This window comes from Anomalospiza imberbis, chromosome 19, assembly GCF_031753505.1.
Source record: "Anomalospiza imberbis isolate Cuckoo-Finch-1a 21T00152 chromosome 19, ASM3175350v1, whole genome shotgun sequence".
Lineage (NCBI taxonomy): Eukaryota > Metazoa > Chordata > Aves > Passeriformes > Viduidae > Anomalospiza > Anomalospiza imberbis.
Window position 1 is genome coordinate 7,456,969 of NC_089699.1, and position 60,491 is coordinate 7,517,459.

The window sequence follows — 60,491 nt, forward strand, 5'->3', positions numbered from 1 at the left end:
CACGTCCACGGCCAGCGCCGCCGGACCCTCCTGGAAACGGTACCGCCGCGCCCGCGGCCGCCGCGGCTCCGCCATGGGCCAATCGCGGCCAGACGCGTATTGGCGCCAGGCCGCGCCGGCCAATCGGCGCCTCCTCCCGGCGTGACGTCACGCTGAGCGCCGCCGCGGGCGCTGATGGCGGTGAGCCGCTCGCCCAGCCGCGGCCTCCCCCCGGGGCCGCGGTTAAGCCGGGCCGCTCCCGCCCGCGCCGCTGCTCCGGCGGGGCGGGGCGGGCGCCTCCGCGGGCTGCTTCCCGGAGAACGGAGGAAACCGGGTACCACGCGGTCGGCCCGCCACTGTCAGGGGAGCAGCAAGCGCGGAGCGCGGGCCCGCCGCGGGAACGGCAGCAGCGGGCTCCGGGGGCGGCCGCGGAACTACGCGGCCAAGGGCGCCCGGCGCCCGCGCTGCCGCCGCGCCGCCCGCGCTGCCCTTCCTCAACATGGCGGTGCGGGGGCGCCGCTTCCCCGGCCTCGGCCAATCAGCGCCGAGGCGTGGCGGAAGCCGCGGCGCAGCCGGCCAATGGGAGTGCGGCGGGGGCGGGGCCGCGGCGACAGCGGCGGCACGGGGTGAAATTTCTGGAAGGTGCGGCCGGAGCGGGGCCGGGATCGGGATCCGGGCCGGGATCGGGCCGGGGGCCACGGGCGGTGTCGGCCCCCAGCGCCGCCGCCATGAATCACAAGAGCAAGAAGCGGATCCGTGAGGCGAAGCGCAGCGCCCGGCCCGAGCTGAAGGACTCGCTGGACTGGACCCGTCACAACTACTGCGAGACCTTCCCCCTCAGCCCCACCGCCTGCAAGGTGCGTGGGGCGGACGGGAAAGAGGGGGATGAGGAATGACAGGGTGGGAATGGGGAATGGAGGAGGGGAAATTAGGACTGGAGGGGGGCGCGACTGAGCGAATCCTGCGGGGAACGGGGAGGAGACCTGAGGGGGTCGGAGGGGGCTGGGGGAAATGGGGTGGGGGCACGACCGGGGGTTGGGGAGCCCTGCGGAGGTGGGGATGGAGGGGGTGACTGAGGCGGCTGGGAATGCCTGAGGCGAAGGGGGAGCTGCGGGACGTCTGATGGGAAGCGCGAAGGGGCCTTTTCCCGGGGCTGGGGCTGCCTCAGAGCTGGAGGGAGAGGTTTGCTGAGGGAGAGGACTCTTCCCTCCACGTGGCGCGGCGTGTGGGAAGGTCAGGGCCCGCCGCGATGGAACGGGCACCCGCATAACTCCCGGGAGCGCTTCCCGGTGTCCCGAGGGAGTGAAATGCAGCAAGGGATGTGTCAGCCGAAAGGACAGGCTGGCCTCTCCGCCCGAGGAGCTGCCTCGGTGCGGAGCTGTGCCAAAGGCTTCAGGCGGCACTGATGTGTCACTGATGTGTGCAGGGAGCGGGCCAGGAGAAACGGGGCTGCAGCCTCGGGGAGCTTAAAATAACACAGAGGCAGCTCCATACCCGCGTGGTGTGTGGAGCAAAGGATATGTGTGAAGCACCCCCACAAGCAAGCGCAGCCCTAGGACGTCAGTCTGTCCTAATGTCTGTCCTGCTTTCCTCCCTTGGTTTCACAGGATAACGTGGAGAGGGCAGATGCACTCCAGTTAACAGTGGAGGAGTTTGTTGAGCGTTATGAAAAGCCTTACAAGCCCGTGGTGTTGCTGAACGCTCAGGTGGGCTGGTCTGCCCAGGAGAAGTGGACGCTGGAGCGGCTGAAACGCAAGTACAGGAACCAGAAGTTCAAATGTGGGGAGGACAATGATGGTTACTCTGTGAAGATGAAGATGAAATATTACATCGAGTACATGGAAACGACGCGTGATGACAGCCCCCTGTACATCTTTGACAGCAGCTATGGAGAGCATCCCAAGCGAAGGAAACTCCTGGAGGACTACAAGGTCCCCAAATTCTTCACTGATGATCTCTTTCAGTATGCAGGGGAGAAACGAAGGCCACCCTACAGGTAGAGTGACAGCAAGACAAAACTGGGTATTTTCCAGCTCATTGGTTGTTCTTAAATACCTGGGATTGTCTCATATAAAAAAAGGGATATTTTTACATCATCTCTGAAATGAGTGTACATCTGTAATCCTGTGGGAGAGAAGGGCAGATTTGTATCATAATTTCTCCTTCTGCCACCATTGTTGCTACAGGTTTATGGTTTCGGGGTTTTTTTCCATTCTGTTAAGTCAGTTTACATCACTTCTTAGATTTTTTCAAAAATTACATAGTTCCTGAGAGCTATAAAGATCCATTTCATGCTGTGTGTGCCTTCTAGTGTTCAAATTTTAAATACCTCAGGAACAGCATAATTGAAAATCTGACAAGAAGTGATGCTAATCGTATGAGGAGGATACGACCTCTACAGGTTGATCTCTGGATTGAGAGGTGTGTGATAGTGTGTAGACCTTAAAAGAAGAATTGGTGCTGTTTAGGACATTTTTATTGGCATTGTTCCTCTTTAAAAGAAAGACAGTAATTTTTGGAAGCCATTTACTGAAGCAGCTATTTTAATTTGGGGAAGGGGTCTGGAATTTGCTGTCAGATTGAGTTTAGGAGTTGTGAAGTTTTTAATGGTAAATTTGATGTCTTGGAGCAAATTGTGTTTTGTTCACTGTAAGTTAAATATTTGGAGGAAGGTGCTGGTAGATGTCAGTGTTGCTAAATAAGGGGTTTAAAACCTGTGTATCTAGATTCAGGTCAGAAAAAGGGTATTGAGCAGTGTATCTGTGTGTGCCAGACCTTCATGTGTATAATTTCTTCTGATTTCTTAACAAAAGCCTTGACTGTTCTACCTGTAGTTTAATCAGCTTTCTAAGCATAATATGAATCTAAAGACTGAATTGGCAATAGAAATTACAAACACCTGCTTATTTACAGCTTCTTTGCAAAGCAGGAAGAAATCAGCTTGATAATCAAACTTTACTGTCCTACAATCGATGCTGGCAAATAATCCTTCAAAACCAGTTTGATTTACACCTGCACTGGAAAGGGGAGATGGAGAACCTGCTGTATTTTCTGAACCTTTGTATTCCTCTTGCTGGGCATCACCTTCCTGTCACTACACCATGGAGGGATTGTGTTGGTGCTTTAGTTTCTGCACTCTCTGCTGCCAGTTAAACAGTTACTGTCATTTTTTCCTCTTGGTGCCTGGTATGAAGTCACCTCACACTGCTTTTTCTGGTGTGGTTGGTCTTACTGCTCTGTTCCAGGGAAAATGAGCAGTTGAAGGTGCTGCTGCAGTTAAACACGTACAGTAGATAAAGTTCTCCGCTGGGAGAAATAAACCTTGTAAATGGGCAGTGGGAATACAAACCTCAAATCCTGAATGGTCACTGGAGAATAAGCTCCATGTAGTTAAGTGTTGGAATGAAAAGCCTCTTGTGAATGAACAGAAGGCGAAGAGAGAGGCCAGGGTTGTGTAACTTGCTCTGTTCCTTGTTGTTGCCTTTTGTTCCTCATTGTTCTGCAGTTCTGATCTGTTTGAGCAGCAAATTTTAGAAAACCATAGGAGAATCCCCCTGCCTAGGAAGAATCCCAACATAGGCAGTTGGGACTTAATCAACTTAAAAATCACGTTTTTATTGAAGAACTGTTTAAAACAAAACACAGCTATGACATGAAAAGTCATCTTCATTTACTTGTCCCACAGTCATTCCTGTCCCAATTCATACTGGTTTTTAGGTTAAACTCCTCTTATATCCTTTTGCTGCAGTGTGAACTTAACAAAATCAAGAATGTAAATGAAGGAACTGTAGTTACTTTAATTTCTAACTGAATGTGCAATGAGCTGCTGTAATTATCTGTCTGACATGAAGAAAGGGAGCTACCTGCCTGCTTTGTGACTAAAGCACTTTCCCCCCCATGCAGATGGTTTGTGATGGGCCCACCTCGTTCTGGAACAGGAATTCACATCGATCCCTTGGGAACCAGTGCATGGAATGCCTTAGTGCAGGGACATAAGCGTTGGTGCCTGTTCCCAACCAGCACTCCCAGAGAGCTGATCAAAGTGACACGGGAAGAGGGGGGGAACCAGCAGGATGAGGCCATCACCTGGTTCAATGTCATCTATCCTCGGACACAGCTTCCCACCTGGCCCCCTGAGTTCAAACCCCTGGAAGTCTTACAGAAACCAGGAGAGACAGTCTTTGTGCCAGGTATGTGCAAATCTCTCCAGGAAGGAAATATGGGAGAAAAAAAGCATATTTGTAACATTCCTGTGTCATAGAGATGAAGGGAACATTTCAGCTTTCTTATATGGCCCATTTCTTACAAAACAAACTGAGCTCATTTTGAGACTCTTCAGTTACTTCCTGAATGTCACAAAACGTGTGTGACCTGTGGCATAGGATTGCATGTGATACAGATGGCAAAACAAGTGGGATTTGAATTGCAGCATCACGGGAATGTAGTCTGAACTAAACTGCAGTAATAGAAAGCTGTCAGGGCATAAAATAATGGCATAAAATAATAGAGGTGTTTGAGCCCCAGTAACTCTTGGACAAAAAATGTTTGAGGTTATACACTCTGGAGCAAATTCATGGCTGAATTTTGCATATGAATTTTTCTCAGCTGTGGGAAACAAGCTACTTAAAGGCACTGACACCTTCCGCCCACCTCTCTGTGGTGATGCTTCATCTTGCATTTGAAACCAAAAGCTAAATAAAGCTTTGCTAAAGATGCCCTTCCCTCTGAGTGACTGCACACTGTGTGCCCATTGTAAGTGGGGGGTGAGGTGAGTTCAGTACCTGATTCTAACCTCTGAATCTTGCATCATTTATGTGCAGCACAGCCTACAGTTTCTGTCCACATTGCTTGTCTCTAACATCCAGCTGACTTGGTGTGTGAAGGATGCCTTGTGATTATCTTGGCACTTATTAGTGACTCCTGAGTGTACCTTCTGTTAAGAGTTTGTAGCTGTCGGGTTCCATTAAACTGTTCCCTCGGTCTTTTCCGAGCCTCTAAGTGGGTTGTAAGAATTCCACTATTTTTATCCCGCGTGGAAAAACAATTTTGCATCTATGTTTAAATGAAAGGTTAGTCTGTAGTCATAAGAACCTTGCAAAATCAGCATGGAAAGTGCTCTCCAGCTGAACAGAAAGGGCTCTGTGCAGTCTGGGTTACAATGGCTGCTGCTGTTAAATAAACTGTCAGCAGCCAGCGTGGTGCTGTCAGGTCACATCTTCAGTCCTGGGTGTGAGCTGGGTAATTTGGTCAGATAGTGGAGCTGCCTTCTGTAACAAGAACCTGTCAGGCACTGGGGTGAAAGCTGAAATAAGACAGGAAAGACGATGGGTTGGAAAACTCACCTGGGTTTGGGAGATAAGGTCCAGTTCCACCTGCACTATGGGGAAGGTGTTCTTGGCTGTCCTTGAACTTGTTCTCTGCCATGCAGCCACCAATGGTCACTGGTGCTGTGTTTTAGGTGGCTGGTGGCACGTAGTCCTCAATCTTGATACAACTATTGCCATCACACAAAACTTTGCCAGCTGTACCAACTTCCCAGTGGTGTGGCACAAGACAGTAAGAGGGAGACCTAAACTGTCACGGAAATGGTACAGGTAAGAGATTTAGTAGCTTTCTTTGTATATTCTCCATTGAAAACAAAACCTAAAAGTATTCATTAATGTGCAGTGTTAAAATTCAAAGGTTAACCCTGAAATTTCAACTGTATTTAGGATCCTAAAGCAGGAACATCCTGAATTGGCAGCCTTGGCTGATTCAGTTGACCTGCAGGAATCTACTGGTATTGCTTCTGACAGTTCTAGTGATTCTTCCAGTTCATCAAGTTCCAGCTCCTCAGACTCTGATTCAGAGGTAATGCTTTTTATTGCAATAGGTGATCCATATTCTGCATTTACATTGTTTTTCCATACCTGATCGTGTGCCTTCATCCTTTTATTCATGTCGTGTGGAATAAATTAATGGAAAGCACCTAAACCAATCTACGTATTGGAGGAGCCTGTGATCTTAGCAAGTTCTGCTTGCTGAAGCCTCTCTTTGCATTGCTAAATGGATTCAATCTGTTTGATCCATGTCTGTATTATATATGAATCTGTCATTCATCTAGCTTGCGGAAAATGGCTGCAGAATGAATGTTCTAAAAACTGGGAGAGGGAAAATAATCCAAAACAGGTCAGTTATGACACAGAACTCTTGTCAACACCTAAATCCTTCAGAAGCCAGAATCTTCTCCTGGAAGATGATGTCCTTCTAGGGACCAAAAGGAACACATTCATTGTCTTCCCTCAAGTCAGCTTTAGCCAGTGATGAAATCCAAAAATGGTTCTGTTCCTGACTTTTAAATGCCTAATTTAAAATTTCCTTGATATGTCTAGCCTAAAACAGCACGTTCTTTGAGCTCAGGATTGCTGAGCTCAAAGAACTCAAAGAACTTGTGGTGAATTGCACAGCACAGACAGTTGTTGAGGTTCCTCTGAATTGTGGTTTCATCTTTCCATCCTTCAGTGTGACTCTGGCTCTGAGACAGAGGGGATGATGCACCGCAGGAAGAAGCGGAGGACGTGCGGAATGATGGGGAACGGGGACACAACTTCCCAGGACGACTGCGTGAGCAAAGAGCGCAGCTCCTCCAGGTGACCCAGGGCAGCTGTTGGTTTTAAGCAAGCACAGGACAATACAAGGGAAAGCTGGCACACTTCAGATAGGGATTCCTCAGGAGAGAGGGATGGAGAGCAAGGGATTCCTTACAGGACATAAAGCAGTTGACCAGTGGTGTCTTCCCTTATGTATTATTTTAATTGCTCCAAACAGAAAACTAAGATTATTGATTTTTTTTTTAAAAAAATCAGGGGTTTTATTTAATAAACAGTCTTATTACTTTTCCTGGTTGTCTCTTTTAATAGATGAAAGGATTTGATTTTATCTTTGTTTAATGGGAGAGGTGGGATGTTTAAACTGCTCTTCAGAGAGCACAAATGAATAGTGAACCGTTCAAGATGAAGTATGATCAGGCAGCACTCAGATTTCATTGTCTTGTTCAAACAGAAAACGTTCAAGTAGTTGTATGGTTTCTCTTACTGCTGCCTGGACTGTTTCAATTTGTTCCACTGCTTTATCTGTTAAAGGCAAAAATTCATCCTATATTCCAAATGTCTGTGTTTACTTTTAAAATAAATAAATAAATACATAAATATATATTTATTTGAGCAAGTTTCAGTCAGTGTGGAAGGAGTCAACATTAATATTGCAAAATCAGGGATAGATATGCTCTAGGGTAAAGTTGCTGAGGAGAGCAGTTCTCTGGACAGGCCAGGTTAAAAACAGTGGAACACTGGGAATCTGGGAGTATACTGCAGGGAAGAACTTAAACATTCTTTGCTAAATGAAGCATTTTTCTCATATAGCAGAGGCTTGCCAAAATTCTTAAGCAAATTCCTTGCAGCTTGGTTAACCAGTGCTGCTGGATTGGCTGCCTGCCTGCATTAGAGTGCTGGCCAGCTCTTGAGCTCTTGGATGCTCCAGGTTTGGCATGGGTGCAAGTGCTGTGGTGGCTTAGTGTGTGGCTTGCTAAAGAAGGTGTGCAGCAGTAATTTACCTGAGGAAGTCAATATTCCAGCATGATTCCAGCCTGACTTCCTAGTGTGGGGACTGCCTGAAGACCTGTGTGCTCCTGTAGATTGCTCTATTGTTTGCAGCAGTTGCTCATAACTGAATACAATCGAATTACAAGTACAGAGCATCATTAAAGGTTGGGGAGAACTGTACTGGCTGCTTATTTTGCCCTGGAGGTTTCTACAGTTTGCTTGTTATGACATCGTCAAATCCCATTTTGGCAGCCAGTGTGACTTCAGGCAGGGAATGAGCAGCAGGAAAGAACAAACCTTTAATGCAGACCTTGGTTTAAAAAGAAAACTGTAAAAATGCAGATCATTATGCAGGTCTGTTCTTCTGAAAAACCTGTGCACTTTTAAATTATTTGCCATTCAAATTTTGAAATGAATACCCTAAATATTGAAAATTAGCACCTTGCCTAGAACATTTGCTTTCTGGGTTTCACTGTTCTTCCTCCCATATGCTGATTGTTTCACTCTGTGAGGGTGGGTGGGCGTTCTGTTCCAGCTGTGTGATGGCTTAGTTGCTAAAACGCTTCCAAACATGAAATCTTAACCCTGCTTGTACAATGCTGAAGGAAGAACAAGCCTGAGATTAATCTGCATGCTGGGATCTTGTGCCCTGATACAAGGGAAATGCTTAAAGGCAGTTGTACCTTTTTTTGACAGGATTAGGGAATCTTGTGGAGGCCGCAGCTACCCCTGAGGGATAACACCACCTACCCAGAGGCAGCTGCTGATGGAAGCTCTGTTGGCAGCCAGCCAGCTCTGTTCTACTCCCTTCTGCTTCTATTTCTCACACTCCTTAAGTTTTTGTTACTCTTCCTCGATCCAGACATCTTTGTTACGTGCTGTCCACGGTTGGCTCCTGAATAACCTGTAGGGGAATGCCCCAGCTGCATCCTTCGTGCAATGCTTTGTGCCCTCTGCACCCCGGGTGAGTGCACTATAACCCAGCTGTGGGTAAGGACATGCCAAGTATTTCATGGGTCACGGAACTGGCAAGGAAGGCAACGGTCAGTTTTTAAAGAACTCTTTTTAGAACCAGCAGGTAAATGTAAAAACCTGCCTTGTTTTGACACTGTCGTATGTTTACATGTTGTCCTGTACACTTGAGGAAAGGAACACCAGCCCTTTTGGCCTATTGGAATAACTGGTGGATCTCACACCAGAATTTTGGGAAGAACAAGAAAGAAATGAGCTTCTGCAAGAACTGAGCTGTGGAAGACTAGTCCTTGGATCTTACCCTCCTGCAGGAGAAGGTTGCTGTCAGGGCTGGTGCTTCCAGGTGTGTGTCTCATGAAATCCTGGAATATGGGCACTTGGAAAGAACCTATCAGGATCATTGAGTTCAACTCCTGGCCCTGCACAGAAACCAAGAGCCCCACCCTGTGCCCAAGAGCATTGTCCAAACACTTCATGAACTCAGACAGGCTCAGTGCTGTGACCATTGCCCCGGGGAGCCTGTTGCAGTGTCCAACCACCCTTGGGGTGAAAAACGTTTTTGTGATATCTGACCTAAACCTGCCCTCACTCAGCTGCAGGCGTTTTCCTGAGTCCCGTCACTGGTCACAAGAGTGAAGAGATCTGTACCTGCCCCTTTGCTGTCCCTCATGAGGATGCTGAAGACCCAAATGAGGACTGACCTTAGTCTCCTCCTGACTGAACAGACCAAGTGACCTCAGCCACTCCTCATACAGCTTCCCCTCCAGACCCTTCACCATCCTCATGGCCTCCTTTGGACGCTCTTCAATGGCTTAATGTCTGTTAGATGTTGTGGTTCCCAAAACTGCCCCCAGCACTGAAGGTGAGGCCACCCCAGGACAATCCCCTCCCTTTCCTGGCTGGCGATGCTGGGCCTGATGCCCCCAGGACATGATTTGCCCTCTGGGCTCCAGGGCACTGCTGACTCAGATCCAGCTTGCCACCAACCAGGACCCCTAGGTCCCTTTCCCACAGCTCTGCTCTCCAGCCTCTTGTTCCCCAGTCTGTCCACACAAGCAGGAGTGCCTGGACCCCAGTGCAGAACGCAGCCCTTGCCCTTGTTAAACTCCACATGGTTGGTGATTGCCCATCTCTCTAATCTGTTGAGGCCTCTCTACCCTTGAGGGAGTTGACAGCTCCTCCCAATTTAGTGTTTTTGGCAAATTTAGTATTCCTTCCAATCCCATGTCCAAGTCATTAATGAGGATGTTGAAGAGCACAGGGATGAGGATGGAGCCCTGCAAAACACCACTAGTGACCAGTGCCAGCCTGGTGTCACCCCAGTCACTGTCACCCTTTGTGTCCAGCCTGTGAGCCAGTTGCTCACCCATCATGTAACACGGTTAACCAGCTGTGGGCTGGACAGTTTGTCCAGAAGGTCACTGGGAGAGACAATATCCAGAGTTTTGTTGAAGTCCAAACGGTGACATGTACTGGCTTTCCTAGATCAGTGAGGTGGGTCACCCTGTCACAGGAGGAGATCAGATTGAACAAGCAGGACTTTCCCTTCATGAAGCTGTGCTGGCTGTGACTGATGCCTGCATTGTCCTCCAGGTGTTTTTCAGTACTTCCCAGAATCATCTCTTCCATGATTTGGCCGGGCACTGAAGTGAGACTGACAGGCCTGTGGTTTCCAGGGTCCTCCTCCTTGGAGACATTTGACAGCTTCCAGTCAGCTGGAACCCTTCCAGATTCCCAAAACTGCTCAAAAATCATTGAGAGGTTTTGTCATGACATCAGCAGCATCTTGAGGATTCTCAGATGAATGCCATGAGGCCCCATGGATTTGTAGGCATCCATGTGGAGCAGCAGATCCAGCTGCTTTGGGGTCGACTGGGAGTTGAACGTTCTCACAGTCACAGTCCTCCAGCTCAGGGCACTGAGACTCCCTTGGTCTATCATCTGTGCTGAAGACAGGCAAACAATTAAACACCTCTGCCATGTCCATGTCCCTGTTCTTGAGGAGACCATCCTCATCCTGGAATGGGCCAGTGTTATTTCTAATTTCCTTTTTGCCATTAATAGATTTGAAAAACTGTTTTTTATTTCCCTCACGGTTCTGGCCAGTTTTGTCTCCAGCTGAGCTTTGGCCATATGAATTTTCTCCCTACAGTGGCAGCAGCATTTCTGTATTCTTCCCATGTTACCTGACCTTGCTTCCACTGGGCAAACACCTTCCTTTTTCATCTTATTTCCAAGAGAAGATCCCTGTTCAGCCAAGGAAGGGAAGGTGCTGTGAATGCCCCAAGCGGTGAAGCAAATTCAGCAGAGGTGACCACCAACCTGAGGCACCTTTTGTGGTCTGCCTATCCATGCACACACCTGAGGTGCAACACCTGAACCAGCAGCAGCCCATCTGCTTGCACTCTGTGTCTGTCAGGGTGACAGGTAACAAAGCTGCACTAGCACCTTGTAATGGGAAGCTCAGTGGAGCAGGAGAGTCCTGGAGTTTCCTGCACAGCAAAAACTGTGGCAGGAAAAAGCATTTGCCAGTACTTCCAGTCCTTCGGGTGCAGGTGTGATGTTTAGCACACTAACTGCTGACAAAGTCTGACTGGCAGGATTACATGTGCTGGGCTTGGAACACCAAACAGTTCTGGGGCCGTGGGCTCGCTCAGGCCACTGCAGTTCACATCCCTAAATGACTTTTCTTTGAGGTTATGTGTTCAGACCTTTCTGAAAGTTGCAGTGCCGATTTTAAAGGACTGAGGAGGGGGACATGTTGTTGTTTTATGCTTTTTAAAAATGCAGTGTGTTGTTTAAGTCTGTGTAGATGCATTTGTATTATGCCAGGTAAAGCTCTGGTCCCCAGGGGATCTTTTGGAGCTGCTGGTTTGTTATATTAGCAGGGGCTTGTGCTGGTGATGTCTCTGTGTGGCTGAATGTGCTGCCAGGAAATCTGAATTTCCCATGGCGTGCTTCAGTGGGTGCTCTTCTGAGCCCTAGGAGGTGGGTACAGAACTCACTTCAGCCATTCTTTGGGAGAGGAAACTTGACAGCAGAAGTGCTGTGCATGTAATAAACACACAGCAATGCCCAGGCACTGATGAAAGAGCAAATTAAAGAGAGATTAAAGCCTCAACTGTGACTTTCTTAAATGTTTTGGGTTTGCTGGAACCTGGAGGGTTACTTTTCTTTACTTCTCTGACCCATTTTTAACCTTGTCTGTTCCTTATTTAAGCACTCCTGGGCCATATCCTTTTGTACAAAGGAATCCTAAATATGTTTGTTGGGATCTCTGTTTTTGACTCTTCTGTGCCAGTCAGTTTGTGTAAGAGCAGTGTGGTGGTGGGGAAATGGAGAGAGGGAAGGTTTATTGATACATTCTTTAGCTGTCCAGACTCTCAAGTGTCCTGTGATAGCCAGGCATAAGCAAGCACACTTGCTCTGTAGCCACTGCAGATTCTTGCACAATATCACTTAAAAAATTCTCCAACTGCTCCAACTCCTGGCATTTCTGGCCAAGGCTGAGCAGCTTAGGAGCCTGCACAGTCTTAAGTGTGTCCTCTCAGAGCTGTCTGCAGCTGCTGCCTTTTGGAATAATGTGGGACCTGGAGAGGTGAAGGCTTACAAGACTCAGCTCTGTCATGGTGAGGGGAGTCCTTGGAGAGCTGTCCCTTCCTCTCTGGTGGCTGGGCAGCACCTCAGTGAGATGCAGCTGCATTTGGCACATGTGGTTCAGTTTGCACAGTCTAAAATCTAATGTGAAAGCCTGATTGCTGTGCTGGGAAAGCCACACCTCTGCCTCTAGAAGCACAGTGGGAAGATGCAGTGTGCAGAGCATTCTTCCATGCCTGTGAACTCTTCCATAGTGTGAAATAAAGCAATTCCTGGTGAAGCCTGTGTTGGTGTGACACCCCTCACAGAAAAGCAGCGTGTTTACAACGGACAGCAGACATCATGATACCAGCAACCCTCTCCTGACTGCTCCACAGGGCACTTCCTGCTGTGGAACAGTGGCTGTGCAGTCTTACCTGGGAATCAGAACTCTGGGATCTCCAGTTCTTCCACTTTTGGCTTTTGCCTCAGCCACTTTGATGAGTCTTTGAGCAGTGAGGAGAATCCCTACCTCGCAGGGCTGTTGTGAGGCTGAATGAGCTGTAATGGCTGTGTAAGATGCTTTGAAGCCATCCACCCACAAAACTGTTCCATTCATCCTGAGCAACCTGAGACTTCTGAGCCTGGTGGGAGCTTTTTGTAGCAGAAAATACTGGGGATGTTTTTCAACGCTCTTGGCCATGTGGTGTTCTGTGGTGGCCCTTCCAGAATTGCTGTGTGGTACATAAATTGTAGCAGAACAAGAATTCTTTTTTCTCCAGGGTTGAACTGTTGCTGTTCCATAGCCCGCTCTAAACAGGAGGTCCTGCTAGAGCAGGATCTGTTTTTAAACAGGACTAGATGCAATTTTCTCATCAGGGAGTCAGCTTCTCTGGCCTTACAGGAATGGGGGGAGCTGGTGCTTCCCAGGCCCTTGCTCCAGGCTGGGTGAGGGAGGAGCAGTTAAAAACTGTGCTCCCTTTGTGCCTCGCTCCGTGCTTGTGGGAAGCTGGCTGGGGAGAGTGGGCTCTGTGCTCTCGTTTCTCCAGGCTTGTGCTTCTTGGGACATCCTTGTCTCTTGTTTCGACCCTGCTGCTTTTGTACTCTAGAGGCCCTGGATGCAGCTGGTCCAGCACCCTGTGGAGCCCTCATTTCCTTGAGCAGCAGCACAGCTCTGCCTCACTTCTCTGGGGCTTTGGGGGCTGCTCTGTTCCCCAGGGATGGGCAGAGATCCTTGGGCTGGGTGTCATTGTCACCAGCCTGCCTGCTCCGGGAAAGGTGATGGGATTTGGGAGCTCTGCCTGTGCTTTAGAGCCTGGTGATGGACACAGGCTGTGAGAGTTCAGGAGGAAAAGATCCAACACTCCCATCAGAACCACAAATGTGGACAAGAGGCACCAGTGCCAGCACCTGTTCCCTGCACAAGTGCTGTGGGAGCAGGTGACACCAAGGAGCCTCTGGCAGAGCTTCCTCCCCTTTCAAGCTCGTGTGTGCTGGCTCCAGTTTGTCTTCTCAGTTACATCAAACCTCTCCAAACGCTTCAATGAAAGACAGCAGCCTCTTTCATAGTTAACTTCTACTCTCCTGCCTGAGTCCCCAGCCATTGTGAGCTGGGAAGTGAGACTGGTGGCTGAATCCAGTCTGAAAGGCCTCTGTGGGCACATTGTAACTGGGAGGTTTTTGGCATCCCCCTTGCAAAGGGGAGAAGGAAAGTGTTACCCATTTGTGTGACAGTCCCACTGTCAGCTCCAAGCCCTGCCACTGCCCTTAGCTGCTTTTATCACCCATCCAGCAGAGCTGGGATACTTGTCTTGTTCGGATGATTGTGGTTTTGCTTTTTATTTTAAATAAAATCAATTATTTTGCATTATCCTGTCACTTTCTTTCATACTGTGATCTGAAAAAAACTTACAGGTGTGCACCTCTGTTTCCCAAAGTGCTAAATGTGCTGGGAACAGCTCTGGGGATGCTTGAGGATTTGCCCATCTTGCTGGGGCATGGTTTGGAAGCTGCTGGGGTTGCACTGGCTCTGGGAGGTGAGTTGTTGGTAGGTTTGTTACCAGACTGTGCCACCTGCTCTTTGGTCCTGCCCTGGCCTCCCCAGTCTGTGTCACAAGAGGTTTCTGGTGCCACCTCACACTGCTGAGAAGGGGTTTCATTTTCCACGTGTCGTGTGCTGCTTTGGGAGGGCCAAATGGTAATCACAGGGATGGAGCACTTCTCCCATGAGGAAAGGCTGAGAGAAATGGGATTGTCCCGCCTGGAGAAGAGAAGCCTCCAGGGTGATCTTATTGTAGCCTTCTGCTCCCTGGAGAGAACCTACAGGAAAGACAGAGAGAGACATTTTACAAGGGCCTGGAGCGACAGGACAAGGGGCAATGGCTTCAAACTAACAGGGATTAAGTTTAGCTTGGATATTAGGATAAAATTCTTCTCAGAAAGGGTGGTGGGGCCCTGGCACAGGTTACCCAGGGAAGCTGTGGCTGCCTCATTCCTGGAAATGTCCCAGGTCAGGGTGGATGGAGCTTGGAGCAGCCTGGGATCATGGAAGGTGTCTCTGCCCATGGCAGGGGTGGAATAAGATGAGCTTTAAGGTCCCTTCCAACCCAACCCATTCTGTGATTCCATGATTCTAAATAAGCCCTTCAGTGCAGAAAGATTCTGTGGAAGGGCTGTACTCCAAGCGGAGGGGTTTGGGGCAGAGCTGCCTCAAGGAGCCTGGCTGTAAGGTGGAACAAGGACTGGGAAGGTGGAAAAACTTGTATATTTTGTCAGTGAGCATTGTTGAAGCCATTAACTGTAGGTAAATAACTTGCAACAGAGTGTGGAACAGCAGCCCTGGGGCTTTTGAAATACTTACAGCAATATATTGTAAAATGAAACACCTCGAAGAGTAAATGGCTTTGTGGCAGCAGACAGGCAATTCACTCATTTCCACATAAACCTCTGTCCTTCCCTTCCCAGACACTGCTGGAAACATTCTTCTTCTTTAGTGTCACCTATAAAGCCTTTTTTTCCTCCTTTCCAGTTGCCCTTCAGCAGCAGTCCCCATGCCCAGCTCACCTCCCCTGCTCGATGCACAATTAGCAAATGAGCCCCTCCTCTCCTTGTGGACGATCCATGGGTGTGTCCATGCCTGGCATTTAACAAGCCCCAATTCCAGAAAATGCTGTGAGTTAATGGTGGCTAAAAACAGTGTACAGCCACTGTAGAAATGCTTTTATAATTGATCTCTCTTGTTTTTCAGTCTGGAGAGGCAATTTAGAGACAACCTCACCATTCTTCCTCATTTGCAGGTATTGCTGGTACCTCCTGCAGTCCCTCTGTGGCCTTGCAATCAGGACTTGGTTTATTTTTATTCCTCTTGATTTATCTACACATCTTTCTTTTTGTGACAGTTGCAATTTCATTTCAACAAGGAGGATGACACACTGATACTTTAATTCCCACTGGGGAGCCTGTGCTGCACTTTTGCCAACATTCCCGCTCCTTTCCTCCAGTCTGATGCAGAAGCAAGTAACTCCTGCTTTTTCTTTTGGAAAGCAAATCGTGGAGCAGGGCTGTGTCCCTCCTGCAGTGCCAGGCATGGCACTGAGCAGCTGCATGTTTTAAGACTGGTTTGGAGTTGAATGAACAGGCTTGCAGCACATTTTTTCTTTCAAGGCACGTAAAGACTCCTCTGTGGGGCTTCACCTCCTCTGGTTCTGGAGAAGTTTGGATCAAGGCAAGTAGAACTGGTCAGGAATGTGTTCAGAGGGAAATAATCATTGCGTGTCCCTTCTGGTGTGACACCTGGTGGCTCCCACCTGTGTGTGATGCCTGTGACTGTGTATGTCCTGTCCTTCAGCAGAGGGGCCTGGGACTGGGGCTGCTGCTGGAACAAATCCTGCAGCCCGCCCGGAGCAGGAGGAGGGGCAGGGCAGCTGGAGCAGCAGCCTTGTCCTGCCTGTCCCAGCTGTGCTGACAGGGAGAGGTGGAATGGGGCTTTTCTGCTGCAGCATTGCCTTGTTTAGACCCAAGGCTGTGTCACCTCTCAGCTGCTCCACTGCAGCTGGGGCTGGAATGGCTGCCAGTATCCAGGAGCTTTTGGAATATCAGCCTCTATCAGTGTGCTGTCAAGGGCAAGGCCAGTTTTACTGGACGACTTTGAAGATCCTCAACAGCAACTCAGAGCCTGCTCTGGGTCAGGGATTAGATTGTAAAATGAATTAAGTTGTTGGAAAAGCTGTAGGGGTGAGAGCAGAGGCCTCACAAGCAGAGGGGGTAGTGACAGGAGCTTAGGGAGAAGGTCTAGAAACAAATACTTCCAGGAGAGCTCTTGGGTTGGATCATTTCTTTTGGTGGAAGCAAGGTAGAGCCATCCCCACCCCCGGGCTGAGCTCTGCTATTTGTGGATTGAATGCAAATATCCCTGAGCCAGCACACAGCCAGATGTACAAAAGGCAAATGAGAAGCCAGCCAGGTAGGGGAATGACCTGCAAGCCTGAAGAACAGTGAGTACAGGAGTGTTTCTTGGGATAGCTTCTCATTTCTGGCATCAAAATGGAGAGGGCTCTGTTCTTTGCAAGGAAAAAGTGGTGTCCGTGACTGGGAGCGTGACTGGGGCTTGCAGAAATAATCCAAGTTTGGAGCAGCTATAAGACTGGTCTGCGCTCAAACTTTATGTGAGGGAAAATGAGTTCTGGGAGGATCTGGGAACATAAAATCCTGACTTTTCCCCTTAGAAACCAGCATGTATCTGCACACCTTGCTGCACAGGGGCTTGTGGAGCCACGTTTAGGTTATAGCTGGGATGCAGAGGCGGGTATTGGAGCTCAGAGACCTCCTTGCTTCGGGTGGGTGGGACGCAGAGGACCTGAGAACAGCACCTGCCTGTACAGCTCACAGGCTGCCGGACACCGAGAATGTGTGGTGTGTTAGATCAGTTCTTTTTTGTGCCTGTAGAAGGCTCTCCCGACGGTCCCACACCCCATTCCTGCATCCTGGGGGCGGATGTGGTCCCGCAGTGGCCCGGCCAGCCGGAGCCAGCCCGGCTCAGTCCCTCCCGCAGGCAGATTTGCAGCGCAGCATTTTCCCTGCCGGGGCTGTTTCCCGGAGCAGTTGTCACCGCGGCTCTCCTGAATCCCCCTTTGTTGGCAAAGCTCCGCTGCTGCCGCCCTTGGCTCCCCCGCTCGGCCCGGAGCTGGCAGCCGTGTGAAAGCGGCTCTGTGCGGGGCCGGGGCTCTGGGGACCGTACCCAGCCAGCCCCTGCCTGCCCGGGGCTCTCGGGGACTGTCCCCTGCCTGCCCAGGGCTCTCGGGGACTGTCCCCTGCCCGCCCGGGGCTCTCGGGGACTGTCCCCTGCCCGGGGCTCTCGGGGACTGTCCCCTGCCCGCCCGGGGACTGTCCCCTGCCTGCCCGGGGCTCTCGGGGACTGTCCCCTGCCCGCCCGGGGCTCTCGGGGACTGTCCCCTGCCCGCCCGGGGCTCTCGGGGAGCGGTTTTCAGCCATCCCCTGCCCAGACTGGGCTCTGAGGAAGCCCTTCCCAGCCGTCCCTCCCCTGCCCGCCTGGGACTCCTGGGGACCATTCCCTGCCCGCCCGAAGCTCTCGGGGACCCTTTCCGGCCATCCCCTGCCCATCCCGGGCTCCTGGGGTCTAAACCCTGCTCTGCCGGGGCTGTCGGGGACTGTCCCCAGCCATCCCCGGCTCTCCCGGGCGCTGCAGGGCGGTTCTGCTCCCGAGAGAGGGCAGCGCGCTCCAGCTGCTGCCGCTGCCCCGCTCCGGGCTCAGCCCAAGCCTGGGCTGGGGCTGGGCCGGGGCTGCCGTTCCCAGGGGACCCCTTCCCCGAGCCCCCTCTGCCAGCAGACTCTGAGCTCGTCTCTCCTGGGCTGGCGGGCAGGCCCAGGGCGGAGGTCCCTGGCTGGGAGCCTGCCTGGCTGAGCCGGTGTGTGAATCCGTCCCCTCCCGCCCTGCAGCGTGCATGATGAAGCTGGAGGCATCAATTGTGCCTTGTAAGTTGGTAGGGGAACCCCAAAGATACCTCTGTGCCTCCCAGCCAGGGACCAGGCCGAGTGTACTCCATCAGTTCCCTCTGGAGAGCCATGGAGGGGACAAGTCGGCATCACACGGGACCTGCTGGGCCCGAGTTCTGCCTGGGGGATCATCCCCATCAGACAGCATTCTGCAGGAGCTCTCACCCCCAGTGTGGACATGGGGAGCTGAGCTCTGTTGCTGCTCCTGTCACCTCATTACTACATGAGTTTGGCTCAGTTAGAGCAGCTCTTCTGGCAGACACATCCTTGCTGCTCCTGCCTGTTGCTCTCAAGACCAGGAGTGTTGTTTTTCACAGACATCCAAACCCAGCAGCTCTCACAACTCCTGTGAGTGCTGCAGGTTCCAGAAACCTGAGAGGGAATTGCTGCATGTCCAGAGCCAGGAGCTGCTGCTACTGAGCACCTCGGAAGCTCCGGTTGATTCCCTTCTCAGGGATTCCAACCTCTGGAGAAGCTGTCAGGACCAGCTTCTCTTATTTTAAGTGATAGATCCTACTCCAGAGGGTGCTGGCTGAAGTGCTCTGTCTCTGTGCTGGGTTAATGCAAGCCACATGCTGCTGCATTCCTGAGCGGGCAAACACCCTCCAACACACTTCCAGCCAAGAGCTGTGGAAAATTTATACTGCCAGGGAGAAAGAGCAGGAGGTGTCCTGGGTGTTGGCAGCAATCAAGGGCACTGTGACAGCTGGAAATGTAACACCTAAACACCCCATGTCACCCTATTAGCAGCTCCCAGTGCCCAGTTTCTCGGTCTCACCCAGAATTCCTTTTTGTGCCCAAAACTGACAGTTCACAGGAGCACAGGAGCAAGGACCCAGACCCTGGAACTTCCCCACCCTGGTTCTGTCTCTGGCCATGAGCAATTTCCAGGGCTCAGAGGAAAGCCTCTGAAAGCAAGTGATGCACTGGACTCGGGATGATGCCTTCATGGCAGCTGGGATTAGGGCAAGGAGGTGGAAGAAGGGACCAAATGCACATCGAAAAGCTGTGAACCAGAGAGCGCTGTGACGCTGCCAATCTCCGGGTGATCTGGCTGAGCTCTAGAGCAGCTCTGACGATTGAGACCCAGGAAATGCAAAGCTCTGCGGGAGAAGGGGAGGTAAGTACTGTGGTTGGTTGTTGCTAAGAATACAATTATCCATACGCTAACGATTGCCTGCCTGATAGGATTACCAATAAAGACAAATGCAGTGAGGATCATGGCTTCACTTCCTTCCTCCCACCCGGGGATTTAATCCTGTCTTTGTTTGAGTTTTGTCTTTGGTCAGTCAATAAAAAAACTCTGGGTGGTATCTCCGGGGCCTTTTCCCTGGAAGAAACTTTCTGGGGTGAATTCCGTGCCTGTTCCCCTCACGTGCATCCCGCTCCGTGCTGGTTTCACCCTGGCAGGAATAGTTTAGGCCTTCTAATTTCAGCCTGCTTTGTAAAAGGTTGGCTAATCCTCCCAGCAGTCTCGAGAGGCAGGAAATCCTCAGTGGCAGAGTCTAGAGGAACCTGACAACTCCTTGGCCACTCTACTTGCCAGTTTGTGATGGCCTTTGGACACATCCTGGTTTTTGAGTCTCCTGTTTCTCAGACCTCACGGCAGCAAAATGCCTGGGGGGAGGCTCTGGCAGCCCAGCTGCTCTTGGCACCAACTTTACCTGGTGGATATCACAGCAGTTTATGGCACTGATACCCCCTCCAGCTCCTGGGGAAGGTGGAGTGATGCTCTGGAGCTTGGCATGGATGTGCTGCCAGATGCTGCTCACCCAGGGGAGTCAGGACAGCCTTCCTGGCCCTGCCAGCCCCTCCGCTACTCAGCCAAGGGCTAACAAGGTGCAGATGCTCACTAAACACTGCCCAGAGGCCAGCCGACACCCCAGCGTGTCAGAGCTCACCAAGCCCTGGGTGCCTGCGCAGGGAGCATCCCGGGAGACTGACACCTTCCCATTGTTCCAATGGGATCCGTTAACGAGTGACAGGGCAAGGGGAAATGTCCTCAAGTTGCGCCAGGGGTGTTTACATTGGGTATAGGAACAATTTCTTCACTGAAGGGGGTTATCATCTTTGACGCCTTTTCCCATATAAATGATTCTAGGATTTGACGATGCTCCCACTGCCGAACAGTTTGGGAATGACTTTGTGGATATAAGGCAGTGTCTAATGAAAGATCCCCTTGTCCCAGGCTGGACTCTCGCATCAAGCAGAGCCGGGTTGCTCGCAGCCCAAGCCTTCCTCTCCCGGTCGCCCCAAATCCCACCCCTGGGTGCGGGTGGATGCGGGCGCGCATCCCCGGCGGGCGGGGAGCGGGGCCGGGCTGTGGCTGCCGGCTCGGAGAGGGAGGTGGGTGCTGGGGCCGGGGGGGCCGGGGCGGTGGGCAGGGCCGGCGGATGACGCCGGGTAAAGCCGGCCGAGAGGCGGCCCAGCCCCGCCGCCGGCCGAGCGCTGCCCGCGCACCCCCCGCGGCCGCGCAGTCGGGTCGGGCGGGCTCCCGCGGCAGGGCAGCATGGACCTGGCCGTGGACCTGTACCTGGCCGTCCCGCTGCTCTTCACCGTGCTGGCCCTCGTCCTCGCCTCCGTCTTCCTGAGGCTGCGGGGAGGCGGCGGCGAGCGGGCGGCGGAGCGGCCCCGGGAGCCCGCGGCGGAGCCGGCTCGGGAGGGCGGCCCCGGGGGCGAAGCGGCGGCAGCGGCACCGGCCGCGGCCAAGGGGCCGGAGGACGAGGGGAGCCGGATGCCGGTGGAGGAGGTCGGAGTGGGCAACGAGGGGAAGGAAGCGGTCGCAGAGCAGCGGGAGGCGGCGGCGGAGCCGGGCCCCGCGGCCGAGCCCAGCCCCGCGGCGGCCGAGAGCATCCCTAGACAGCCGCCCGCGGAGCCCCGGCAGCCGCCCGCGGAGCCCCGGCAGCCGTCCGAGGAGCCCCGGCAGCCCGGGCACCGGGAGGATGCGGAGAGCAAGGTAAGGCCGGCTCCCCGAGGTCCCCACAGCCGGGGTCCCCCAATCCCCCCGTGGTGTTACTTCTCCATCCCTCCGTCTCTGCAGGTGGTGGGGAGGGAGCAGCGCTCGGGGTTTTCCCCTAAAATAAGAGCGGTCCCGATAAACCCCGTGTTTTTGTCTTCGGGTGGAAACAAGCCCGTTGTCCCAGGAGGAGGCAGCAGTTTGGGGAGATGTTTCTGGCTCCTTCCCTCCCCCGTCCCCTAAGGGATGCTCCTAAAAATAATCAAGAAAGTGAAGATTTAAGGGAAGAGAAGCGTGTGTCAGTATGAGCCTCTCCTGTATGCACATCTAACCCCTGGGAGTCTTTTCCTTTGCCCACGAGCTTATCCAGGTGCTGGAGTATGTGCCTGTGTTTATTCTTCCCGTCCGCATCCCTTTTCTGTGGGTTACAGAAACTGTCCCCGTGCCAGCGCGGGTTCCTTGCGCTGTCCCTGCCTGCCCCAGGGAAGGGACCGCCCCACTCCTTCCCAGCCCCAGCTGGATGCTGGCCCCAAGCTCTGACCCCTGGCTGAACTGGGGGGGCTGGGGGCGGCAGTGATGCCTATAAACGCCCGGTAAATCCTCCTCCTCCACCGGATCTTGTTTAAAAATAAAAGAGCGACCCAGTGTCCATGGGAAGATCTTGTTCTGCTCTGCCCAGCCTGGATGGGACTCGGTGACAACCTGAGGCGCCTGAACTCCCTGTCTTGGTGGCCTTCTCCCATGTGGCCCCTTGTCCAAAGGCCGGGAAGGGAGTACTGGGGTGGCTCGGGAATGCGGGAGCGTCGCCGTGTGCCGGCAGCGTGGTTGGGCCGGGGCACAGGGCTGGGGCCCAGTCGCCTCCTGGCTATTATTAGCAGCATTTGTAATCCTCAGCAACTGTTTCCAGGCTGCCGGGCAGTGCGTACTCAGCCCTCGCCTTGGAAAGCATCTCCACTGACTCACCGGATAGCCTTGGGCAGGTGGCGGGGGCTTACACACCCTGCTCTGTGCTGGGATGCTCTGCAACACCCACGGGTGACCTGCTCTCGGGGCTGGGATGTGGCTCTGCCTCCCTGTGCTCCTCGCACCTCCTTTGGTGGTTTTTGAGCCTCGGAGCTCTGCCTCTCCCCTTGCCAGTGCCCTTTGCCCATGGATACAGCTCTCAAGCAGTCCCATGCCTTGACACAGCATCCTGGAAACCACATCTGTCTCTCTGTCGTGTGATTTATCAGTGCCTGTGAGTACCAGGATCTCTGGAGAGCTCCTGGGCCACCGTTAGCCAGCTGGGTCCTGGCTGGGCCAGCTCGGCACCAAAGTTGGCCTCTTGGCTGGAGCTGCCCTCTGGTCAGGTGCAGCGCCCATCGGGACAGATGGATCCAGGGCTGCCAGAGCCTGCAGCTCCTCTGCTGCTAGCTCATGTCTTGGGAATGTTTTCCTCCCCTCTGGCTGCTCTTCAGCCCTGATTTCTTTGAACAGGCACTGCTGCAATGCTTGTTGTCTTCAGAGGAGGGCTCAGCTCCTTTATCCCCACTCGGCACAGGTGCAGTAACAGGGTTTTGTGTGCCTGGAATGAGTTCTTAGTCAAGAAATGGGGAGTTCTGTGTCCTCCAGAAGCCTGGCTGTGCCCTGTGGGACTGGGGCTCCTCACTGCCCTCAGCCCCTCTTGCAGCAAAGGAGCAGCATAGGGCTCCGGCCAGCTTTTCCTCCTGGGAAATTCCTCCCTCACAGTGTGAGCAAGGCAGAACAAGTCACCCTGGGCCTGAGCAGCATCTCCTTGGGAAGGTCGGGGACCAGGCACGTGTGACCTGGGTGGTGGTGGGGAGCAGTGGGAAGGGGAGCGATGTTTCCCGCTGCTGAGTAAGTGTTTGGGAGCCGTGGCCCGCGCATGATCCCGCGGCTGCCAGCGCTGCCTGGCCGGGCTGGCCGGCCCCGGGGCCGGGTGGCACGGCTGGCCGAGGGACTACGTGCACTTCCAGCAGGCACCACACACGTGTGGCAGTGCCCAGTCGGCTGATCCAAGGGTTGGTGCTGTGGGCAGAGTGGGAGAGACCATCCACGGCTCTGCAGAATCTCCCTGGATTCTGGTTTTGCTCCCAATGAACATCCTCTAAGTTGCTTCATCCTTCTCCTCCTCCAGCACCACTCAGACCCAAGCCCAGAAGATGTTACAGGCAGGGATGGGACGGGCCCTGGGCAGAGCCGGGAGTGCTTTGCAGGCGGCTGCTGATGGAATCGTTCCTTTTCCAGCCTGTCTTGGCTCGGCCGAGGGCTGCGGTCCCCTGATGTGACTCAGCAGACGAGGCTGGCAGACCCTGTCCGGCTGCTGGCTCCTGCAGGCTCAGGGCTTCTCAGTACATCAGCAGGCAGAGGGCTGTGCTCGCCACTCTGAGAGCTTTCTTTCCTTATTTACTTTCTTTCCTTATTTATTTTCTTTCCTTATTTTCTTTCCCCCCTGTTTGCTTAGCACGCACTGTGCCAGGCTGGCTCGCGTTGCCCGCAGCCATTAACCACTCGACCAAAATGCTGATGGATGAACCCGCCCAGGGACAGCAGCCTCGCTGTGTTAATGACGGGCTGGAGCCCTGCATCCCGCTGCCTCCTCCTTCCCTGCTCCCTGCCTGTGCAAACTGGGATCTGCTGGGGCAGCTGCGAGTCTCAGCCTCCCTCCTGCTTCTATCTCCTGCAAGGCTGATAAAATCGCTAAAATTGAAGGCTCCCTGCCCCTCTCTGCATTGACCAGTTCATTGCAGCATCATGCTCAGGGCTACAAAATGAACCGGTAGCAGAGCAGGGAAAGGAGCCCAGGAGTCCTTGTTTCCCTTAACTGCTGGTAGTGTTTCCCCTTGTCTCTGCTGGCTCCCATCACTGAAAAAAAAAAACCAAACTTAATTAGTCTGTCGTTGTCTGTTCTCATCTCCATCCCCAGCTCGTTAATGGATGAGGCAGTGCTGTCAAAGCAATCCCGTAATGAAAAGCTGCTGGGTGGGAACTGGGTGGGAACAGCAGCGACGCTGGGGCTGTGGAGCCTGGTTCTTGTGAGAAACGGTCAGAAACTTCAACTCTAATGAGCCATTCTGTCCTGGAAGTGGCAGGTGGCAGGGACCGGGCAGGGTTTTCAGTGTTGGACCACAGTCACCTCTGGGATGCCATCCTGGCCAAAATGTTCTGGAGATGGGGAGGGTGAGTGGGCAGTGCCAGGGCACGGCAGCCTGGCTGGTTTGCCAAGGGTTAATTGCAGCTGAGGGCTTCAAACAGAGCAGGGGCAAGTGGGTGACAGTGGAGAGAGGGGACATACAAACCCTGCCTGAGCAGGGCAGCCTGGGGGCTGTCACCTGGACAGCAGAGGCACAAAGGCTTCATCTGTCTCTTCTGCCAAGCTCCTGGTGCATTTTCCTGTGCCTCCCACCCCCGGCTGTGCCTCCCTGGGGGCTCCCAGTGCCTCTGGACACACCGGGCAGCACAAACCACCCAGCTCCCACCAGGAGCCCTCTTTACATTTAAAAAGTCATCATTTCCCCTTCTAATGCCTCCTGCCAGCCCTCCCTGTGCTGCAGGGGAGAGGGTGTCTAATTAAGTCTGGCTGTAATTGGCAGCTGTTCAGGCTGTGTCTGCACTGCCAGCAGGCTGGGACAGGAGCTCCAGTGTCCCCCAGGGCACTGGGAGGGATGTGGTGATGTGCCCCATCACAGCCCTGGCAGCAGCACTGCCAGGGAATGCAGGGCTCCCCACCCAGATCCCTGACTGCTCAGATGTGCCCAGCTCTCACCCAGGGCAGCCTGTGCCAGGGACAAATGCATCATCTCTTGCAGTGGCTGGAAACTGGGAAGTGAGACAGGACGTGTGTCACCCCCAGGAGCCTGTGACCGTGCCGTGCCCGCCCTGAATCCCCCCACGGGGCTGTGCTGGACGTGGTGAGGGGCAGGGTGGCACTGGGGTCTGTGCTGTGTTCCCTACACGGGACGAGGAGGTTGGGCAGCTGCCCTGGGAGCTGTGGGCTGGGTAAAGCCCTGGAGCTGTGCTAGAGCCAGGGCACTGCTGGAACACAGGCCACAAGGACTCTTTGCCTCCTGAAGTGCCCACTTGTGTGAAGGGCTGCCAGGTGAGGGCCAGCTTTGCCTGCCAAGGATGCCATGCAGCTCACCTGGGCAGCAAGGGATGTCCTGGTGTGTGGTGTTTGCTGTAGCAAAAAGCTGGCTGGATGTGATGGTGCCTGCAGGGCTGGGTGCTGCTGAGTTGGGCTCCTCGCCCTGCTGTGGGACACACCAGAGTTCTCCTCACCAGCCCTGGCACTGCCTGATCCTCATTAAGGGCTGGATGGTCCCAGAGCTTCAGAAATGCTCTGCCCACTCCATGGCTTGTCCTTGCCCATAGCAGTGACAGGGGAAGTGGCAGGAGCAGATGCTCCCATGCTCTGGGGGGCTCTGACCTGCAAAACGCCATCTCCACGTGAGGGACATCCTCTCCAAGCACCCCAGAGCTGGCAGGACCATCACCAGGGCTGGAAAACCGCTCTTGACCTGCAGCTGCTCTTCTGGCCAGCGGGAGGTTGGAGAGCCCCAGTGGTGGGTGAAGGGGAGCTGCTGACACAGCAGCTGCTTTGCTCTGCTAAACTCTGCCCAACATTATTATTATTATTTAGTCTTTTTTTAAAAGGTTTCTTCCTTCCCCTTTTCTACTGGCTTTTCTCTTTCTGGCTGGCTCTCTCCTGTCTGCTTTCTTTCCCTCTTGCAATGTCTTGCATCAGGCTTGGAGCAGAAAGTGCAGCCATAAATGGCAACACACAGGGCCCAGGAGTTTAATCCAAGATAATTTTCTCCTCTTGCTTTGCAGCCTGGGATCTTCCCTTTTCCTGAAGCTGGAGCAGGGCACTTATTTGGCCCCAAGCTGCCCATAAAGGGCCAGGGCTGTCCCTAAAGAAAGGGTGAGGGACACACCACCCCCAAAGTCCCCTCTTGTCCTTTCTGAGAAAGAAGCCCGTTGCTCAGAGGGGTTTGCAGCGGGGATGGAGGAAGTGGGGAGGAAATGGCCAGAAATGAGCTGAAAACCAGATGATGCTGCAGTGGGAAGCCTGGCTCCCTTCTCCTGTAGGCTGGGAGAGGGTTCAGTGCTGGCAGAGCCTTGAGGGGGGCATTTTGGGGTCACGATGCCACGCTGCTCTACCTGAGCCATCCTCCCCTGGGAGACTCAGGGTTGTCCACGGTCAGCGCTGGCTGTGTCCAAAATGTCCCTGAAGCCTTGTCCTCGCTCTACTTTGCTCCAAACCCTGCTGCCAGAGTCAGCTTCACGCGCGGGTGTCGCGCTCGTGGCCATGGAGCTAAAGGGCAGCAGCACGTTTGTGATGATCCAACAAATGCTTGGCTCTGCAGCCAGGAGCCGCCGAGGCAGATGGATCGCTGCCTTGTTATTTAAGGTGGGTGACTTGCTGGGTTTTAACCCTGGGCGTTCCGGAGCCCCGGGCGAGCTGTGCCCAGGTACGATTCAGAGGTAGCGGGGTACGGGATGTGCTGCGGCTGGGTTGGCTCCGTGCTGCCCGCAGGCTGGACAGGGCCCCGGGCCGGGCAGCTGCCACCCAGCGCGTCCCCTGGCTCGGCAATGAGATCTTTGTTTGCCGCAGCAGCTGCTCGGGGCGGCCGTGTCAAGTCTCCTCCAGATGCTCCCGGGTAATGACGTGCACGGCTCCCTGCAGTGCTGCTTCTCGCCTTTTTTTTTTTTTTTTTTTTTCTTTTTTCGTTTCCTGCGAGGAGGTTTTCGTGGCCGGTGTGCACCGGAGAGATGCTGATTTGTGGGCTCTTGGACAGAGCACTCAGGTCCTTTCTTCTCCAGTTGTTCCTTCCTCACTCCCAGCTGCTCAAAACTCTCCCTGCATTCTCCCTGGGCTGTGCTTCCTACAGAAGAGCAGCACCTGAGGTGCCTTGGTGTCCTCTGTGGTGTCCAAGTCTCCCAGGGTTGTCCCGACGCCTTCCCCCTCCCTGCTTTGGCTGCAGGATGCTGGGTCAGCAGCACCCACTGGCCACGGCAGGGCTGAGAGCTCTGAAATCCGGGGCTGCTCCAGGCACAGAGGGCTCTCCCTCCTCTCTGGCTCACAGGGGCTGGGGGCACAGCCAGGCTCGAGGTGGGGCTTTGTCCCTGCTGGCATTTCCAGCCAGCCCAGAGCTGCTCCCAGCCCGATGCTGGTATTTCACTGCAAGGCCAAGGGACGCGGTGTCCCTGCTCCCTGCCCACGCATGTCCTCCTCCACAGCCCTGCAGGCACAGCAGGGAAACCTTCATCTGTGGAGGTTTTGGACAGGGAAAGCTGGCTGTGCACAGGGGTTGAGGCCATCCACAGCTGCTGTGGGGCTGAGAGGGCTGAGGAGCCCCAGCCCCAGGACTGCAGGATGGGATGGGGAGGTTTCCAGGGCGTGTTTGCCTGTGATGGAGAAGGCAGCTGGCAGAGCATTAACAAACCGAGCATGTCCTCTCCCTTCTGCTGCATCAGCATCCCGGGCAGCTGCCCGAGCCCCGCCGGGACGCACGGGCAGCCCAGCCTGGCACTGGCAGAGCCAGCCCCCCCTCGCTGACGGCTCCTTGCACTGCTCCCATCCCTCGGGCTGGGGCTGCCACAGGGAGCAGCTGGTGAGCTCCAAACCCTGGCCGCAGGGCCGGGCACTGGAGCTCTCTGGGCTTCCTCACTCCAGCAGCCATTCGTGGCTTGGCACACAGCACAGGCATGGGGCAAGGTGGGCTATTGGCCACCTTCAGGATTTGTCCACGTGTGCTGAAGCTGCCAGGGCTGGTTGGTTGGGCACAGGGAGGGCTCGGGGGTGTTTGTGCTCAAAGCTTTTGCCCTTTTCCAGATCCCACCATTGGGTGCCTCGCCTGGACCCAGCCTTGGGCACACGGGACAAGCAGAGGACACAAGTGGCCACGAAGCACTTTCCAGCCATGCAGAGGTGTGTGGGAGGGAGAGCCAGCCTGGGCAGGCTGGCACGGCCCACGGCCAGCGTCCCTGCACGGGGGGGGCATTGTCCCAGGGTGGCAGTGGCCGTGGGCAGGGGGGCAAAGCTTGCCTGCTGTTCTCCCCTGGTGAGGTTGGGTGGCCTCTTAATGACTCAGCCCATTTAAGGCAGAAAGGAATGGTGTTCCAGGGCCAGGTTTGCGATGCCCCGGGGATGGGATCAGTGAGGCGGGGCCCTCTGAGGCAGCTGGACCACGATGGCTGCGGGAGGGAAGGAGGGAGCAGCCCCAGGAGGGCAGAGGGATGGGGATGTGGAGTCTGGAGCCACAGCATGGGAGGAAGGGAGGTGCTGGCATCTGCCTCCAAGCCATCCAAGCAGAAAAGTGTTGTGCTGTAGGGAGCTCCTGGCTGCCACGAGCAGGGGTTCCCAGATGGCCCGGGCACACTGCTGTGGCCTGCCAGCCTGGCATCCCTGCCTGTCCCCTCTCTGCTCCTGTCAAGTGTCTCTTCTTCTGTGTTGGAGCAGATCTATTTTCCTTCCTTGGAGGTCTGCCACCCAAATTTCCTGCTTGCTCTCATTGTTTAATGCTCAGCTCCTAATACCCAGGCAAGGAAGAGGCTGAAATCTCCCTCCTTGTGTCTGCTTCTGGAGGGTTGGGTCTCCCAGGGGATATCCCAGCTCACAGGGAGAGATGGATGCGATGGGGAACTGCTGCCCTGGGCTTGTGGCCGAGTCACCAGAGCTGTGTCCCCTCCCTGTGCCCTCCCTGAGGCCACTCCTTTGGGTGCCTCCCCAGCCATCCTCAGGGGAAGCCCGGGTGTCCAGCGGGAAGTGCCCATGTTTGGAAGTGTGGCCCAAAATAGCCTTGGCTGCAGCGGGCAGGGGTCCCAGTGGCATCTCCTTCTGGGGAACAGAGTGGCCAGAGGAAGCCAAGTGGCTGTGAATAATGCACATTCCTCCCCCATGACAAATGAACCCAGCTCTGGGCCGGGGCTGAGCTCCAGCAGCTCCTCCAAAGCTCTGCACTGCACAGCCAGCACTCGACCGTGCGTGGTCCTTCTTGGGTCAGTGTCATTCCCCTTGGGTCTCCTTCACCCCAGCTTTTGTGTGCCTTGATAAAGAGGGGCCTGGCAGCCTCCCCCCAAGCTGCTCCCCTCTCTGCAGGTGCTTTCCCCTTTTGCCAGCCCATGGGGTGCACGGGGCCAGGAGGCTGCAGGAGACACCCCGGGGTGCTGGTGACCCCATGGCTTGGCTCACAGGGGTTTGCAGCTGGAGCACAGGGCTGTGCAGGAGGAAATCTCTTATGCAGCGGCTCTGCCATGCGTCCTTGTCTTATCTCCAGAGCTGGGGTGCTCCCCTGTCTCCCTGCTTGGAGTTTCTGCACAGGACAAGGAATCTGGGCTTTATGAAGTTTGTTGTATCTTGTAGAATGGAGCCCCAGAACTTCCAAAATTGCTTTACCTTAAAAAAAAACCAACCCAAAATGTGCTGTTGCTGCTCTCACCTGTGCTCCAGACACCAGCTGTGGATGGCTCCTGGAGGGGTCCCAGCACAACCCCCCAGTGCTGCCTTCAACCCCTGGGCCTGAGTGGTGAATGTCCCTGTGCTTCAGAGCAGCTCCTCGGCCCGTGGCTGCAACGTGGCTTTGGCTGGGGATCCACCTTTTCCTACTGCCAGGACAGCCTGCCAAGCCTGGCCTGGGGGCACACAGAAGTCCCCGTGGCTCTTGGCTCAGTCCCCTGCCTGTCCCTGGGCAGGAGGGGTGGCAGGGGTGCAGCTGGGAGGAAGGTGCCAGGCACAAGGCTCTTCTTAAAAACCTTAATATCTCTTTGATTATGGGGAGGTACTTGCATTTCACAGCCTTGGGGTGGGCCAGATCACTGTGATTGACTGAGAGGAAAGCAGACTAATGAACCTCACTCATTAACGAGCATCCTTTTGTCCTGTTCCTTGGAGGAAGCAGGGAAGGGGTGCCCAGCCCTGTCACTGGAGCTCCAGGCTCTGCAACCCAGCCCTGCCCCAACCAAACGTGGGTTACTCAGCACAGCAGCTTCTCCTCATGGCTGTTCTGCTTTTCACTCCTCCAGGAGGAAGAGGTGGACTCAGAAAACGAGAAGCTGGTGGTGAGAGAGCCGGAGGATGAGGATGGTGAGTGCCAAGCAAGCCAGAACTCTGCAGGGAGATTATGGATGGGTCTGGAGCCCTGAGTGCTTGGTGACGGTCTCCTTCCTCCAGGAAATTCCTAACCCTTCCTCAGATGCCCTTGGGCTGTTTGCCATGGGGTAGCTTTGTGATGCAGCTGCTCCAAAAGCTCCTTGCTGCATCGAGGACAATCTCCAGGGGCTTTAGTCAGGGCCGCGTTTAACTGATTAGCCAATTAGTTGATTGGAAAATGATTAATTGACTAACTGGGGTGACAACTGCTGCAGTCCTAAGAAAATGAAACAGATGGTGCCTGAATGTGTGTCTGATGGGGACTCTGCTCTCCTGAGCAGCCCTGGAGATGCTGGGATGTCCCCAGGAGTCCTGGCTTGGGGTGGCTGGGGACAGCTGGGGCAGCAGGAGGCCTTGGGGTGTTCCCCCTTCCCTGCCCCACTTTCTGCCTGGCTCTTTGAAGGTGCTGTGTGGCAATCCCCCAGCTCGGGAGGATTATGCCTAATGCCACAGAGAATCAAATTTTAATCCTGGTGCCATTCCTGCAAGGCGGGGGAAGCTCCTTTGGAGACGGGGTTCCCAAAATGCACTCATTCCACCCTGCTGGGCTTCCTCGCAGCACTGGTGGCTGGGGATGTCACCGTGGGGGGCTGTGGGAGGTCTGCTTTGAGGGTTGATGGGTGTATCCTGCCGAATGGATGCTCAGCAACGCTGCTCTGCCAGGGTCTGCTTCTGCGGGTCCAGCTCTGTTTCAGGGCTGCCCTGGCACTGCAGGCCATCGTTAGGAATGGGATAGGGGAAGGTGATTGCCCCTGGCTGTGAGTCCTGGCTAGCACTGTGTCCTCCCTAAGCACCTCCTGCAGGCAGCCCCTGGCTCCTCTCCTCAATTATTCCCACTGTTTCTGAAGCATTTTCTAAAGGGGCTGGGCAAAGCGATGGCCCGGGCTGATGAGGAGACAGCTGGGAACACCAGCAGTGCCCTGGGACCAGCCCTGCTCCCTCCTTCACTGTCTTCTGTGTGTCCTGGCCCCACTCAACCTGCAAGCAAAGATTCCCCTGGGGCATGTGGAGATCGTGCAGGCATCTGTCACCAGCCTGGGATGCTGCCCTGTGACCAAAACCACCGGAGCAGCCTTCCCTCCACTTTGGGCAGGGATAACGTGTGCATCATGCCAGAGCAAGCATGTTCAGGGGAGAGGTGCTCTCTTGGGGCTGCTCTCACCCTGCCAGCTCAGGGTCACAGCACTGGCAACGCGAGGGCAGAGAGATGAAAGACAAATGTTTTCTTTAATATGAACTCATGGAGGCTCTCAGTAAGTAGGTCACCTCCTATTCCTGTCGTGTTTTCCCTGTCTACATGAAAACCCAGCCTCCCCTTTTCTGTTTCCTGAAGTTTGTTTTCGATCTGCAGAGAAAGTTCCTGAGCTCAAAAACCAGCCAGAGGTTTCCAAAGCCACACACTGTCTCCTTTTTTTAATCACACCATGTGGGCAGGGAGATGGGCACTTTCCTTGCCTCCCTTCTCCCTTATTATTTGCTGGGGAAGTGGCAACTAAACTGCTCTTTTTGGGCCAGTCTAAATCCCAAATCTCACTTGATTTGGCAGAAAACCACATGAGGGAAACAATCTTAATTGTCCTTGAAATCAGTCGAGCTTTACAAAGGTAATGAACAGCTCCTGCACTGCACCAGCATAAGGAACAGGATGTTACACCCTCTTTTTTTTTTTTTAATTTTTTTCCTTTCTCCCAATATCTCCCAAAGCAGCAGCCAGCTGAATTTTCTTTCCATGCACTTTTATGGTCACCCAAAGTGCTGATAAGCTGCAGCATTACTGCTTGTTTCCATCCAGCCAGGTTTGTTTGTTTGTTTGCCCACGGGGAGGGTTTCCCACCGGGGGAAGTGGAATATGGCCAAGCTGAATGTTTGGGGCTGCGCACCAGAGCCTTGGGCTGCTTGTGTTCAGACATTTTTGACAAAGCTGGATAAAGGGTTTGCATCCCCTGGGAGCCCCAGTGGCATTTAGGGATTAGAGAAACACTCCAGATCAGTAATTGAGCAGTAATCCACCAGGACTTCCTAGGGAAGCTCCCCAAGATCAGGAACCTGGAGATGTAAAGAAGTGAGGAAATGTGGGCATTAGCAGGGGGGAGGTCTCTGGGAAATTCCCATCCCACTCCTGTTGCTCCAGGCATGGTGTCCTGGTTTAGGGCAAATTTGTGAGAGAATATTAGAATATAATCTTCTAGAAAGTAGATTTAAGTGGATTAGGTTTTTTGTTTTGCTTTTTTGGCTCTTTTTAACAACAACTCACCAAACTTTATTAGTAAATTACACTTTTGGCATGGAAATTGGTAAGAGTTATTGTGCTTCACTCCAGTGAAGCCTTGCACTGCTTGTTTCTGAGATCTCTGATTTCCCCACCTACAATACCAGGCTCTGACTTACCTTTTACAAGGAGGTTCCCGAGGTCTGGCAGCAGCTGAATGTGGGCACGAGCTTGGGGTTGGAGAAATCCCAACATCAAGGTATAGGACACAAGGAGAAAAATCCTTAAGGGCAGTATTGATTGGAAAATAGAAGGAAGCTGGTGCTGAATTCTGCGTGTGAGGAAGGGAGGGGAGGGGCTGTGAGGGGTTTTTCATTTGGGTAGGCAGAGGAGGAGAGACAGTCTTGAATATGGCCACAATTGCAGTGGAGAGTATGGGAAGGGGCTGCCTGTGTTCCTGGGAGCAGAGGATCCGTGTGTTAGGTACAAGTTGGGGTTTTCTCTCCTGCCAGGGGAGTTTTCCCCATTTAGGGGTCATGTTGATGTCATCCTGGATACTGTTTTGTGGATAATGTGCAATTTTTCAGGGCCATGCAGATAATGAAGTGACATCTTCCTTTTGTGCACCCCGGGAAGCATCCCCAGGGCTCTGAGGGTTGAGGAAGCAGCAGATGTTTCTGGGAATGTGGAAACTGCAGTGCTGGGTGGTTGGAAGTGAAGCAGCCAAGTCCTGCAGTCCTTGGGAGATAAAGGCTCTCAGATAAGCAGCCCACGGATAAGACATATCCACAGCAGCAGCTCCTCCTGGGCCCCCTCTTGGACTGACCTCCCCTCCTGTTGTTTTCTCCTATCTGTAGGAAGATAAAGCACGGGAGAGGTTTTTAAAAGCAAATAGTGCTCGAACAAAATCCGATTGGAAAAGGATCAGCTTTGGCTCAGAGTCTGAGCTTTGGTGCTCTAATTAGCACGGGGCTGAGGCTGGAGAGCTGGGTGGGAGAGCACCCAGGAGAAGGAGACCTTGGCTTCCTCCTCAGGGCTGGCGACAGAGGGACTTGGACCTGGCTGTGTTGGTGCTCCTGACTTGGCTCGGTGCTGTTTGCAGCCCTGGGATCTGCCATGTGGCATCTTCTTTTCACAAGCTTTGTCAAGGGCTGCAGGAGAGCTGGGACAGCTCTGCTTGTGGCACCATCCATGAGCCCCCAGCTGGGGAAAGGGCCCCTGGATGAGGAGAGGGAGGGAGGAGGAATGCAAGTCTGGAGAGGAGAAGTGGAAAATGCTGTGAGTTAATCAAGGCAGGATTAGCATGTCTTGATAAGCCAAGATGGGCCTGCAAGGCTTTGAATCCAGGGAGAACAATGGCATGTGGTTCCTGGGCTGTAAGATTTCCTTGGATCTGCTTCCAGCAGGCTGCTCGCTCACAGCAGTCCTCGCTGTTTGCAGTGCTGGCTGTGGCTGAGCTCCTGCCATCCTCTGGCCAGCAGCACCTCGGCTCTGCTCTGGGATCCACACTGCCTTCCCGACAGTGCCCACCTTTCTGCAGATTGGAGCTGACTCCGAAGTGTGCTGGGGTGGCCAGAGCATTTGGGGTGCAGGAGCAGAGGTCAGAGAGCACCCAAAGGAACAACCCCACTGCTGTAGCTTGTGGCTCTCGGGAGGTTTCTGGTTCACAGATTTCTTGCTCTTTTTTTGTGTCCCCTCTCCAGCTGCAGACGAGAAGTTTTCTTTTAAATACAGTCCTGGAAAGCTAAGGGGGAACCAGTACAAGTCAATGATGTCCAAAGAAGAACTAGAGGAAGAACAAAGGTAAGTTGAGCTTCTTTTTTCTTCTTGCCCAAGCCCACCTGGCTGACATGCCCTTGGAGCAAGCTGGGTGTGCTCCGACCTCTCTCTCCCCACACTGCCCTCAGCATCTCACTGCTCTGGAGTTCCAGACCTCTCCCACCCAGGAAGATATGAGAACAAACAAAGTCACACTGATTTAAGAGATGGAGGCACTGTGGCTCTAAATACCTTTGGAGCTCCTCTGGATGCTTAGACCAAATTTTCCAGCTGATGCAGCCGGTGTATGTCCCCTGATCCCATTAGTTCTGTGTTGATAGGTATCTCCTGAGGACCTGATCTTTGGTTACTTCCCCTTCCTTGGCCCTGTGGATGGCATGGGCATAGCTCAGAGACACTGGGGCAAAGTGAGGGAGCACAAGGTTCTAGAGCTCACTGAGGTGGGGCTGACACTGCAAGTGTCCATCCCCAGGGCTGTCTCCTCAGCTGGATGTGGTGGGGATTTACCAAGTAGTGGGCCGGGTAGAGATGGAGAATTGCCCATCTTGCACTTTTTGCTGAAGTATCCCCCTGAGCCCTGCATCAGGTGAAACCTGTCCTGTCACTTAGAACAAGCCTTCTGGCTCGAGATTCCCCAGCCTATAGAAGGAATAACCCCACAGCTGAGGGCTTGGTGGCAGGCTGCTCCCTTACAGGTGTCTGCAGATCACACCCCCTCCCTGAGGGTGAGCTCCAAGGAACTGATTTCCCCGTGGTGGCTCAACAAGCCTGGGAGATGGTGTTCTCTCCACTGCTGTCTCAAGGGCTGTGGGACCCACAGCCAGAGGTTTGCAGAGTGTGATTTAGGGGCGTTTGTCATGCCTTGCCTGTCAAATTGTGGTCTAAGTACCACCACAGCTGGCCTGGTGTAAAGAACCAAGCAGAAACTTGAGCACAGCAAGGAAGGCTGGGATGGGGGGATCACAGCTCGCCCCCAACTCAGGCATCTCCTGCTGGCAAACCTTGCTTTGAGGCTCTTGGGCAGCATCTTTGTGATGCCACCAGCTGGGCTGGCTGAGGTTTATCTGTGTGAGGTGAGCAGGGCACTGTGGTAGGCAGAGCAAATCCAGAGACCTGCCCTGCTCTGGGGTCAGCAACAGAAATGAGCTCTGGTTTCCTCTGGCACGGATTCTGCATTGGTGGCATCAGGAAAAAATGATTGCTTTCTTATTTTCCATATGTCTGTTGTGCCTGAAGCCCCCACCCTGTAAACTGCTGAGCAGGGCTGTGAGTGTCACTGTATTTTTCACTTGGGAAGGGTGGTGGGTGGATGAGCCAAGTGAATGTCAGAGACACCCATGGGGCTAGATGGGATTTGCTTCTCAGGATCCTGCTAAACACCAATGCAAAAATCTACCTGCAGCTGGCAAATTCAAACCCTTTGCACCAGCAGCTCCATCCAAACCAGCTGAGCAATCGCTGCTCAGGTTTTCAGGGCCAGGAGTCCTGCAGGGCCTTGGGCTGGTTCCTGTGTGGCAAAAAATGCCCTTGTTGTCACCTGGGGACACTGAGGGGACATTGCCCAAGGACAGCAGTGGGATGGGGGTTTTGTACTCAGGACTGCAGAACAGGCTCTGGGGGGTGATGGACCTGTCTGGGCACATGGCACCGCTCAGGCACCGCTGCTCTTGTCTGTGTGGAGCAGTCCCAGGGCAGGACGGTGCACCTAGAACTGATGGGCTTCGTGTCCCTTGGAGGCTCTGAGCAGCCTTCCCCACTGAGGGCCACTGGCAGACGTGTTTTTCCCACTGCTCCTTTATTTTCTTCTCTTCCGTATTTGTGTTGTTCATTTCTTTAAGGCAGCTTGGTGAATTTTTTTTTGTCTTGCTTTGTTGCTGGCTTACTTTCCCCCCCTCAAATCTTCACTGCGGCATCAGCAGCTTTTCATTGCAGGCCTCGCAGGTGGTGCAAGGGGGCAGGGCTGCTGCCAGGTAAGCTGGGCGAGCTGAGCACAGCGGCTCAGCCTTGTCCTGCATCCTTCTCCTTGCCCTTCCACCCCTCTCCCCCTCTCCATGAGCCCCGACCGTGCTGCTGACCTGCTGTGACCCGGGTTTGCCACCTTTATGTTGCAGGATTGAGCTGACCTCTGATCTCACATCTCTGTAGCAAGTACCTTAGGTCCTCGGCCACAAACATTCTTGCAAATCTTTTTGGTAAGGACACGCTGCTGCTTAGAGGTAGTGGTACCACTGATAACACCCGCTTGTGTCTTGGGTTATTTTGCTTTTGGGTTATTTTCCAGGGGAGGGGTTGTTTTGAGCTGCAGTTGGTTGCCTGTCCCACCTCCCTCCCCACCTCCCTCCCCTTCCCTCCTCATAACAGATTAATGAGTCCACTCCCATCTGCCTCCATCTCACTTTCCATGAGCACTCCAGGGCAAATGGGGGCTCTCACATTTGGATGCTCACCTCTTCTGAAGCTGGACATCCCACAGCCACTTCTTTGTACCGAATTGGGAAACTGGGGCTGCTGCAGAGTGAGTGGTTAGTCCTAAGGTGTGTTATTAAAACTGAGACAGGTTTAGCGTTCACTTTTAGCCCTGTCACTCCTCCAGCTTTCCTGTGGACCAACAGGTTCCTATGTGAAGCAGCAGATGTAAGAAACATCCCAAAAATGCAAGTGGGTCCTCAAAGGCTGCTTGTTGTGTAGTTCACAAGCTTGAATTTTGGGACTCCTTGATTTTGGAGATGCCATTGAAAATATCCTTGCCTGTTCCAGGAGGAGCTGTAGGACTTCAGACAGGAGAGTACAGGCATGCAATAGATTTGGTTATTTAAGCAAAAAACCCACTTCTGTTCTAACCTGCGTCCCTGCAGAAGCTGTGGTTGTCCTGCCTACAATTCACTTGAGTCTTGTGGCTTCCAACTGGGGCTAAATCTGGACTAAAAGGGGAAGGAATGTGACCTTCACTGAGTGATGCAACTTCCTGCTTTTGGTGACTTCAGCCTTAAAAATTAGAGTGCTCACTGTGGGAGGAGGACAGTAAATCCTTTTGGCAAATACTTCTGCTGGGGTGGTGGCTGTGCTTGATCACACCTGGTGGGTCACCAGTCCTTCTGGAACAGAAGCACATAGCCTTTGCCCCCCTGGGGGAGAAAAACAGTCTGGGCAGGAAGGGGAAGAGTGCAGGGGAAGGATGCAGGCCTTGCTCCAGCCAGCACAGCTTATTCCCAAATCCTTGCCTTCTGCACCTGAGGCTTTTGGCCATCTGTTGCCAGCTGTAGCTGCCACGGTGCAAAGCTGGAGCTCAGGAAATGTGAGTCCTGGTGGTGCAGCTGCCCCTGCTCAGACAGGGCTGAGGTGTGTGGGTGTGAGACACAACCAGGCTGCCTGAGAGGTGTTGCTGTCCTGGCTGGGCAGCTCCTGTGGAGGAGGGAGGAAGAGCTCCCCAGTGTGCCTGCAGGGCCTGGCTGTCATGGATGGCTTGGAGTGGTCTCTGCCAGATGTTCTTCAAACCTCCCTTAAGGTTGAATGAGGTTAGTGGGGATTTTTTCTGTTAGAAATGAGTATGGTCTGGACTCTGCTGAGTGTTGACAGCTGCAGCAAGGCTCCACTCCTTATAAAAGAGAAAACAATGGGAGAAACGGCCCCCTTGGGTCTCTGCTTTCAGTTCTCTCTTTCCATGAGGCAAAGCAGGTCCCAGCCAAGCCTTGGTTGGCCTCAGTGTTGTTAAGGAGTTGAGCTGTCTGTGCTCTCTCCTTGTCACTCTTGGCTAGGATTGTTGGTGGGAGAAAGGAGAGCAGATCCCATCTGACAGGCTCTAGAAAGGTCTCTCCTCTCTGTCCTCTCTCTGGGATTGAGGAAGAGGTGGGGATGAAGAGCCAGAAGCTGCCCCATGGCAGACACATTGAACAGGGTCTGATGAATGGCACCAAACTGCTCTTGGCAGGGGCACTCCTGGATGGAGCAGGAGATCCCCCAGACCACTGCCAGCCTCTGGGATAGCTGGGATAGCTGCCCAGTTTCCCTGGGTAATGGGCTCAGTTCCCACATCGAGGTGACTCATTCAAAGAGCAAATTCTCCTCCTGCCTCTCAATCCTCTCCTCTCACCTCCTGGCCAGCCACAGCTGGGCTGAGGTGACACTGTTTGAATACAGACTGGGCTTAAGCCTAGGGCTCAACTGCAAATTGGAATTCATGCAAGGGGAATTGGATGGCTGTAAATATCAAGCTCAGCCCGTTTCTTAGTGGTAATTGAGCAATGGAAACCTGCCTGCTCTCCAGCTGAGTTCAGAGTGCCTCTTGGTTATGGGGCACTGAAAAAAAACCTGAGCTTGGACCCTGGAATTTCAGCAAGGCAGGGTAGACCCTGGTTTTAGGGAATGTCAGAGAGGAGAGACCATTCCCTGCTCTGCAAAGCATCCTGAATGGAAGTGGGATGCAGCTGTGGCTTGAGGGACAACTGTGCTAAGTTTGAACTTTGAATGAGACAATGCTGGTGATGACAGCCCTGGGGCACACAAGGGCAGGAAGCAGCTGCAGAGGTTTAATGACTGTGTTGACAGACCTTGACCTATTTCAAACATCTCCACTAGTAGCCCTCCAAAAAGAGGTGGGTGGACAGGGCCAGGGGAGGTTGCATTTTGGGAGAGCTGTCCATTGGCATCTGTCCCTGTCCACCCCCTGCATTGCCATCACATAACCCTGGCCTGCCTGCTCGCTCCCCTCTCTGTACAGCTTGGAAACTGGGCCTCTTTCTCCTCCCTCTCTTTTGCTAACCTTCCCCCCACCCAGTGCTTTGCTGTCCTGTCCTGTCCTGTCCTGTCCAGCATGGTGCTTCTTTTGGATGAGGGAAGCTGGTAAGTTTGGGCTTTTTTGGGGGGTGAGGGTTATTATTTGTTTGCTTCTCATCTTCTGCAGCACGATAGTCGTCCTGGGCTGAGGGAGGAGGAGTAGCAGCAAGGGGTGCAGAGCCCAGGGCCATGGCACTCTCCAGGGCAGGGTGGCCACTGCTTTACTGCAGCCACCAGCCACGGGGATGGCACCAGCCATGGGCAAGGTTGCTTTCAGCTGCCAAATACCCAGGGCATGAGGTGTGTTGGCTTCCCACCTGCCTCTTGGAGTAAAGGGCACTATATGTTTGGGGATCCCTGCTGAGCTCTCCCTCATGCTCACTCTGTACGTGCCCAAGTTCACTTGGAGGAGGAGGAAGGCTGCTGGTGGCCTGGTGCTGTTCCCTGCCTCCATATCCCTGGGGAAAATGTCCTCTGACCTATGAGATGTCAGTGGACTGGAGCCCTGGCCCTATTTATAGTCATGATTGAGTCATGAATCCCCAAAAGCTTTAAAAACAGAGTAACTCAGGATACCTCCCTCAGAAAGCCAGGGAATGGGAGGCCAGGAAGCCCCTTCCCATCTCCTCCTCTCCCATCCCAGAGAGGAAACCCTTGCAAACTCCCCCGTAGCCTTTGCAGGGTGTGAGTCTCTGACCCTGCCTTGGCATGAGATTTTAGTTCAGACAGCAACTCTGCTTAAGCTCCTGGGGTTTTTTTCTGGCTCAGGTCCTGAATTGTCCGGGCTTATGGCTGCTTCTCTGTGTCTCCCCCACCCAGTGCTCATGACTTGTCTTCATCTGCTTCTGCTTAACCTTGTGCAGCATGGGCAGCTGGCTGTTCTCTGCCTGCTAACTCCCTGGGAGCCCTGCTCTGCCTGTCCTGGGCTCCCCTGCAGCTGGGACAGACCCAGGGATGCAGGGAATTGGGGCAACTTGCCAGGCTGGGAGCAAACTGGTGTTCAGTGAGCTGGAGAACAAACATGGAGTGACGGAGGAAAGCGCAGCCCGGCCTGTCTGTGGCTTTTCCCACTGCTGTGGTGCTGGCTGGGGTGGTCAGGAGTGTTGCAAGGGAATGGGCACAGGAGTGATGGATGAGCTGGTCAGGAGCCCAACCCACCTCCCTGGCTGTGCTCTGGCCTTTTCAGCTGTTGCTGCTCTGGCTGGGCAATGTGGGAAGCTTCTGCCTCAAAACAGTTGTGGGCAAGGTCTGCTGGGGTTGGTACAGCCCCCGATCCCACTGGCTTCTCACCAGCCCCTGTCCTAAAGCCAATGAGACTTGTGCTCCCTGGTCACACTCGTTCTGGCAGCCTCAAGGCACAGCAGGTATTTCTCAAAGCCCAGAGCACCTTTCAGCTGCTCTGTCCCAGTGGAGGAATTTCAGATTTGTGTTGATGAAGTTCTTTTTGGTACCTCTCACTCAATCCCTTTTCTCTTTTCTAAGCACTGTCTCCCTGTTCTGCATTTAAGTCCTCTCTGTGTTTTGCTGAATGGCTGAAGCAACTGGCTCACACTTTTGGGGCCACTAGGAAAGCTTAGATTTAGTGTGTCATTCCTCATATTCTTCCTGCAATACCTCAAGTCTGGGTTATAGTCAGAAATGAGATGGTAGCTGCCCCCATGGTAAAAAAATCAGGGACAGTGATGATGGGACCATCCCCAGCAGTGAGATGGGAGGGAACTTCTTGGGGAGATCTCGACCACCCATTGCCAGTTCTGCCCAGCACTAAGGGCTTTTATTCCCTGCTCTTCATCCTCAAGGGTTAATCCTAGGTTGGAGTGAGAAGAGTCTGGAGCCTGCTTGCCATCCACCTTCCTTGGCAGGATTTCAGAGCAAAGATGGTCCTGACAAGGTCCTAAGCCAGGGAAAGGAGCTGGGAATACTCCGTGCTTCTGAAAATATTCTTTTTGAATGAAACTATTCCTTAAAAGGGCACAAGCAATTACCAGACATGGTTACAGTAGGGCTCTCCTTAGAGTGAGTCAGAACTCCTTTGGAAAGCTGAAGTTTATGAATGGGCTACAGATTTCCTGATCTGCTGTGAATTTTTGCACACATGAGAGATAGATGCACATGGGAATGACACCAGTAACCCCTGCTTTTAAGAGCTGAGGTGCTGTCTTCTCTCAAAAGCAAGAAGCCTTGTGTCAGTGCTGTAGGTGAGCAGGAATGCTCTGGAGGCCACTGGGACATGCAGTTTCCATGATTCTTTGAGACCTTCAGTCCCTGAGCTGCCCTCATATTCCAGGACATGCTTTTGTCTGCCCTCATATTCCAGCACCTGCTTTTTGTTGGGCTCCTCCAGCTTTTCCTTGCCCAGAGCCATGTCCAGCTGACAAATCACGTGATTCTGTGACTTGGCCATTGGCTTGGGCAAGAACAGAGATACCTGGATAATCTTTATCTGAAGAAAGGATACAGCTTCTGGCAAAAGATGACCCTAACCTGGTTTGATTCATGAGCTGCTGGGGGCAAGCATGCTGATCCGAGGAGAATGGAAAGGAGGGAAGAGCCAAGGATAAGGAGTGGCTCAAATCTCTGGGCCTCCATCCCAAGCTAATTAACATTTTTAGGTTTCGTGGCTGAAATGCCAGAGCTTCTCAGCCTGGGAGGTTATATGGCCCCAGTATCCCAGAGAGGGACTGCCTCATGCTCTTTAGTCCAGTTCCCCTCACAGCTTTCTCCAGGACCAGGAAGGGGTATCCCAGTTGTGCAGATGAAAATTCCTGGCTCTGATGTACATCCTCCGTTAGGGTCATACTGGTTTTGAGATCTTCTCACCCCAGCTGTCGCCTTGGCCCTGTGGAGTATGCCTGTGAGGGACTCATCCACCCTCTCTGATGTCCCCCATCCCTCCCTGCTCCACCTGTGGCACTCTGGAGGGGACCTTCCCTCCTGGGCCCCCGTGGCAACGAGCTTATGCCCTGACACGTGAAATCTGATTATGCTTGCGTGACTTGAGCGGGATGATCTGCTCCTCAGCGCCGCGAATCCCGCAGAGTGATTATCCACTCTGGAAAATTTCCTTCCTTTGTCCTAACGGGACGGCCACTGAGCCTCGGCAACGTCGCTCCAATAACCCCGGTGCCACGTGATGATCTCCCATCCGGGATCCGGCTCACCGGCCGCGCTCAGAAGGCTGCTGGAGAAGGCAGGACTTTGCAGAGGAGCAAGAGATGCTGTTCCTCACCCTCATGCCGTGGCTGGTTGGAGTAGGGGACTTCCAAACGTGGCTCAGGTGTTACGGACCACGAACCCTATTGGATCCAGGAGGAATGAGGCTGGGGTGTGTCTGAATGTGTTTGTAGGGTAGGTGAGGTGTGTTGTAGCTTCCCTCTATCCCAGTGCAGGTATCTGTGTCCGTGGGCAGCTGTCCAGCCTTGTGCCAGCTGTTTCCTGATGTGGATGGTTCACCCAGCATGAGAAATGCTGGGGCAGTAAGGGCAGAGTGTCTGGAGGGTTCCAGCTGAGAACAAAGGACCACATTTTTTAGACCCTGGCTCTGCTACATGGAGGGAGTGCCTGGATGTCCCCATACATGAAACACATCTCACCCTCCTTCCCTGGGACACTGGGAGAGCTTCCCATCAAAAGGAATTGACCTGCAGGGAGTCTGGGGATTTTACCTCCTTCCCTTGAACAGACTCATCTGTAGAAAGATTGAGAAAGGTCGAGCAGCTCAGGCACACCGCCTGTGAAATCAGCACTTGTTCCTGGCTCATCTGGCTACAGGTGGGAAGAGGAATCTAGGTTGGTCAAGGGCACCAGCAGCCCCAGGAGGCTCTGCACAGGACAGTGAGGCAGTAACCCCTGGAGTTCATTAGTTTGGCTTCTCCAGTTCTTATTAGTAACTCAGAAGGGTTGTAACTTAGCCTGGTGCCAGACAAGAGGATTTGCACTTCTGATTGGGTTTCGACTATCCTGCTGCAGTTGATGAAGCAAAGTCCTTCTTAGAGGCATGAGGTTTGCAAACAGCAGCTTGTCCTGCCCTGAGGGGGAAGCTGCCTTGCCTTCCCCACAAACACACACACCGAGGGCTCTCCCTGCTCGTTTATGTGAATAGTAATGAACCAACCTGAGCAGTGACATGACTGAAATGATTTCTCTCCCTGTTTCTCTTTGCAGACCTGAAGACTATATGAAGTTGTCCCTAGCCTCCTCCTAAAGGCATCCCTTGGCATCATTAAAGGCTTGAGAGAAATACCAAAACCAACCAAACACACCCATAAGAGAAATCCATAAACCCTCAAAACTTGGGATCCCATCTTGGTCTGAAGTTGAGTTCTTCAAAAACTCCTGTCAAGTTTGAGGATATCCTATTGTGTGGCTCCACGGACTGGGGCTGGGCCCAAGCAGTGACCTGAGTTGTGTTTGGGGGACTGGGAAGAGCCTTCCTCCCTCTCCCCCAAACAAAACCCAAAGTGAACACTAAATATGCAACAAGTCTATTAGTTGTGTTTCCTACATATATTAGGCCATGAAATCCATGTTGTTCCTTTCCTGGGGTGGGCAAACCATAGCTCTGCTCTCAGACCAGCTGGGACCTTGTACCAGAATCTCAAGTTGTTTTGTCCTGGGGTCAAACTCCTCTTTATTGCTGGGGGCTGGTAACTGCCTGTGATTTCCAGTGTTGTACAAAGCTGCTTTACTCCGAGGGGTGGAGGGACAAAGTGGGGTCCATGTGAGGGATGGCAGACAATGGCTGGGCTGACTCATCTTGCTTCTGTAGTTATTTTAGCAGAGAGCTGATTCTGTAGGTACACAGGATACTCAAGAAGTGATGAAGTTTGATAGTTTAGCTGTTCCACTTGTGGTGGAGAGACCACACTTTGGCTGCTGTTATTTTCTGCATCCTCACTTTTCCCTACTCCAGTTCCCAAGAGGAGAGACCCAAGGAGGCAGCTATGGCATCAGGGGTTCCCTCTGGCTCAGGATGAGATAGTGGAGGTCCTGGGAGAGGCACGCTCCCCATTCCTCTGCCTGCTTGCTGTTCCAGTGCCCTCTTCTCTTGCTGGTCCATGGGAGCCAGAGCTCAGCGTTGCCCCTCAGCTCTGTCGCACAGAGCAGATGAATTTGGCTGGGCACATACTCTGTTTTAAATCAAAGACAGCTGGTTTTTGAGAGGGAGAAGAGGGTCTAAGTCCTTTAGTGATGTTGTAGAAACACCAGGCTGGGTGGGCATGTGTCCTCCTAAGCTTCTCTGTCACTGCCTCTTGGCTAACACTGCAAACATATCAGGAATCCAACAGGCTGCTTTTTTTCCCCCTTTGAATTCCTATGCAGACAATACTTGAAACCTTGTACACTTTCCAGCGCCCGGGGTTGGCAAACTCTTCCTAAATGGGCTCGTTTAAACAACAGCAGGAGGCTTCAGCTTTAGAAGAGGCTGGGCTGCCCCCTCCCAGCCGACAACTGCAAGCGTGTTCAGTGGTTTGCATATGAATTTAGGCACATCTGGATCCTCCGCTTCAACATCCCGCTGGTACAGCCGCTGTCTCTCCTCGGTACTGGCTGGCTGACTGTGTCCCAAGCACCCAACTATGCAAAGAATGCCTTATATCCGTTGTGTTTAAGTTACATGGCAATATGTACATCCAGCAAAGTCGGTAGTTAAGTCCAGATTTTTGCTAGTGGCAGCAAGTCAAATTCTTTCTTCAACTCAAATGGCTGTCTGGGTATTTTTTACTTTTGTTTGGTTTTGTTTGTTTTGTATCTGATGGTGGCTCTTATACAAAGGACTGTAATTCTAGTGGCTTGAATCTGTAAAAATTGCCTTTGTTTGGTCCAATAAACCTTTGAATAGTTTATTTGGTTTGTGCTTGTTCTCCCTACCTCCAGCAGCTTGTAACTTCTTCCTCAAGAGATTTGTGTTGAACATCTGGATTTTAGGTTAGAAGTATACCCTGCCCTACTATTACTTTTATCCCATAAATGATTACATTTCCATAAATGATGAGAGGGAAAATCAGGGATACTCCCCTTTTTCTACTGAAGCAATGCAGTATTGCATTCTTGGTCTTGTTTGGCTGCAGAGCAATTAGCAACATTCCCAATACAGAGCTCTGCCCAGGATTTCAGCTGCTGTGGACATGGGTGCTTAGCAGTTCCTAAACCCCAGATCTCTAACTTACCTATGGCTCACTGCCCCAGACCTCCAGCTAACTGTAAAAGTCTTGGACTGAAATGTCTAAAAAGAGCCTAAGGGAGCTAAGTATGCAAATGTAATTGCCTATGAAGAAGAATTAGGCTGCTACAAAAATACTTAATTAATCTATTGTGTTAACAACAAGTAAAATTCTGTTTGACCTCCTGAATCCAAATAGTTTTGAGGACAGCATTTATGAGAAGAGAGAATGATTTTATTTGTGAATGGGGTATGTTTGATCTGAACTCATCCAAAAAAATACCCAAAACCAAACCAAGCTGGATCACAACAAGGTTGTTTTGCAAGGTCGCCTCTGATATGAGAAGCTCCTCTTCAAAGACAGTTTCATGTTTGTGGTGCCTTACTTTTCCTTCCCAGGCTCTTTTCTCTCTTTATCTTTGTTTTGCTGTCCCTTTGTAGTAGATTGTGTAGTGCAGAGAGGTAACAGCAGTAACAGCTCTTTTTTCTATTTTCCAAATGCACAGTCATGATACTTAAAGTTGAGAGGAGAGCCAAAATGCATTGATGTTGTGCTTCAAAAAAAGAGAGGGAATATTGTCTGTGATCCTGATTTTGGAGACAAGGAAATGGGCCTTTGGAGAGGTTTCAGCAGCGCTGATGTCTGTGAAATAAGGAGTGAGGGATGCAGACCTGTGTGAGCACTCCCAGCTGGGATGCACTGCAGACACAGGAGGCCAAGCTGTGTATTGAATTTCTCCACACCAGACTGGCAATGTGCCCTCTGGTGCCCAGCGGTGATCTAAAATAAAATATTGATCACTCATGACCCTGCTTCCCTTCCTCTCATCTGGAAAGGGCAGCTGGATGCTCTTCCTGTGGGCACAAAACATTGCAGAAGAGGCAAACAAATCCAGGCTTCCATAAACAAAAGATCCCACATCATTATCAGGATTTGTTTGGCTGTAAGACCATTGCATTTTAATTGCAATAGAAAAGAACTGGCAAATGAGCTTGCTTTAGCCAGGATTTTTTTTTTTTCCTGCCCTGTTTGCTTCAGTGGTGCTGAGAGGACAGGCTGCTGTTCCTGCTTCTGCTGGGGCTTAGCCCAGGAGAGGGGAGAATGCAGAGCAGGAGCTCAGGAGCACAGGTAGAAGGTTCATCTGCTCATTCCTGGCTGTCTTCCTCTGGTCTTGTTCGTGGAGTGATGGCTGCTGGTGCGTTGATGCTGTCCTTTCTTTCAAGCAAAGATTGTGCCCTGCTTTTACCTGTCAATAGTTATTATTGCCCCTCCTGCTAGTGGAACAGCTGATAGCTTGTCCACACAGGCCTTGCAGGAAGACTACCCCAGGTTATCCAGTGGCGTGCATTTAAATGGATTAATTAAATTGTTTAAAGTCCTTTGCAGGAAGCTGGTTGTGGCAGGAAAGAGGACTCTTGACAGGGTGACCACGTGGGAGTAAAAGCCAGATTCTGTGTTTTTAGCCCATGGGAGGTGCAGAACAAGCAGGAGGAGCTGGGATTGTGGCAGGTCTGTGCTCTGAGCTGTCACTGAGTTCCGGCCTCACGCTCATGCAGGGGCAAAATGAGCCTTGAAGTAACAGGAACTACATCTGCCTTGTCACAGTCATAAAGCTCCACATCCTCATTAGTTCTTTCTATCTCCCACAGGAGAGTTAGGAATGAGATGTGCTAGGCAATAGAGCAGCCTGATCCCCATCAGGTAGGAGTCTGGCAGTGGGGACATTCCATCCCTCAGCCAGCCCTGCCCAGAGTCACGTGCACATTCATCTTGCCCCAAAAGGGAATTTTGTGCAGTTACATCAGTTCATGAGCTACCTGCCAACAAATGGCACTCCTGTGCTGCCCACCCCCCAGTGATGAGCAGTATAAATCCTCCTACAAATAAATCCTGTCACAGATACCAATCTTCCTGGGATGTACAATGGTTAACTGGTTCAGGGTAGGGAAAAATCAAGGTATCTTCTGTTATGGGGAGAAGGGGGTTAATTATCTACTATGGGACTGCCTGGGGATTAAAAACCTGACCTAGGGGATCCACTGGTCAGCCTCTGCCTACACAGGGACCACCTCACTGCTGGACTGGCTACCTGGGTTCATCTCACCATTGGACCTTGGCAGACAAACTCAAATCAAAGCAAATTCCTACCCGTGATCTTATCTTCCAGTGGCTGATTAAAATCATGTCCACACTGAGAGGTAATCTGCTCTCTAGTTTCAAGTTAAGATATGCATCTAACATTTAATAACTATTCCTGAATTATTCTGTATCTATGTCCTCTCATTACAGAAGGAAAGCACACTGGGCTGTTGAATCTTAATCCAGGTTTGTTTTGGAGTCTGCTAAATTGACACATGTTGGTCTTACAAAATTCCACATGTCAAGTTATCTTGAAAGTTTGGGCATAGATAAGCCCTAAGGAACTCCAAAGACAGTGTTAAAGCAGGCTGGTTTATCTCCACGTTTAGGGAGCTGCAGAGAGACGTGCAGGGTTATGGGATAGATGGGAAGGGGGAGGAAGGAGAACCAGAGGCTATCTCTGCCTTATCTCACACGGACAGATTTCCTGCAGCCAGCGAGGTTTGCACAGTGACCTGCCTTTGGCTCCGTGTTTCATTTGACAGTGATGTTCTTGCTCCTGGACTGGCTTTTCCTACTTCTCCTTTTCTTCTCGACAGGGTTCAGAGAGAGCAGCTGGCTGCCATCTTCAGACTGATGAAGGAAAAAAGTGACACGTTTGGAGAGATGTCTGAAGGGGACATGAAGGAGCAGCTCAGACTGTACGATATATAACCCTGCAGCCAGGAGAGGTTGTGCCCAAAAGCCATCTTGGCCCTTGTTCTGCAGGACACTGGAGGCTGTAGTGCTTTAAAAGTGTCTCAGTAGTTATTTCGCAGTTCCAGATTGTTTTGCAAACACATATAGGCCTGTGATATGTATTTCAAAAGACTTGTAGTTCCTCAGCCTTTTAATAATTTTTCTTTGTAGAACTATCATCTCGTACAGCAATTTTTTACCTCTTTCTGGCTGGGTCATATGTCTCAGTCCTACAAAGCAGTTAAACTCACTTTTTTTCTGGCCATGCTTTATGCAAATGAACTTTCAAGCCTAGTCTTTCTCTGTTTGGCATCTGAAGAAAGCCAAAGATGATGGGTGTAAAATGGATGAAAATAATAGAATAACTCAGGTTGAAGGGTCCTGTAGTCCAACCTCCTGCTAAAAGTTGTGAGACCAAGGTGGGTTGCTCAGGGCTTTATCCTGTCGGGTCTTGATAAGCTCCAAAGATGGAGACTACACAACCTCTCTTGGCAGAGAAGCTTCCAACCCTACAGTTAGAAAACAAACAGCTGAAAGCAAGGCATCAGTGCTCTGATCAGGGCGTATTGCCCCTCATCTCCCTGGAAGGAACACTTCATCCTCCTTCAGGCTGGCTTTTGAAACCAACCCAAGCTGGTTCTGGCTGACCTCATTGAGATCATCCTCACGCCTGAGGAAGCAGCAGCAAATCCAACCTGGAAACACAAACATCTACTGACACTGGTGAAAGGACCACAGAAAGGCTGCTGGATTTATCACAAGGATGGTTGTGTCCACCTCAGATCCTGCTCTTCTCATACAAAATTATGTGGGAAACTACATACTTAGGAAATCTCTGTCATTTTTATCAAGTATTTTGAAGAGTCTTGAGCAGCCCTTCGTGGTTTGAATAGAGTAAATCAATGAGCATTCCTAATTATAACTAAATGACTTCTGGTGTGCTTATCTCTCCTATGAAATCCTGTTAAATACTTTCTTATCAGGAAGCATTTTCTTAGTTTTAGTAACTGCTCATAAAGGGAGGCAACATTTTCTGACCCAGTTTTAGGGAATGGTCTCTTAAAAACTTAGTTTTGCTTTATTTTGTGTAATCCTCTTCCGTCCAAGAAACCTAATATCTCGTTATCTGGTCGCTGTCTCCCAGTACAGTGTGTTCTAGAACATCAGACACTTAGACTTCTAAGAATCATTCTATCTTCTAATTGTTTTCACTTAGGTCAAGACATATTTATAATGATTTCAAGCTGGTTTTACTACCAATCATGGCTTAATTTAAATGTAATGTCTGAAAATTACCTCTTCTTATTCAGCATGAACAAATTAAGTGGGAAAAGTAGTCCCATGATGTGAAATCTCACTCTAGCTTGCTGTGTCCCTAGGACACGGTTTCCTTTGTCAAGCTGTGCAAAGAGAGAAATGTAGAAAAATTGTATATGGAGCTTGTCCCTAGCTCAAAACTGAAATCAGGATCTTTTCCAAAACTCTTCATGAAAGCAAGCAAAGGAGAGATAACGTGTAGTTGATTTTTAGTGTGTCTTGCAGATTTCACAGTCTATTTCCAAAATATTTTTATATTTCTTATGTTATGGTTGGTTCTCCTCAGAATAGGAACATTTCTGGGGCAGAAAAAAAAAAAGATCCTTAAACACTTCAGCTTCAGAGAATGCCAGCAATGATAACACTGTACAAGGGACAGCAGCTGGAATTAACCCTGTCCTGTCCACACCAGCTCCCAGCATCATCACCAAAATGTTCAGATGCTGCTGATAACAGGACAGTGGTGAAAAACCTGTTATCTACTAGGCTCAAATTTAAGAAAGAATTGAAAACAAATAGAAAAAGATAAATAGAAAAGCCTCTTTTTGCCCAAGACATGAAACAAAGGAGTGTCAAGATGTAAAACCCCATGGGTTTTGAGCGGTGCGTTCCTCCCTGTGCATTGGCAAGGCTGTCATGAAGAGCATCCTGCTGGACACATCCTTGTGCACCTGTGCAGGTGGTGGGGAGGGACCTGCAGCCATGGGGTGTGTCCTGATTTGGCCAGGCAGCTTCTGAGGCGCTTCTCCTGCTGGACCCATCAATACTTACACAGGAAATGTCAGCAGCTGCTGCAGCAGCACCTCCCCTTCTGGGATCGGCCTCTAAATAACTGCAGAATCGCAGAACCCATTACAGACTCGTGTGTGTTGAAGTGACCTTAGAGGTCACCTAATCCACCCCCGCCCCAAAAGGGGATGGTGGCACTGGGGGATCCTTGTCAGGGGCAAAGGCACTCGGGGTCCCCAGGACAGGATGGCAGCACTGGGGGTCCCTCGTGAGGGGATGGCGGTACTGGGGGGTCCCCAGGACAGGATAATGGCAGTGAGGGGTCTTCATGAGGACACAGTGACACTGGGGGTCCCCATGACAGGATAATGGCAGTGAGGGGTCTTCATGAGGGCACAGTGACACTGGGGGTCCCCATGACAGGATAATGGCAGTGAGGGGTCCCTCATGAGGGGATGGAAGCACTGCGGGGTCCCCATGACAGGATAATGGCAGTGAGGTGTCCTCATGAAGGGACAGTGACACTGGGGGTCCCCATGACAGGATAATGGCAGTGAGGGGTCCCTCATGAGGGGACAGTGACACTGGGGGTCCCTCATGAGGGGATGGCAGCACTGGGGGTCCCTCATGAGGGGACCGTGAGACTGGGGGTCCCCATGACAGGATAATGGCAGCACTGGGGGTCCCTCATGAGGGGACTGTGACACTGAGGGTCCCCATGACAGGATAATGGCAGCACTGGGGGTCCCTCATGAGGGGACCGTGACACTGGGGGTCCCTCATGAGGGGATGGAAGCACTGGGGGTCCCTCATCAGGGAACAGTGACACTGGGGATGCCTCATGAGGGGATGGTGGCAATGGGGTCCCCATGACAGAATAATGGCAGTGAGGGGTCCTCATGAAGGGACCGTGACACTGGGGGTCCCCATGTCAGGATAATGGCAGCACTGGGGGTCCCTCATGAGGGCACAGTGACACTGGGGGTCCCTCATGAGGGGATGGCAGCACTGGGGGTCCCTCATGAGGGCACAGTGACACTGGGGGTCCCTCATGAGGGGATGGCAGCACTGGGGGTCCCTCATGAGGGCACAGTGACACTGGGGGTCCCATGGCAGGATAATGGCAGCACTGGGGGTCCCTCATGAGGGGACAGTGACACTGGGGGTCCCATGACGCAGTGGCTGCACTCGGGGTCCCATGAGGGGATGGCGGCACTGTCACCGAAACTGCAGGAAAAACAAAAACCCTCCAACAGCATTTTAAAAGTTAGACAATCAAGGCATTGCTTTATTGTCTGGCCAGGATGTTGTTCTGGCCAGGATGTTCCACAGAAATCATCGCATCCGTGCATAGCCCAGGTGTGCAGAGAATCATTTTGTGACACGTGATTTAACTAGATTTTAACTAGATTTTTCAGATATTTTATACAGTCAAAACCCATAGGAACGAATTGGGTCAGTGTTCATTGGTCCCAAGCAGTTCTTAGTGTTTGGTCTCCTACTGGATCTGGATTTCTTCCCTTCTGATGTTAATGAGATCTTCATTCCTTGATTTTCTTTTCAGTCTTTTCAGAGGAGGGGTCTCCATCCCTGCCGGAGGCAGAGCCTGGGGTAGATGTTGTGGATGGCCCTGATGGCCCTTTATCTTTTGGGCTACTCCCAGTCCGTTGGTGTGATGAGTTCTTCAGACCCCACCTGGTGGAACAATGTCCTAGAAAGAAACTTAAAATCCTTTTTCCTGGGGCAAAGGCAAACCAAACCCCTTGACTAAAGTTATACAAAAATTTTAAAACTGGTATGTTTTCCAACGGTACTGGCAGATCTCCTTGAGAGGATAAAGGCACTGAGGGGACAGCGACGCTGAGGGCTCCCCACGGCCGCGGGCCCCGCTGCCATGGCAACAAGTGACGATCGCCATTGGACTGACATGTCCCCACTGGGCTCCCGTACGGCAACGCGGAGCGGGCTCGGATTGTCCCTGTGCGCTCGCCGTATCCCGCCGCGGCGGGGGCGGGGCCGGCTGGAGCCGCGCCGGGACGGCCGTTACCGGCAGCGCGCGTGCGCGGCTCGTGACGTCACGCGATGTAGTGACGTCATGCGCTGTAGATGACGTCATGTGCTGCGGATGACGTCACGCGGGCGCTGCCTGAGGCGAGGCCGGCCCCGCCCTCAGCGCGATGGCGGCGGTGCGCGATGGAGTCCGGAGCGCGGCGAACTCTCGGACCTTTGGGCCTGCAGGCCAGAGCTCGGAACTGAGAGGAAATGAGGGGTTTGTCCTCACAAACCAGGGAGAAAACCAGCGCGGAGAGCTAAAAGAAACAGTGGGAAGGATTCCACTGAGTGATGAGTGGGAAAAAGATACTTGGCTTTACAAGCGAACTGTAGGTTCGCTGATAAATGGGATTGGATAGTGAAAGATTGTTATAAACGCACTTGGTTTTAAAAGTTTAACAATAATAAAGTAGTTATAAAAATAGTAATACAGTTAGAGTAATGAAAATTTGGAGTTAGGACAATTACAAGACAATAAAAAGCAAAGAATTACGGACGTCCGGATGCTCTCGGGCACTTAAGCCCGATAAGCATGCCTTGTGAACAAAGGAATAATCTTTAAAAGCAGTAGCCTGTTGCATATTCATACATCTCATACATGATGCATGAATTCCTTGCAAATTAAGAACTTTTCTGGTTTTTGTCAACTTCTTCCCCTTCATCCTGGTGGTTCCATAAAGACGGAGAGAAGGTGGAAGAATGTTTGTCTTTTCCGATAAGGAGGCAGTAATTCTTTATGGGCCCCCATCCTTGTCATCTCTGTGTGAAGAGTTTCTTCATTATCTCATCTCTTGCTTGAGCTAGTAAAAAAAACCCCGCATGCATAGGTTCTATTTTAACTACAAAACTACATTTACCATACTATTAAAATGTTAATACAGCACTTCTAATCAATATAACATAATACATATAGTATTCAATTTAATATTTGCGAAAAGCCAATCATAAAAGATGCATTTTTCACAGTCTGAAAGAAACAATGAGGAAAACCCCTAAATTCCGTAAGAATTAAAAATGAAAAGGGAGGGTGGTACATTAGAGGGAAAGGATTCCACTTGAAGACATCATCCACTTCCATCAGAGATCCAAGTTTTTTTTTAAAAATCTGGAATGAGTCAATAAAGGAACTCTAGTAGGTGGGGGAGGTGAAGGCAGATAAAAATGAGCAGAATTCCATTGTGGCTGTGCAGGGAGCTCTGACAGGGATGTGAGATTTCTTTAGAGATTGATGAAATGAGCCTTGTGCAGGGGTTGCTGCTGGAATTGGAGAACCTTGTGCTCCATGATGTGACTGCAGGTGTTTCCCCCTCTGCAGCTGGTGTCAGTTCAAGGAGTTGGGCTTGTCCCAGCACATCCTTGCTGTTAAACTCTCTGCAAGAGAAGAGGTGGGTTTGCACCGTCCTTTTCTTGGAAAAAAATGAGAATACTTATAGATGGGAAAGAGTGTGGCCCCTCACACACCATGAACACTCTGCTTTTTGCACCTGCAAGGTGATTTTCCACCTTGTATTGCCTCCTGTGCTGTTCAGGGGCGTTCTGGGATTTTTTGCAAACTATGTCAAATATTTCAAATAAATTCCTCAGGGGTATTTCTCAGAATGAACCAGAGGCAAAATTCTTCACTAATATCTGCCAGAGGAGAACAAGCAGGAGTTTCCAGAGTTCTAACTTTGGAGTTAGAACACTAAAAAACACCCCACTATTTCCTTCCTGCCTCACCCTTCCAGTCCCTCATGTCTCTTAACCACTGTTGCCAGGTAGGGAATTAATTTAAAATAGTTGGGATTTATGCCCATAAGAACAAAGGAACAAAGTTCAAAAAATCATGATGGTAACAAGCTGTTTTAGATATATCATTTCCCCTGGAAGGTGAAATAACTTGTTCTGAAAGTTCTTTTACCTGGTGCCTATGGGGAATTTGGGCAGTAATTAAGCAGCTCCTGTTTTAAGAAAGCAGCTTCACCTTTCCTGCCTTTGCTTTTTGTTGGTGAATCACATTTTGATAAAAGGACTGTGTAAAAAGTAACCCCCTCAGCACTGCAGCCTTTTCTGCCTGCATTTCTCTGGAAGTTTTCTGACCAACACAACCTCAGATGTGGTGAAAAATGTACAGTGGTGTCTTCTACCTTCTAGTTGTGGCAGCTGAGTGGTATTTTGGTTTTTTAATTCATTCTCCATAATATGACTAAAGGTTTTCTCACAAAAGCGAGTGTTCATATGGATTTTGACATGTCCTAGGAATCATTTTTCTTGTGAGTCCTCTCTAAATATCAAATGAAGCAGCAGAGGTTACAAGTTCTGGGGGCAGCAATAGATGATAAAAATTCCCAAAGATAGGCTCAGGAGATGGGGATGCAGTGCCAATGCCACTGATTTGAATCTGACTTTGTGCTAGGACAGGGGCAGAGCAAAACATGGAAGACCCTGTAGATTGCTTTGTTGTTTCTTTTATTTTAAAATTCGAATAGATCTTATTCAGCTCTTACAGTCACTGGATCCCAGCCAACATTTCTGGAACAGCTATAAGACTGGTTTTTTTTTGGTTTTTTGTTTGTTTTTTTTTTTTTTTTTTAACCTAAAGGGGTAATTCTCCTGTCTGAAATTCTTTCTTAATTCCCAAAGTAGGTCAGGAATGCAGCCACTGAGGTTTGTGCTGTCCTGAGTCACGGTGTGCTCAGCTGTTGGGAATGCTAAATTGCACTGGGAACAATAAACACAAAGTGGAAATATTTCATAGTTTGTTTCATCTTAATTTGTCTCAAAGGAAGGGGATAATTGATTTTGTTTTCCATAAAAAGCTGCTGCCAAACCTGCTGTGGGGATTGTGACTCCTCAGGCGTTGAAGCAAGTCGGTAGGGATGCTGCTGCAGGGAGAGATGAGCCAGGCAGCTGAGTCACCCTGGGGAAGCACCAACAGCCCCAGCACATGTCCAAAATCAGCAGTGGGACTGGGCCAGGCATGGCAGGGAGGCTGTGAGCCTCCCCCAGTGCCCCCTGGGGACACGTAAATGTGCACCCTGCCACTTTTATGGGATCAAACCCAAATAATCTCTGGATTCTGGTGGATGCATGGGAACAGTGGGTTCCTCACCTTCCTGAGGCATCTTCTGAAGCTCAAGAATTGGAGATCTTTGGCTCTGTGTGCATGACCTGTTGTGTCTAATTTAATTACACAGGGAAATTCACCTGGGGACTCACTGCACCACCACGGGCTGTGCCTGTGAGAAATCAAGGGCAGGGATGATGAGTCCTCACAGGGCAGTCAGTTTTTCCTCCTCTGCACTGGTGAAGGGATTGCAGCCCTGCAGGAAGGAGCACTTGGAGAGAGATGGTGCTGCCTGGCAGTGAAAGTGGGGTTCTTTCTGGAGATCTTTATCCCTGCCCTCCTGCAACGGCTCACATTTGCTTACCCGAGGGTAACTTGAACGCAGCCCTGCAGTGCTCCCAGTTGGAATAAAGCTCATATCCTGCAAATGTGGGGAAAGGGAACGTGGAGCCAGCAGTGTTTATCCTCTGGATGGTGCTGTTGTGTTGTACAAAGAGCAGAGAGGGCCCGCAGAGCTCCGACGGAGCATTTCAGGTGCTGTTTGCTCCGGGGAGGGTAAAGGATGTGCTCAGTCCTTTTCTATGCGCAAATCTCTCACAAATCCCGTATGTTGTGATCCACCTGTTCTCCAGCATTCCTGAGACTGGCTAATCTTAACTAATGACTACTGATGAGAAAACTCATATTTTCTGAGCAATTCCTCCTGGTCAGGACCAGGAGGTTTTTTAGCATCTTATTTAAAACTTCCCTCGATCCCCCAGCCACCAAGAGTTAAGCTCTGTTTCACCTGTGGGATGTATTTGTTGGCTCGAGGGAGTGCACTGAGCTGGCCTGGAGTCACAGGGGAAAAAAAGCTTTCAGTCTTGATTAAACTTCACTGTGGGGGAAGAGAAGGCACATGCCTCTGAGGAAGCCAAAGTTCCAGAGGCCAGGACTCTGATGTTTGAATGTTGTTTGTCTTCATAGCTCCAGATAAGATCTGAAATAGGTATTTCCTACTGTAATGTGTGTGACCTTTTTCTAATGGTCTTAGAACTTTATTGTTTTGTTTTATAACTCTGTCATAAGGATATAACTGCAATCCTTACGGAGGAGAGGACGTTGCGGATCATTGCCTCTGTCATTTGTCTTCCTTGGCAACACCCCTATAACCCTTTTATCAGAGAGAAAACCAGCAGCCTGTGTGGTGTAAGATACTGTTTTGTGACTGCCTGTGACTCAGTTCTACTCCTCATAATTGATGGAGGTAGAAATTAACTCAAAATACATTTTTCATGGAAATGGGAAGGTGGTAAAGGAGTGGTGGAAGTGTTTGGTTTGTAGTAAGTAAGGAAGGTCTCACTGGCTCAGTAACTCTCCTGAAAGATGGTGCTTTGACTTCGTAGTGCCTTCCAGCATCAGAGAACTGGCTGTCAGCTTCTTCCTTTGCAGATACCCCAAATTTTGGTAGCAGAGCATTGCAGAGAAAGCTGCAGTCTGCTGGCTGTAGCTGTTTCTGATGACTACTGCAAGTCCATGGGGTACAGGTAGAACCCCCTGTGTGACAGCTCCGAGCTGTGTCTGGTGTCCCTGGCCAGCCTTGCGTCCATGCCAGGTCCCTGCAGCAGCTGTGGTGAGCTAAGAAAGAGCTGGTGTCCAGGATGTGTGCAGGGTGTGCCTGACCACAGACTGGCTGCTCCCAGCGTGGGGCAAAGCAGAGGTCAGCAGAGGGAGTGTCTGACTCTGAGATGCCAGTGGTTCATACGTGAAGCAAGTCCTGACTTCAGATGAAAAACAGCATCAGATTCATGCTTTAAATTCTCATCTTACTGTAACCTGTTTGAACACAGTAGTGGTTCCCCACTGAAGCACAGGATCTTTTTAATCCCTCCTGTCACCCTGAATTCCCTTTAGCTGCTACTCTGTTTATGTGGAGCATGTCCTTTCATGTCAGCAAGGACCACTGAAAAATCCAGCTGCTTAACTTTGGAGGAGAAACAGCCCAGCAGCTAATGGAGATGACTGTGACCTTTGGTGGGAAGAGGCACGTAGTGAAGATGGGACTGGAGGGATAAACCAGACTGCCTGAGAAAACAGATTTGCAAGGAGGTGGAATGACTGACTGCTCAGGCTTGTCCCAGCATCTGACTCTTTACTAAAAGACCTAAAATGGAAGACTTACAGTTTCTGGATACTTGCAAGATGTGGTCAGAATAGCTGGGAGGGAGAGTCACACCTGCTGATTTCTGAATTTTCTGTTTGTTTTGGCTTTTTGTCAGAAGCTCTCCTCTCTGTGTGCTTAAGTACTTCAGTTTTGAAGGATCTGACCAGATATTGTCCATTCCTCTTCCATGCTCTTTGTTCTGTTTGTTTTTCCACTGTGATATGAAACCTGTGGATGAGTTACTGCATGGCAGCAGCAGAAACATCAGAAGAAACCAAATGGAGAAAATAGAAACCCCAGCTTTCCTCTGTACGCACTACGCTGAAATTTTCACACCCACACACTTAAATCAGCTTTGTAGTGGTGAAGTTTGACTTTTGGCATGAGCAAGAAAACTTCTATTTCAGGCAGCACAACATGAAAACTTTAGGTTGTGTTTGCCAATTCTTTCTCCTCTGTGGGCCGTGTTTTTGTCCTGTAGTAAAGGATTCCTGTGCCTCATCTGCTGTCCTTGTGGCAGGAAAGGGCTGTATGACCTTAGTGAAGAAGGCGAGTGCCACTGTGTCTGAACCCAGTGACCTTGAGATAGGAGCAGAGGCATCCTGAAAACTTGTTTTTAGGGGTAAGGTTATCTTCTCCCTGTTTTCAAGCTGCCCATGAACAGCCAAGAGTGTTGGGCCTCATTTTGTGTGTAGACCTTGACAGTTTCAATAGCCCTACAGTGGCACTGTTAAATTGGCAGTGCTTTGAGTGGGTTGATGGGATGGTTCCCTAAATTTCCTGAGGAAATGGCACTCTATCATACACACCTCCTTTGCTTTTTAAAAACTGCTGGCAGCACATCTGAGGTGGGAAATAGCTCCTCAGGGAAGTGCTCACAGCCCCAAGGCTGCCAGAGCTCAAGCAGTGTTTGGATAATGATTTCAGGCACAGGGTGGGATTTCTGGAGCTGTCCTGTCCAGTTGCACTTGATGATCCTTGTGGGTTGTATTGGGTTTGCATGGCTAGGTTTTGGTAGCAGGGTGGCTACAGGGGTGGTTTCTGTGAGAAGCTGCCAGAAGTTTCTTCCATGTCCAGCAGAGCCAGCACCAGCTGGCTCCAGGGTGGACCTGCCGCTGCCCAGTGCCAATCAATCAGTGATGGCAGTAACACCTCTGTGATGACATATTTAAGAAGGAATAAAGCGTTATTGCACAGAGGTAATTTCACTCAGAGAAGAGAAGGGTCAGAATATGTAAGAGAAACAAGCCTGCAGACAGCAAGGTCAGTGGAGAAGGATGGCAAGGATGCACTCCAGGCACCAGAGTGAGGTTTCCCTGCAGCCTGTGGTGCAGAGCATGGTGAAGTAGCTGTGCCCCTGCAGCCCATGGAAGTTCATGTGGGTGCAGATCCACCTGCAGCTCCTGCAGGAGCCCATGCTGGAACAGGGGGATGCCTGAAAGAAGGCTGTGAACTCCTGGAAAACCTGAGCTGGAGCAGAGTCCTGGCAGGGACCTGTGGTGAGAGGAGCCCATGTGGGAGCATGTGACCTTGCGGGGGATCCACACTAGAGCAGCCTGTTCATAAAATGTTTGTGTGCCCAGGCAGAGATGATGTTGGACCTGCATCCAGTACCTATATTCTTTATGTAGGTGTTCAGCAGCAGTGCTGTCTTGCATGGCCCCTCCATTCTCAGGCTACTTCATAACAAAAGTCTGCCTTTGCCAGCCAGCCAGCTCCTCCCGTGGCCTTTTGTGGCAGATGGTTTCTTCCTAAACAGTGGATTATCCTTGTTTGTACATGGATATACTGCACCCGGGAGTGATCTCCATTGTGCATGACAGGTGATATTTGTACTGACAAGCCTGTCATGGTGAGGCTGATGTCCCCGCTCACCTTTCTGCAACAAGAAATGTGGCAGAGAGCCTCAAAATGGTGTGAGGTGTATCCTGCTCTCTGTACTCACAGTGGCTGACTCAGCTGAGGAAAAGTGATTGTTGCAGTGTCTTTGGGGACACAGACATGCAGACCCTTGGGGTTGGGATATGGGGGCCCAGGACTCAGCCACCATGTTGTTGTGAGGTAGTGTGAGAAAGGGATTTGTAAAGAATTCTCAAAATCTGACAGAAAGCTCACACAGTCTTGTACATCTGTGTGCAAACACTGAGATAAGGTGCGCTGACTTAGGAAGGCCATGGAATACAAATTACATTGTTGAGGGAGAGAATGAACTCAACAAGTTCCAAAATATGGCTTTGCAAAAGGACCAGATATTTTAGAGAATTAGAACTGTGAAAGATGCATTGTAGCAGGAACACATGGGGTAAAAATATAGGTGATTGGTGTTAGAAGTAATTGCAGCCTTGTGGGGCAGAAGCCGATAGGCTGAAAAGCATTTCTAAGGTATTGTAACCAGGAAATAGGTTGGCTTCTGATGGAATGGCGTTGAGTTTTACATCTCTTATGTCTCATCCTTCAATGAGACTGATCATGGAATAAAATCTTTTAAAACACCTCTCAGTTGCCCCATCTCTGTAAAAGCTGGGAAAACCAAGAAGGTAGGAGAGCATGTGGTGATGGGAATGGTAGGGCTCTGTCCCAACAACCTTGGGGTCATCAGCAGGTGGCGTTATCCAAGACCCCTTGTACAAACCTTCTTTCTTTAAACAAACCTTCCAGAGGACAGGAGATCTTTTTTCTTTCTTTGTGAGAGCAAAATAAGACAAAATTATCCATATGTACCTACTTTTGGAGAAAAAGTTGGCTGGGGTACTGAGTGTCCACAGTTACTTACTGGTTATTTACAGTCACGTTTGGTGCATGTAGGAAGGGATGGTGTAAGGGTGATCTGTTCATCTCTTCTCCAGGTATGAATTCCACCTGCCAGTTGCAGTGTTGAAATAAAATTTTATCACCTTGGCTCTGCTCCGAGTCAAACCAGGTTAATAAAACTGGTGACCAAGTGTCTGCAGGCATGAATGTGTCTCAGTTTGGCCTGCAGGAAGCACCTGTTGGTGACCACCAAGTCCTTTTTCATGAAACATGCACTGATAAATGGAACTGCAGGCTTCTGGTTTACTTGAAATTGTAAGGCCAGACCTTATCAAATTCTACTATTAACAGAAGCACAAAGCTGGCTTGAATGCAGTATTGTACAGGGAACAGTAAACAACTCAATGAAGTGGCTTTCTAGGAAAACTGACCTTCAATTCAGCTGCAATGCCTAGACAATAAATTGTTTCACAGGATAACACAAA

General features: G+C 51.5%; 3 protein-coding genes across 8 annotated transcripts in view; 2 read left to right on the plus strand and 1 right to left on the minus strand.

The window, feature by feature from the left end:
• METTL23 (methyltransferase 23, arginine) overlaps nucleotides 1-368 on the minus strand; it is a 1,946-nt gene extending 1,578 nt beyond the window's left edge. Inside the window, exon 1 of the mRNA XM_068209446.1 lies at nucleotides 1-368. This exon is cut by the window's left edge and continues 6 nt beyond it. Within this exon, the coding sequence (XP_068065547.1) occupies nucleotides 1-75 (75 nt within the window). The 5' untranslated portion in view covers nucleotides 76-368.
• Nucleotides 369-476: 108 nt separating this feature from the next.
• On the plus strand, nucleotides 477-13,974 carry JMJD6 (jumonji domain containing 6, arginine demethylase and lysine hydroxylase). The gene is made up of 7 exons (XM_068209442.1): nucleotides 477-836; nucleotides 1,587-1,975; nucleotides 3,883-4,169; nucleotides 5,438-5,573; nucleotides 5,691-5,829; nucleotides 6,481-6,608; nucleotides 8,256-13,974. The coding sequence occupies exons 1-7, from the start codon at nucleotides 708-710 to the stop codon at nucleotides 8,290-8,292; spliced, it is 1,245 nt and encodes a 414-aa protein (XP_068065543.1). The 5' UTR covers nucleotides 477-707; the 3' UTR covers nucleotides 8,293-13,974.
• A 6,477-nt stretch (nucleotides 13,975-20,451) lies between these two features.
• Nucleotides 20,452-48,895, plus strand: MXRA7 (matrix remodeling associated 7). Of its 6 annotated transcripts, none has more exons than XM_068209399.1 (7): nucleotides 20,452-21,075; nucleotides 27,911-28,006; nucleotides 30,100-30,160; nucleotides 34,139-34,238; nucleotides 36,134-36,184; nucleotides 36,326-36,406; nucleotides 43,152-44,833. In XM_068209399.1, the coding sequence occupies exons 1-6, from the start codon at nucleotides 20,629-20,631 to the stop codon at nucleotides 36,357-36,359; spliced, it is 789 nt and encodes a 262-aa protein (XP_068065500.1). In that variant the 5' UTR covers nucleotides 20,452-20,628; the 3' UTR covers nucleotides 36,360-36,406; nucleotides 43,152-44,833. The 6 variants fall into 6 exon arrangements, 5 of the variants coding, with proteins under 5 accessions (XP_068065500.1, XP_068065502.1, XP_068065503.1 ...); XR_011005187.1 differs by having other exon boundaries at nucleotides 20,453-21,075; nucleotides 36,147-36,184; XM_068209401.1 differs by lacking the exon at nucleotides 36,134-36,184 and having other exon boundaries at nucleotides 20,455-21,075.
• Nucleotides 48,896-60,491: the final 11,596 nt, after the last annotated feature.

What these genes read in the sequence shown, in the direction of transcription:
- MXRA7 (XM_068209398.1), top strand. Translation starts at nt 20,629, where the DNA reads ATGGACCTGGCCGTGGACCTGTACCTGGCCGTCCCGCTGCTCTTCACC. An exon ending in CACTTTCCAGCCATGCAGAG is followed by an intron (nt 28,007 to 30,099) that starts GTGTGTGGGAGG and finishes TCACTCCTCCAG; the next exon opens with GAGGAAGAGGTGGACTCAGA. An exon ending in AGAGCCGGAGGATGAGGATG is followed by an intron (nt 30,161 to 34,138) that starts GTGAGTGCCAAG and finishes TCCCCTCTCCAG; the next exon opens with CTGCAGACGAGAAGTTTTCT.
- JMJD6 (XM_068209442.1), top strand. Translation starts at nt 708, where the DNA reads ATGAATCACAAGAGCAAGAAGCGGATCCGTGAGGCGAAGCGCAGCGCC. An exon ending in TCAGCCCCACCGCCTGCAAG is followed by an intron (nt 837 to 1,586) that starts GTGCGTGGGGCG and finishes TTGGTTTCACAG; the next exon opens with GATAACGTGGAGAGGGCAGA. An exon ending in AAAGAGCGCAGCTCCTCCAG is followed by an intron (nt 6,609 to 8,255) that starts GTGACCCAGGGC and finishes TTTTTTTGACAG; the next exon opens with GATTAGGGAATCTTGTGGAG.